At 38.0% G+C, this 60,948-nt stretch overlaps 1 protein-coding gene across 1 annotated transcript; it reads right to left on the bottom strand.

The window, feature by feature from the left end:
- Window positions 1-14,828: 14,828 nt before the first annotated feature.
- On the bottom strand, window positions 14,829-60,521 carry LOC125403378 (lipase member K). The gene is made up of 10 exons (XM_087908679.1): window positions 60,399-60,521; window positions 59,668-59,838; window positions 38,885-39,002; window positions 37,304-37,502; window positions 36,601-36,710; window positions 35,404-35,540; window positions 26,078-26,224; window positions 24,441-24,512; window positions 21,835-21,906; window positions 14,829-16,803 (listed from the first exon to the last, which is right to left on the bottom strand). Exons 1-10 carry the CDS (start codon window positions 60,519-60,521, stop codon window positions 16,564-16,566), a joined length of 1,389 nt encoding a protein of 462 aa, XP_087764805.1. The 3' UTR covers window positions 14,829-16,563.
- Window positions 60,522-60,948: the final 427 nt, after the last annotated feature.

The raw sequence follows: 60,948 nt of genomic DNA on the forward strand, positions 1-60,948 counted from the left end.
ATGTTATCCAAAAGTAGTGGTGTTAATGTTAACTTTATCTTACTAGCTGCAAAATATGAATTAAAGAGATTAAATAATTTGTTTATGGATATAAATATACTGGTGCCAGAACTAAAACTTATTTTATCATAGAGCTCATGGTTAAGTGTTATTTTATATACGCACACTTCATATTCACTTTTGATGCTCATGACAGTGTATGAAATTGGCAGAAGCGGGTGTCTTTATTGGGCAAAAAAGAACATGGCTTTTTCAGGGTTTCACAGTAATACAAAGTGGAACTGATTCTGGGACTCTCATTGTTTAGATACAGACATGTACATCCAATTAGTTTCTTACTTTGTAGCTAAAAAAAGTAATTATGCCTATGAAGTCACGTGGAAAGAATCAGAAGGCAGCATAGGAACAAGAACATTTTTTCCCAGCATAATCCCTGCCATTATTTGTAGAAGCTGCAGTGTCTTCAAGAGGAAGGGATCCCAGAGATCAGCTCACTGTGTTGATCTAAGTGTGTCTTCTCTTGGCGGCTCTAATAGCTGTAACCAGCATTAAAAAGGCGGGACTGGGAGAAGGATTTCATTCTCTCTCTCTCTCTCTCTCTCTCTCTCTCTCTCTCTCTCTCTCACCTGTCCAGTGATGCAGAGTGCAGCTTCATCGAGGGGACACATACTGGGTTGAGGGGAGATGACTGCTTTGACTTAGGTGCTGTGGTTGCAGAAAACTATCAACGATTTTCTTGTTTTAGATATGTCAGATGAATACCACTAAGCTGTCATACCTGGACCTGCTCCCTGTCAACCTGACTTGACTCAGAATTTGGGTATCTTATTTTACATATGTGGGCTGTGTTTTGTTTTGTTTTGTATATATCTTGTCCTGGCAATACCCATTCCTTTCCCAGCCTCCGTTTTCGGTTTGGCCACACCCTTTCTAGCTATCTCTTGTGACATTTGGTTGGTGTCTCTGTTGGCTATGAATCTATCCCGCTTTCTGCTCTTGCTCATCGTCCGGATTCTCTGAGGTTTTCTAACAACCAAGTGCTCTGAGCTTCTCTACCTAGGGCAGTATTTTCTGACTTCCTCATACTGGAAGACAACGCTATGAAGTATTAAGAGCCTGGGCTTTGGGTTCACATAAGTTTTGGTTTCAGAACTAGACTTGATGTAAATTCTTACATGTTAAAATTAATTGATATAATCTTGTATTGAGATCATAAGTGATAAGAGTATAGTTATTTTAAGTGTTAATCAACATTATTTTTATTACAATTTTTTGAACTTTTGGCCAGCTTTTGGGATCAATGCACAGATTAAAGGCAAACCCCATACTTTACCTATCTTACTTCATATCTCTATCCAGAGACACTCTAAAAGCATCATGTTAGTCTTAAATATTAATGACTTAATTTTCAGGAGTTGTATTAGTGTCTGGGCTGAGATTATATAGATACAGCACAATTAAGAGGTATTAGACTCTCCAAGCCATTCATAAGGCAGTGTCATGGTAGAATTGAAAACTGGCCAGATGGTATAGATTTTTCTCTTATAGAAGCCGCTAGATTGCATATCCTTGGCAAGTAATTCAGTCAGCTTTAAAACACTGAGTTGCTATGATTGGTGATAGTGGTGATACCGTGCCATGAGATGCCAATTAAAAATATTTTTGTTGTTTCTGTTGAGACAGAATTTTACTATGCAGTCCTACTTGGCTTCAATTCATGGCGTAGCCTCGGTTGGCCTCAAGTTTGCAGCCACCTTTCTGATTCAGTCTCTCAAATGTTGGGACTGCTAAGCATGTGCCACCAAAACCAGTCTGAAAATAGGTTTTTAATCAAAGAAGAATTTTCCTAAGGTATAACAATGGAAATAGAGTCATCAAACTTGAGGGACTGGAGAGATGTCTATGGTTAAAAGTGCTTGCTGCTCTTCCAGAGAGCCCAAGATCAGTTCCCAGCACCTACATCAGTATGTTATAACTGCCTAAAATTCCAGCTCCAGGGGAGCTTACACCTTTTTCTGGTGACTTCACTGGCTCATATACATATGGCACAACTATCTCTCACATACATCACAGAAATAAAAAGAAATCTTTAAAAATCCTACTTGATTGATAAATACAAGATCATAATGTATTTAACTAGAATTCATTTGCTTAATGTACATTATGGATGAGACACTTAAGTGAAATAAGCTACGAATGCAAACATGCTTCAGTAATTGATCAGGACACCAGAAGAAAAGAACATCTTTTGCTCCTTCTTCCATGACACAAAAGCTAAAGTTACCAGGATGTGTCTACACATTGAAGTTGATGACTATGGCAAGACACTAGAGTTTTGTAGGACAAGGATTGATCAGGGAGAAATTTCCAAAATGGAAAAGTAAAAATATGAAATAAAACAAAAGAATGGGGCTTGAGAGTTCCCTCCGCAGTAGATAGTACCTGCTGCTCTTGTGGAAGAACCCACTCAATTCCCAGCACCTCCATGGTGTCTCACAACCAATTATAACTCCAGTCCCAGGAGAACTGGTGCCCTCTTTTGACCTCTGAGGGTACCAGGCACAAATGTGGTGTACAGACACACATATAGGCAAAACATTCATAAAATAACAAAAGAAAGAAAGAAGGAAGAAAGAAAAATAAATTAAAAATAAATGAAGGATTGCTCTTCCACATAGAAACTCCTGAACTGCTCCCACTCCACACCTCATTCCTCAGAACACTGTATCTTGTTCTCCACAACTTTAGGAAGGGACCCCTGGCTTGCATTTTACATGGAAACACAAAAGACGCAGGATAGCTAAAACAACTCTGAGTGATAAAAGCAGGACTGGGAGCAAAATCATTCCAACTTCAAGTTATATTAGAGTTCCAGTAAGAAAACCAGCATGGTATTGACATAAAACAGACACATTATCTCAATTAAATATAACTGAGAGCCTAGATATAAGTTCGTATGCCAACAGTGCTCAAAATTTGAGAAAAAATCCAAAAATGCACATCAGAGAATCACTTGTGGTGGTCAAACTGGATAGCTACATGTAGAAGGATGAAACTATAGCTATATCTTTGTCTTTGCACAAAATTCAACTTCAAATCGATCAAGGGCTTCAACATAAGACTTAATAACACGCTGAATAGGATGGAGGAAAAGTATATGCTTCAAATTATAGTCACAGGAAAGAACTTTTTGAACAGAATCTTTTAAGCCAGGCATTCACACAAAAAATTGACAAATGTGACCTCATGGAACAAAAGCCAAACCAAACCAAACCAAAACAAAGGCACTTTTGTACAGCAAAGGATACCATTATTTGGATGAAGAGGCAAGCTAAGAGTGGGGGTGAGGATCTTGTGCCAGCTATACCTGTAACAGAGGCTTGGTATCTGATATACAAAGAACCAAAAAATTAAACACCAAGAAAATATAACTAAAAAATGGAACTGAACAGAGAGTTCTCAGAAAAGAACTACAAATGACTGAGAAACATTATATTTAGCATCCTTAGTCATTGGGGAAATGCAAATTGAAATTACTTTGAGATTTCATTTTACTCCAGACCGAATGACTAAGTTAGAAAATAAAGACAAAAAAAAAAAATGGTAGTACTGATGTTGGGAAAGAGGAACACTTACTCATTGTTGGTGGGAGTGCAAACTGGTTTAGCTACTCTGGAAATCTGTTTGGAGATGCCAAAAATGATTCTAAAATTGTATCTACCATATGACCTAGTTATACCACTCTTGGACATATTACCAAAGCACTCAATGTCCCAGAAATACTTGCTAATCCATGTTCATTTGTGCTCTATTCAAAATGTCCAGGAAATAGAAACAGCCTAGATGCCCATTGACTAATGAATAATGTGTATGTGATACCCATAGACAATGGAATATTATTCATCTGCTCAGGAAAAATTGTGAAAATTCCATGTAATGGATGGATCTGGAAACAATCAATCTCGAGTGAGACACACTAGGTACAGAAAGACAAATGTTGGATGCTTTCAATTAGATGTGGACGCTAGCTCTGAAACTTTGGATCACTGTATTTAAATTTGAGTACCCATGGGGATCAGTAAAAATGTAGGGGGATTTGGTGGGGGGATCTTAATGGGGAATGGATGAAGCACAAGTCATACAAAGGAGGAATGGGGAATAATGGAACAGGAGCGACTGGATCAGATGGGAGCAAAAAGGACAGGATAGAGGAGGGAAAGTTAACACTATAAGCCTTTGAGCAAGTCCCATTTAAAACTGGTCTTTAGAACAGTCCTAAAATACATACATATACATATATTTGTACATAAATATACACGTACAAAAAGTAAAGGATCTTACCCAATAGTAAGAAAACAATGTTCCTTCTAGACACCATGGATCATCAACTAAAAAGATTATTTCCAGGAGTGGTTACTCAGTTTGGAGTTGTTGATCAGTGGGGTCCCAAATACCTCCAAGCAATAAAGGCTATTTCCATTGTTCTTAGTTACTATCCAGAACTTGATGGGGAGACCCTACTGCTGAAAATAGAACATACTTGAGTCATAGAACATAAAAAAATTCAAGTTGGGATTAGCCTGGAAGCTTTGTGTCTATAGTGTACCTTTCATGACACCGGAAGATGCTATGTACATAAACAAAGGAGAAAAGAATATTATTCATCATGATTGAATTAGCTTCATACCAGAACCTAGGAAGGAAGAATGGATTTGTTAATCAATAAATTTCATACATGATTTACTGGGCTTACCTCTTTAGATATTGAAAAGGCCTTTGAAAGTATCTCACAGCCCTTCAAGATAACAACTTCAAATAAGCTAAGTATAGAAGGAATATACTTTAACATAGTAAACACTGTATATGATTATAGATGGAGACTGCTTGTTTGTTCCCTGGCCTCCCATACCAGAAATAATTGCACAAAGCTATATTAATTAAAACACTGCTTGGTTTATTAGCTTGGGATTCTTATTAACTAACTCTTACATCTTAAATTAACCTAATTTTATATTTATATTTAATAATTCTATTAAATATTAAATAATTTAAATTTAATATTTAATTTTTAATATTTAAATTTAATATTTAATTTTAACATTTAAATTTAATATTTAATTTTTAATATTTAAATTTAATATTTAATTTTAACATTTAAATTTAATTTTTAATTTTTAATATTTAAATTTAATATTTAATTTTAACATTTAAATTTAATATTTAATTTAATATTAAATAATTCTATTATTTTATATTTTGCCATGAGGCTCGTGGCTTACCAGTATCAGTGGGCACGTAAGTGTCTTTCTCCTCTGGTGTCTACATGGCATCTCTCTGACTCCACCTACTCTCTCCTCTTCTATCTGCTTGGAATTCCTACCTTGCCCTATTCTGTGCTGCAATAGGCCCAACACAGCTTCTTTATTAACCAATGGTATTCACAGCACACAGAGGGGAATCATCAGGTTCTATTCATAAAAAATTTCTAAAGATGATACCAGAAAACTTAGGTGTGATGAACACATTTAACAATGAAGAGAACACAAAATTGTCATACAATACTATCAGCATACAATTCAATATATACAATACAAAGTGCAATAATCAGTACTTTACCAAAAGAGCAGTAATGAACATTCAGATAAAGATATCAGGAAAACAATCCCATTTATAATAGCCTCAAAAACAAAACAAAACTAAGTCCAACCAAATAAGTGAAAGACTTCTTCAATGAAGATTTTACACTGAAGAAAAAAATTGAAGAAGACACTGAAATATGGAATGACTTCTCATGCCCATGACTAAGCAAAATTAACATTCTAAATGTGTCTTTTTTTTTACCCCAAGTGACCTAAAGATTCAATGCAATTATCATTAAAATTCCAATGACATTATTTACAGAAATATAAGAAATTCTAAAATTTATATGGAAATACAAAATACTCAGAACATACAATGCAATCCTGAGGAAGAAAATAGCAATGCTGGAGTTATCACCACACCCAATTTTAAGTTATTTTACAGAGTCATAATACCAAAAGCACCATGGACTGGCACCAAGATAGACATATAATTAAATGGAAAACAGAATACCATTGCAGCCAGTTGATTTTGACAAAGATGACAAAAACAAACATTGGAGAAATAAGGCCTCTTCAACGAATGCTGTTGAGAAAACTGGGTATACGCATGAAGAAGAATAAAGCTAGATCTCCATCTTTTACCCTGTGTAAACACCAATTCAAAATGGATGGAAGACCTTCATATAAGCTTAAACTTACAGAAGAAAATGCAGGGACAAGATATCAAGACATAAGTATGTACAAATACTCTTTCAAAAGAATTCCAAGAATTGACAGTCAAACAGTATGGAATTTAAAAAGCTTCTGCACAGCAGAAGAGATCATTTGTAGATACAAGTTTCTGTCTCACCCTGTTCCACAGCCATTCAGTCCCAAAGAAACACACAGCGGCTTATATTAATTATAAACTGTTTGACTTATTATCTAAGACTTATTATTAACCAGCTCTCACAACTCAGATTAACCCATCATTCTTGTCTATGCTTAGCCACGATGCTTGGTTCCTTTTCTCAGTGAGGCATTCTCATCTTGTTTCCTCTGCATCTGGCTGGTGACTGTTTCCTCTGCATCTGGCTGGTGACTGACTCTCTCCCTTTTCTCTTCCCAGAATTCTCTTTGTCTGGTTGTCCCACTTATACTTCCTGCCTGGTGACTGGCCAATCAGAATTTTAATAAACTAATACAAGTGATAAATATTTACAGTGTGTAAGAGCATTATTCCACAGCATTGGTGAAGTTAAAAGACAACCTACAGAATGTTAGAAAAATTATTTGCTGGATAAGCATGAAGTAAGTAATTAGCTTCTAGATATGTGGAGAGCTCAAAATACTAAATACCAAGAAAACAGACAATTCAACCAATAAAGGCACTAATGAAATGAACAAATTGTTTTCATAAGGCAAGTTGAATGACTCAATGCCATCTAAAACAAATATTCACCAGAGAAATGCAATCAGGGAAACACAAATTAGAACAAAATTGAGATTCTGTGTCACCTGAGTCAGAATGACTGTCATTAATACAAAACAAAACAGACATAAATAACAGTAAATTCTGTGGGTTGTGGGAGAAAAGCTTCCTTATACATTGCTAGTCCTAATGCAAAAATAATCTAGATAGTGTGGAAAGAAGTATGGAGGCTACTCAGTAAACTAAAAAGTGCCATATGATCTGAAATACCACTCCTGGGTTTATAATGAAGGATTTTAATATACCCCACAAATACTATACTTTGATATTGAGTAGCACAATGTTTACAGTAGCTAGATTATAGAGTCAGCCTGGGTGTCTTTAAACAGAAGATGTTTAAAAAGGACAATGGATTAGGTACACAATGGAGTTTTTCAGCCATAAGAATAATGAAATTATGTTGTATGAAGATAAATGGATGCAGTGTTCATATTAAGTGGCATAAGACTGAACCAGAAAGGCAATATTACAAAATTTTCATCACTTGTGGATAATAGATTTTCTATAGGTACCTAACTTATGCATATTTTTATTTTTTGAATCATTTGTCATTAAAGTAGAAATAAGACTGTCTGAACAACTAACGGATGTTGACAAAGGGGAAAGAGGAATCAAAGGGACTCTCTGCAGCAGCTTTAATAAAAGTGCATCATACACCTGTACCTTTCTTTTTCCCTGAGTATGGACAATGATCGCATGTTGATAAAAGAACTTCATTCCAAATAAAACACAAGTAGAAATATGTAAACCTGATAAAATCCAGAGACCAGAGATTAGACAACGAGGGCAACAAAATACCCTAGCAATAAGAGGCCTTTTCGCCTGTGTAAGGAAGAGCTCCTCCCATATGGGAATAAGTTGAGGCCCATACAGGAATAAAGTTGAGAGTTCCAATAAATTTTGTTGGCACAAAATTTGGCAAAGTTTAGGGTTTTATTCTAAATGGGTAAGAAGCCCGGGGTTTGACTTTGGAGGAGAAATTATTTGTGTCTTTCAGCTCCTTGCCCTGCTGTGGAACAATCTTTGTACACTCTAAGTATGTATTACTCCTATTGATTAATAAAGAGCTTACTTACTGGCTTTTTGCTGGGCAGTAGAGATTGGATAGGAGAGCCAAAACAGAATTCTGGGAAAAAGAGGGCGAAATCAGAGAAGTCTCCAATCAGACACAGAAAGAAGCAGGACACGTACAAAATGAGGTATCAAGCCATGAGTCACATGGTAGAACTTAGATAAGAAATATGGGTTAATTTAAGTTGTAAGAGGTAGTTCATAATAAGCCTGAGCTATGACCAGTCTAGTGTTTATGATTAATATCAAGCCTCTATGTGGTTGTTTGGGAAGTGGCTGCCGAGACACAGAGAAATTCTGCCTTCATTCTCCAGATACAGTAGTTGAGGGCTGTCTTGTGAATGGACCTACTGTGTGGATTAAGACTATTCTGGAAGGACAGAAGCCCCATAGTAAACTGGGCGGCAGTGGTGGTGCACACCTTTAATCTCAGCACTTAGGAGGCAGAGGCAGGCCGATCTCTGTGAGTTTGAGGGCAGCCTGGTCTACAAGAGCTAGTTTCAGGACAGGTCCCAAAGCCATACCTCAAAGAGACACTCAGTCTTGAAAAACCAAAAAAAAAAAAAAAAAAAAAAAGAAGAAGAAGAAAAAAAAAAAAGAAAAGAAACCACAGAGTAGGCCCATCTTTTGGAATCCTTCACCATTTTCACTACACTACTTCAGGGAGACACCACTCCATAAGAGAGACTTTGCTTACTTGTCTTGGTGGAATTACTTTGGCACAGACTTGGTGACAGTGCTTCGTGGTATGGATTAGAGTTGCACATGGAGGGGTGAAGCTATCACATCTATGGAAATAGAGAACTTGTTCACTACGGCTGAGGGTGTGGCCAGCCACACTGCTTTTACTTGATTGACAGAGCTAAGAGCACCATGACTGGAGTCACTGGGTCATGGACTTCCTGTTGTCCTTTTCCAAGCATAGAATTTTGCGTCCATAGTAATTTCTTTGCCTCTGAGATGGTCTTGAACTAACCTTTTGGGCATATTTTTGTCTCATTTCTAGGGTGTTGAGATTAAGATGTTCTAGACAACTCTAATTGGTGATTCCTGTACTCCTTTAGCTTGTTTCTTCTAGTAAGTATTCCAAGTGAGAACACTTCAATAGCATCCTGGTGTGATGTAGTTTTCTCCATACCCAGTGAGAGCAAGGGAGATGAGGAATGCTCAAACAGCTTCCTGCCTCTGTCATGCACAACATAACACACAAAAAGCAATTTTGCTTGATTGAGACATCATAGTTACCCCAGCTGAATGGAATTACCTTTCATTTTATCCTTTTCTGTTATTTTTATTGCTTTTATTTTTCTCTATTGTTAGTGGGCTTTTTTTGTTGCTGTTGGTGTGTGTGGTCATAGAAATAGAGCCCAGGGTCTCACACTTTGGACTGAGTATTTGTTATTGAGCTAAACTTCCACCACTACTGAAGCAAAACCAACTCAAAGCTGAGATAGACCTTTCAGGTTAATTATTCAGGAAAAGAAAAGCTCCAGCTATCAATCTGACATGAGTGTTAATAGCAGGGCTTGGGGATCTGAATTCTTACCTCTGGACAGGCAGGCAGGCAGGCATGCAACTAGACAGCACACACACACACACACACACACACACACACACACACACACACAGTAGCAGCAGAGGGAAGCATACCCTTTTTTTTCTGACACTATACCTTGTTTTGACATACAATGCTGAGAATACTGAGAGTGAAGTCAGGGTAGGGCTGTGATTCTGTCTGTCACCTGTTCCTGTGAAACCTCTGGACTTGAACCATTGTCTAACTAGAAAGCAAATGTTTCATTTCCCATCCATGACTGGAACAGTCAGTCACAGAAATCTTCTTAAATAACATAGCTACTCTTAGAGATGGAAATTCTCACCACTGCGTAGAAGCCAATGTTCTCATTTTATGAGTAAAGACAGAAGGTGTTCCTGAAAAGCTCTGCTGTCTGTACTACACTGACTCATATTGCTAGTGTCCCATTTCTGTGAGAACTTCACAGAGTGTGGGTCTTTCTAACAATGGAATTGTACTCACACTACCCAAGGTCATTCATCAAAAGGATAAAGTGACAAGGAGCAATAACTCTGTGGTTCTGGAAATACTCAACATTGTATATCAAGCTGATATCCAAGGCAGAACACCAGAAGAATCCTCTTCCCACAAAACAGTAGAGATATCCACCATAATGAACAAGCTAAGATGAACATAGCAGTGTGAGATATAGAAAATTAATGTTGATACTTCTTAAAATCCATGCATTTGTGATAATAGATCCCATAGATTTGAAGTACATGAAATTCTCCAAAAAGAATTAAAAGTGATGATTTTTGAAAAATCACAATGAAATGCAAGGAACTACAAGTATGAAATTAAATGAAACAAGGAAATCGAAAAACTACACACATTAGAAATTCAGTAAAGAGATAGCGGTTTTGGGAAAGAGCTAATGGGAAAAATAAGAAATAAAAACATCAAGCCAAAAAAAAATTCGGTATAGTGGTTAATGCCTGTACTCCAGTAATTGGGCTGCTGAAACAGGAAGACTTTAAGTTTGAAGTCAGAATGTTCAATATAGTGAGACCCCATCCTAATAAAAACCAAAACAAAACCATCATTTGAACTCCCGAATAACAGACCATATCAAGCAGAACAAATGTTAGAAGGTAAAAACAGATTTCTTAGTGACATTCAGATAAAAATATAAAAACTGAATAAGGATGAATGTAGAAATCTCTCTACCTCTTTGAGACACCATTTAAAGATAAAAATTTGTATTACCAGTAAAAATAGAAGCTGGGAACACATAGTGACTATTGTAAGAAAAAATTAGAAAATACCCTATATCTTGATGAAGAGAAATGTATATTCATGTGTAGAAAGAATTTAGAGCCCCAAATTAACATGGCCATAAATGAATCCAGAGTAAAATATAATCAACAGCCCAATGTACATAACAAAGAAAGATTTTTAAATTCTATGAGAGAGAAGTGCCAGTTCAAATTTGAAAGAAAACTCATTTTGTGACCAGCAGATTTCTCAGTAGAAACCATGAAGGTGAGGAGGGCATGACATGACACATGCTATGTCCTTGAGAAAATAACTCTCAGCAACATTGCTATGCCCAGTGAGGTTATTTGTTTTGACATGAAGAAGTAAAGACATTCCAAGACAAGCATGCACTAGGGTAATTTGTTACTACTAGACCAGTAAGGGAGCCATAAATCAACAAACAGAGAAAATATAACAGCTGTCATAAAGGCAAAGAAAAGAAGAAATGTTATTAGACGAGAAGATACTCAAATGAAATACAGAAAACAATCAAATGCTATCAATACAGTTAACCATCAAACTACAAAGATGAGTGTGAGGAGATGAAAGGAAAAAGAAAGGAATATTAAAAACAATTAGAAGAAACTCAACAAAATGATATGAAAAAGTCCTATTGTTCCATGATTATTCCCAATGTAATCTTTCAGTCAAAAGATACAGACTAGATGGATGTGTTGAAAAGACATAAAAATGTGTGGGTCTGGAATGTAGTTCAGCTGGTAGAACACTTGTCTAACATGTACAAAGACCTGTATTTGACAACAGCACTACCTAACTCAGATACAGCGATGCTTACCTGTAATCCCAGCACTGGGAAGCTGAGGGTAGGATCACACCCAAACAAAGTAAAGGATATTAATCAACATCATAGTAATGGGGAGTTGGGAGCTGGAATCATTTCCTCTAAGGAATAAGAGAATGGTGTCTGCCCTTCCTGTCCTAACATAAATGATTTGGGCAGAGCAGTTAGGATAGAGAAGGAAATAAGAGAGATACAAATAGAAAAAGAGGAAGCCAGGGGATCCTGCTTTCAGATACCATATAGATATCATTCTATACCATTCCAAGGGAAGGTTGATGCAGCAGAAATTCTAGCATGTAAGTAGTGCATGTACAAACTAATCTGAGTTTTCGTTAGGGAATGTAGCAAAGACCTGATGTGGGATTCTCCTCTGTATGCTGTGAATACCATTGGGTAATAAAGAAACTGCCTTGGCCTATTGATAGTGCAGAACTTAGGTAGGCAGGTAAAACTAAACTAAATGCTAGGAGAAATGAAGCAGAGTTAGAGAGAAGCCATGAAACTACACTGGAGACAAGCTTGAACTTTAGCCAGTAAGCCGCAACTATGTGGCGATACACAGAGTAATAAAAATGGGTTAATTAGTATGCAAGAGTTAGCCAATAAGAAGCTGGAACTACTGGGTCAAACAGTGATTTAATTAACACAGTTTCTGTGTGATTATTTTGGGCCTAAGCAACCAGGAACGAACTAGTAGCCTTCTGAAACAAACTGGCCCCAACATGGTGGACTAAATCCATGAAAAATCTGAGAGGGCTTAGAAAGGAAATCTAGACACTAAAAAACAAAGTTTAGCCACATTTATTTTTCCTGAATGGTCTTTGCTTGCTGGCAGCATGCTGTGGCTCCTTTAAGAGAGTTTTTCCTGACTCAGCAGTAGCAGAAAAAAAGTCATGCCATTTTGAAATGCCAGCTTTCTGGGCCATGCTGCCAGCACCACCTCTGGCTCTTTCATGAGGCCAAACATTTAAATGGAGGCATATAATCAGCCTGTTACAAACTGCTTAATGGCTTGACATAGACCCATTGCTCACTTGGAACTGTAGCAATGTGCTTGGCTTGCAGAGGTGGTGAACAGACTTCCACCTTGCTGGACTGAGTGTAGCAATCAGGCAGGACCACATATACCCTAGTAATGCTGCAGCTTAAGTTTTAAGAAATGCTTAGCATTTTAAGAAATACTCCTGAACAGTAAATAATTATAGATACATGATAAAGACAGATTCAGATGGAAAAGACCTCTAAATGAGTCACAGAGTTAGATAAATGTATGTAGGCTTGGGAGAGAGAAGAAAAAGAGTATAGTTATAAGAAGAAGTTTAAATGACTTTAAAAAAAACAAAAGAAAGTTTTAAGGAGTACAGACAATCATAGATTAAAGGAATAACAATAACAAAGTAAATATCAAAAAATAATAGAGTAAGAAAAGCCATGTCAAAATTGAATATACACAGAGTCTAGAATATGTATATTATTGTGTTTTCTTTGAATTTTTGACTATGAAGGAGCTACAAAACCAACATAAATACTTTAAAGATATCTTGATTTCAGAATTTGAGTCTAAAGATATGTTGCTTTGGAAAAGAGGTTCTGCTTTTGTTTCCACAGAAGATGAGAACCTGTGGATTAGTTCCATACTAATACGGTTTGATGGACAAGATTACCTAAAATGTTGCCGTGAACATCTTTCTCAAAATTACTTCACCCTGCTGCTGACCTAGATAAACCTAGCACACAGGATACACCGTGAAAGATCTGATTAATAGTGCTCCCAACCAGCAGAAAGTAGTCTAGAGAACTATACCCAAATTCCAAATATCATTTATAAATGTTTCTTTACATTTAAAGGGTGATACACTATATAGATTTGCATGGGTATGGATCTTGGTTTATTAATATAAATATAAGATCAATTTTGTTATTCTGTGTATATATATTTCTACTCTTGATTAAGGTATTGTGTTTGTGTAGTTCATTCAAAAATGTAATGTATAATTAAGAAATACAGGTTAATAGTCAATCTTAAAAGTCAAGTTAATAGTCATGTTTATTAGGTTTTCTAGATATATAAAAATTTATTTCTGTTAGATAGGTATTCTTCAAATCATTCAAAGACCTTCAGAATATTGTATTTAAAATGTTTAAGAACCTAGGACTTTTCATGGCAGCACCAATCTACTTCGAGAGGAAGATGGGCATTGAAGAGGCTTCTTATGGAGTTGGTTAGCCATTTGGGCAGAAAACTGCTCTTGCCTGGACTGCTCAATGGTATGCTATGTGAACTGAACATGCAGGGCCCACAGAGAAATGGCTGCAGAACTTTTCTAAGGGTAGGGTGATCCTTTGGGGATCCTTCTTCATGAAAGAGTATTCCAGACACATTCAGGACACAAAAGAAAGTGACTGACAAACTGCCAATATAGGCAGAACTACTGTCTTTGAAATTTCCTGTTTTGTGGAAAAGTCTGCTGGATACTATGGGCCTGTAGGCTGAAGATGGATGCCCAAATGGTACAGAAGAACTTTGGGTGACTCTACAGGTAGCAAGATGTCTCTGTCAATTCTAGAGTTTTGGAAGTTGCTTACAATGTACTTTCTGTTTACTTAGGTAATATTATATCCTTCTGGAGTCTTTGATGGAGTTGAAGTATAGTTATAATTATAGTTTTCCTTAGTTATCATAAAAGATAAAGTTGATATAAATATTGTAACTATAATTCTTGTTTGATACCTGTTTTGTTATATGTAACTTTACTATGTTAAAGTTAAAACCTTCCTTTTCATTTGAACAGAAAAGGGGAGGTGATGTGGGATTCCCCTCTGTATGCTGTGAATACCATTGGTGAATAAAGAAAATACTGTGGCCTATTGATAGGGCAGAATTTAGGTAGGGGGAAAAACTTAACTGAATGGTGGGAGAAAGGAGGCAGAGTCAGAGAGAAGCCATGTAGCCCCGTTGGAGACAGATGCTAGAACTTTAGCCAGTAAGCCACAGTCACTTAGTGATATACAGATTAGTAGAAATGTGTTAAGTTAATATGTAAGAGTTAGCCAATAAGAATCTAGAGCCAATGGGCCAAGCAGTGATTTAATTAATACAGTTTCTTTGTGATTTCGGGGCTAAGCAATCAGGAACTAACTAGCAGTCTCCCTGCAAGAGAGACCTTTCGGAACACACAGGCCATGTAACAGAAACCCCAGAGAGGGCATGCCACTGTAGTACAGCAAAAATCTTCACAGAACAGAGATAACTGTAGATGTGCTCTTCGTGAGATACAAAATAAGCATCAAAACTTTTTTTTGAAAATACATGGACAGTAAGACATTTTCCAACATTATTGAAAAGAATAAAAATAATTCAGCAATGTAAAGTTAAATGTCGAACATCCAATAAAAACTGATTATGCACACAATAAATCAGGAGATCAAGACTGGGATAAACAGAAGCCTATAGAACAGACTAATAAATGACATTGATGCCTACATATGCAGAAAGTATATTGAAATAAACATTAAACAATTGCTCTTCAAAGGAGAGGAAAAAACCACAGTGTTCAAGGAGACAAAGAGGAAAGGCTGCAGACTTGTGAGTCCTTACTCCAGAAGAGGAACAGTTTTAAAAGACTGAAAAATAACAACAAAATCCACACATGGGAATGCAAATTCCATTCTCAGAAAATAGAAGTCTTCTAGAAATAAAAGCAAAAAGACTTTTTCAGATAGATACATGCTGAGTGAACCAGTCATTAATAATCTACAATTCAGTGCTTAAGGAATCTTATTAGATCAATGGGTAACAGCTGAAATTAAGATGGAGGTAGATCAAGATTTCAAGCAATTATATCAACATATAATATGCTGTAATAAATGTGTTGTGTAAATATGTAATATAGTATTACATAATTATAAGATTGTAATTCTTTACATTATGCTTTACATTATTACATACTTAATACTAACTATGCAATTAATAGAATAAAATATTACATTTATTATATAATTGCTATATTTTAATGGTTGGTAGCTTATTATTAGTGACAACAATAGAACAAAGTTAATAACTTATAACCATGCACATTTATTTTGTCACTGTTTTGGAGTTCATGAATGTAGGCATGTTATTGCTAGAGACCCAAGCCCTGGGTTGCACAGGCTGCAATCAAGATTGCTTTTACAATGGGAAGCTTCAGTACAAAAGAATACGCTTCCAGGCTCAAGCAGAGTTGAAGCAGAATTTATTTTCTTGTGGCTGGAGATTGGTTGACGGTCCTGGTTTTTGCTGGTCATTTGCTGGAGACTACTCTTATATCTGAGAAGTCATTCACTGCTCCTCACAGTGTGGGTCTCCTCATTGTTCTTTTTGTCTCAAGCCAACAGTAGCTCTTGCTTTAGACTTTTTAAACAGAATGCCAAGACTTATAATATAACGAGATAATGGCATTCCACCATCTTTGTCAAATAGAATAACCTAGCTAGAGGTATGGCACCTATCAACTTTGCAAACGCTCTTGATGTTACTTGCAAATGAATAAACGAGTACTGTAAATAGTTTCTGATTATCCATGCTGTAGAATGACATTTGCTCTCCCTAAATTAAAAAAGTTGAATCACTGAATCTTCAATGTGAGTATAATTAAGTTTAAATAATTTTCCAAGCATAGGTCTCTCTCTAAGAACACTGAATTCTTTCCCTCACGAAAAGGAGGGGAGAATACAAGCAGAGAACTATCGTGATGCCACCATAGGGTCTGTCTGTCTCAGTATTACTGCAAGACATTCACCTGCTTGTAGAAAGAGGGTGCCTTTAATTTTGTGAATATTCTTCCATCATTCTAATCAGGTCTTGGTAAATTTCCCACGGCGCATCCTGTCCAAGGTAAAAATCCAAATGATTGTAGTGTGGGATCTCCTTGTAGTAGATAAGGTTGGCGACTTTAGGAAGCAGATTTTTAGTGTCCTCGGCATCTGCCACAACATCCTGTCCTCCGCTCCACATGGCTGTTGGGACCTGCATCTTAGTGATGTTGTACACAGGAGGTGTAAGCTAAATGAAGTGAGGGAGGGAGAGGGAGAACTATATTATTGAAAGAAATAAAGCCATTAGATATTGAGCTAACTTTTCAAATCCCAATCTGTTGAGCTTAATGATATGTAAACATGAAAATAGTGTGTTAGTCAGTTCTCCACTGCTGTGAAAAAAATAAAATAATGACTAAAAAATTAAGAAAGGTATACTCTTAGAATTTCAGACGTTGTAGTACCTAATTGACTGTCTTGTTTGCTTTTAGGCCTGTTTTGAGGCAGGACATCATGACAGTAGCACACAGCTGAAGAAAGCACCCACCATCAAAGCCAAGAATCAAAGAAAGCTTGTTCATTCAATAATGCATTAGGAAAACAAAGGGCAGCTGTCACACTCCTGTCTTGCACTTTGGGGCAGATAGGAAAGGGTACTTGAGGAAGAGTGTTTCTTAAAAAAGAAAGGGTTTCTCTTTCCCGTAGAGCTTGATCTGAGAGTTGTCCTTTTCAATAACTACTTGGCAGGATAGACATCTCTCTCATGTGCAGAAATCTGGGCACGGTGGGTTTTTTTTTTGGTTTTTTTTTTTGACAACTGTGCATTAGAAAGCATTTCAGAGAACATTTATACCAACATATGAAAACGAACACTTGAAATATGTCTAAAGAGATTTATCTGCACACATAAATAGTGTGGTATAGGGCTAAATACCCAGCAAACTTCCCTTACACATTCCTCTTACCTAGATCCCACCTTCTCTGGGTACCCGTAGAATCTCATTATTTCCCAAAGCCCTTTCCTCCAAATGCTATTGAATACCTTCTTTTCCAAATTCTGCGTACTTTTCTGCCAGTTGCCTCAAAGTGAAGATCTGATCTATTGTTCTCTTGTTAGCTCTAAATCTGCACTAGGACTCTGCTAGGATTTTCTCTGTTTTGCCATTGATTCTTTTCAGGAAAACAGAGGAGAAGATATTGCTGCTATGGCACAATAAACTAATACCTCTCTCTCTCTCTCTCTCTCTCTCTCTCTCTCTCTCTCTCACACACACACACACACACACACACACACAAGTCCAGTTTGTCCTTCTTCCTCTGTATGGGAATTATGACTGAGTACTTCTATTCTGTGGGAATGACTTCATGTTCCCATATCTCTCTGAAGAGTCTGAGAAGTGCCTTGGCCCCTGAGTCTAATGTAGCCCCCTCCAACTCTTCCTCTGTGATGTCATTCATTCTGTGATGGGGCCTTTCTGCATTTTGTTCTCTTGATAGCTTCCTATACCTTACTCCTGTCAATATTTAATATTTCCTCATCATCTCTGGCATATGAGTGACTGCTGAAGTGTTTCTTATTATAGTCTACATGGACAGTATTAGGGTCATTGTATAGGGTGTCAAAGTATTGTTTCCATCTTTGTCTTACTTCCCATGGTTCTGCTAATAAATGACCTCACCCATCTTTAATCACTGAATCCAAGGAGCATATCTGGCAGTTATTTGTCTGATAGTTTTGTAGACAAGATGTATTTTAATATGGAGTTTAGTCTCTTCGACCTCTTTGCATAGACCTTACATATACACCTCTCTATTCTTCACTCTTCTTTTGACCTCCCTGCACAGATAGCTGCGGTGTTTTGCTGTCTGTGGATCGCCTCTTCATCAGATCTTTAGCTTTATTCTTTCTTCTGCCAGGTTGATCGTCTCTGCAGTAAGCCATTCTACTGGTGTTGCTCTTTTTGTATATGAGACCCTTGCCTTGAGCTTCCTTCTTTACAACTCTGAAACTTGGACAATGAAATGTTCCTCAAACCATTGGCTGAATATGTTTGAGATGGCATGTATCAGGATTTTAGACATCACACAAAGAGACAGGCTGCACAATGAAGACATGAAGAAACATCTCCATCTATAGACAGAAGTAAACTCCAGATTACGGTAATGGCATTTGAGCTACTTTAGCCATGATATGAGAATGGACGGTGGCACATACCCGAAGATAGCACTGCTTGGAGGAGTGCACAGGAGAAGGTGAAGAGGAAGGCCCCAAAACCGATGGATAGAAAGCATAAAGGCAGACTGTGGAACCATGGGTATGATAATAACACAAGCATCTAGGAATATCTAAGATAGACAGCTGGAGAACCATTATAAATGGGATGCCCATGCATGCTTAAGCATTGCTGGAGTATAAATAATGATGAGGTCACACCTTGGTCTAAATGACCAAGTAAGTATCCCTGCTGGTCCTTCTGTGCCCAAAAGACCCACCATAGTGACTCAGTAGCATCGGTCCACAAGTCTAAAACTAGATCAGAAGATTTTCTGGCACCTTGCTCCTCAGCTAGGATTTTCCTTTGACTTTGAAATGTCAAGAGCTGTGTGAGGTAAAGTCACCATGTGAGTACTATTTTGGAAAGAGCCAATGAATAGAAATAGAAGTCTATAAGGAAAATTGGAAGTGAGCTGCAAATACAGAGGAGAGAGAAGATCTAATGATACTGCAGGAAGCAAGAGTTCTCTCTCTCTCTCTCTCTCTCTCTCTCTCTCTCTCTTTCCTAAAAAAGATTTTGGTTCTGTTACTTGAGAATGAACAATTGACTTCTGTAAATAGTTTTTGAGTATCCATACTGGAGAATAAAATTTGTTCTCCTAAAATTCAAAAGTTGAGTCTCTAATATTCAATGCGACCATAATTAAGGATAAATGATAATCCAAGCATGGATCACTCTCTCTAACTCCACAGAATAGTTGGTCATACAAAAGCTCTCTTTCCCTCCCTCCCTCTCCCTTCTTCCCCCTCCCTTCATTCCCAGGAACATACCCTAAGATCACACAGGCACACATTAAAAATATAGCTATCTTCAAGTCAGAAAAAGAATCTCCTCTAGCCTCGATGGCACCTTTGCCATGGACATACTTCCAGTACTGATGAAACAGGGACAAAGGTGAAGACACCAAGGGCCCCTGAAAGCTTTTTTATTTTTTGCCCAATAGAATTCTGTTTGGGGAAGATCATGACAAGGTGAAAGGGCATCTCAAGTATTCTTCCGAAAGTGATGCTCATGCAGAGCTTACTGGTATAGTTAGGTTGAGGGTTCCTTTCAGTTGATGGGCTGATGCCTGGGAGTTTGAGCTTTTAAACAATAAAAGTATATCACCCTTCTTATCTATTAGTTGGGGGATTTCTGGAATGTGATAAAGGAAAATTAGTAGTTCTGAGAAAACAACACAGAAGGTAGAGAAGGAAGTGAGTGTAGATTGGCACTGGCTAGTGTGTGAGAGGAAGGGGGTTCCAGAAAGCCTGGCACAGTGTCCTAGATGTAAAGTCAAATTAGGGAAAGCAGGAGCTGGCTTTTCCTGACTATGATTTCCTTAGGCAGCAGGGCACAAAGCAGAAACACTTAGCTGCAAAGATATAGCACAATAAAAAATGAAAACAAAACACAATGCAACATATAGACATCAAGAGACATGGGCTAGCTTTCAAAAACAAAGTCAGACCCAAAGTCTCTTGAGCTGGAATCCCTTTACTCCAGTTAAGTGATTACTCTGATAAGAAGGCAGGCATTGACAAGAAAGAATATCAAAAATGAATATTAAAATTCTGCTTTAAATTGTGTCGGCTAACTTTTGTTGGGAATTTTTAGTTTATTTATATGTTGACAGTGAGAGATTATATTTATTTATTTAGAAATTATATTTCCTTAGCAATGAAGGATCACTAGTGATTTACATCAGTAATTTTATATCAGTAATTACACCGTTATAATTTATATTGTCATTAAGTGAAGTTATGACTAAAGGCCTTTTAAATATGCAAAGTTCATCATCTTTTTTTTTGTTTAGTTTTTTGAGACATGTTTTTTTCTGTGAAACAGTCCTGGCTATCCTAGAACTCACTCTGTAGACCAGGCTGGCCTCAAGCATAGTTCTTCTTCCATTTGAGTCTCCACCAAAAGTTCCATGCAAAGTATCCATATCTGATCCTCTGACACCCCATATGTATGGTTGTCATTCCAGTTTATAGATACAAAGATGAAGTTGATAGCTCTGATCCCATCTTCATCAAAGTATGATCATAACGTGTGATCAGCATCTAAATTATCTTCTTAAAGAAACCACAAACTCTTGGTGGAAGAAGGAAGGCAGTTATCCAAAAAGAAACATGTCAGCTTGCCAGGATGTGTTTGGTACCTGTCCTTGCACCCAAACCCATGCATGTACAACTTTAGCAGTTTGGGAAGACAACCAGATTTTTGAAAACATTAAAAATAATGGATTTTATCTATTTATGCTATTTATTCTTTGCAATTTTTAAAAGCTGATGACAATGTTTTATGTTTTTGTGTTTTATCTCAGTCTGCTATCAGGAAGTCAAATAGTGAATGGGTCTTCCAGCATAGTTAGAAAAAGTAACAGTAGCTAATACCATACACTCTTTTAGTGTAGGATATTCATTTTCAACCTTGACGACAAGATGTAGCTTAATATTCTGTTGCCCATTGGATAGTATCAGTTCTCCCTAAAGATGGCAATTTCAGATTGATGTGTTGCAAATGATCTGTAGATTGGGTTCTTTAAAGTAATAAAGGCCATGCTGAGTGACTTCTAGAGCAATGGGAGTTTTATTAGGTGAAGATCTGTTTTAAAAGTGGGGGTCATGTTTTCTAATCCCGTTTTTTAAAGCAGTATTAACGAAATATTGAGAGTTCTGGTTTTTTTGTTTTTCTGGTGAAGGAATGAGTAGTGAAAAAAAATAGAGAAATAAATTTTGGATCCAGAAATCCTTGGGTCATATTCTAGTTATTTGGCAGTTTACTTCCTTGAGCCTCTAGGAAAATGAGGACAATAAAGCTTGCCTCAAGTAAACATTGTGAAGACTAGAAACATTGACAGCACACATAAACCCAGGAAGCATCATGTGCTAGCAGCAGTAAACAATGCCTATCAAAGCCAATGCAGAGCTGGACATACTTAAACACTTGAGTGGAAGCTGTTCTCGCTGGCTCCTTGCAGTAGACCACTGGCTATGACAAGCATTTGTGTTGCTTACCTGATTGAAATGCATCATGTTTTGGTTGGCGTTGCCCCAGTCAAAAGCTTGGAGTCGACCAGAATTGACAGCCTGAGATGAAATAAAAGTAAAAATCACATTAAAGTGACATAACTAAACATTGTGCATTTAAAACTAATAAGCAAGAAATAAAAAAGGAGGTTGGTAACATTCTCACTCATTAGAACACTGATCAATAATGGAAATGAACACTGCTTCATAGGACTGATATAACCTTTATAACTTTCACCCATGTCTTCTGAATGAAATCTGCAGATAACAAAGCTTTCAAATGCTACATTACATGATGGATTTCATCAGTTTATATCTGCACATGTTTATAGAAGCTTGAGCCACACTTTCCGAACACTAAAAATGGTTATGGCTGTTATTAAACAACTATGGAGTTTACTGCCCCCCCCAGCAAGTGCCCTTATGCTATTATGAATTCATTTCCTATTACTAAACATTATTTTCATCATTAGGAAAAGATTCAGATATGTGGACTGCCCACTGCTTTTGTGCAGGGCCAAGCCAGTGTCATGTCAGGCTGTAAGTAAGAGAGGTGGGCTGGGTGCTGGAAACAGTGGTGATGACTTGCCTTACAGCTCAGTATTTAGACGTTAAGTATGTGAGCGGAAATATTCAGACATTTATAGTTTCTCTGATTCTGTTGTTTGCCACCTGTCACCCTTGTGGAATTAAGGAGGCAGATACACCAGATTTATATCAAGCACTTAATTAATTTGTATTCACTCATGATTTTAATTCTTTTATTTTAAATTTTTACTTCCATAACATTATATATAGTAGTTTTTAATTCTTTTATTTTAAATTTTTACTTCCATAACATCATATATAATAGTATATATCATATATTATATACATTATATTATTTATGATGATACAGGCTATATTTAAATATATATTATACATAATGTTATGATATAGGTAAAATTTAATGGAAGTAAAAATGTGTGTGTGTGTGTGTGTGTGTGTGTGATATTAAAATTCCACACAGTTTAAGCAATGAGAGGCAACAAAGCATATTATTTAGAATCTGGAGTCTAGAGTCTAATCCGATTGTTTTATATCCAGACTTGATATGCGTCTTATGCAGTGTAAGAATGAGGACGGCATTCCTCTAACTGGATGCTGACATGAAGTAGGAAGATGTGTGCAAAGCATTCAGTCCCTGGTAACACGCAATGGAGCACCGTCCACCAGCTTCACTACAAGTCAAGTATGTTTTGTTTGAAACCCTTGAGATCAGCTGTACTCTTGATTTTTAAGTTTTTTAAAAAATTATTTCTTATTTTGAAACATTTGCATGGATTTTATGTATTGAGCATGTTTAATCTGAAGATCCCCAATTTACCCTGCTCCGGATTCTAAAGTTTTTGAGTGTAAAGTCCTGGATTAGAGAAATCCAAGCAGTATTGTAGTTAGATAAGTTCCAGCACTCTTGCCTTAGCTGTCTGTCTACATTATGACCAAATGTTATATCCCCATTGTTTCTTCATTTCTGTCAAAAGAAAGAGTTTAACCATAGCTGCATAAGGCACCAATTGCAACATTTGTAGAATGGGCATGTAAGTGCCTTCATTGAAAAATTTTCATGCGAATCAGTGAGATGAAGGAAATAATATATAAAGAGCAAGAAGAACATGCAGTAAGTGGCTCATGAACTGTAAGTATGACCATTATAGGGTGTACCCCTGTCTTCATCAGGAGTGGGTCTCATGCTTAGATCCGTCTTTAATCGTAGTAGCATAAATTCTATCTATTCCAAAGTGAAGCTTCCAATCTTTCCAGAAACCTTCAGTGCTTCTCCTACTATCTGTAATGGATTCTCATTTTCAGCTTAAAAGCAGGTAATAAGGCATTATTATACACGTTAAAATGCAAATTACTCTCTCTTACTAACTCATTTTATCTCATAAACAGATAGATAGGGTTATGCTTATTTTGCTCAATTCCTTTAAAAGGATGGAGCTAATGTGACCGATCAGTAAGACAGGCAAAGTTACAGGAACAACTAATGTGTATTCATGTATATCTTGGCCCAGAAACTTGTACAACTTAATTGAACTTGATTTATCTGTGAGCTTACTGGATATTGAGTAATCTTATTTAACAAAATTATAACTGTGGGCAAACCCACAAATTGTTTGCCTTTCTTAATCCCTTTGTAAAATTTCTTCTGTTCAGAATAAAGCATTCTCTTTGTACACTGAACAGCCCCGTGGGCTAACTGGAAGATGAACAGGTATTTCTGGAACAGGCTGCATCATTTTACATAAAGTTGGACCAAAGCTAATGATTTCCCAGAAGAGGAAAAACAAACCTTCCCCAAACAGGCTGAGGGAGGAACCTAAGGATGAGAACTCATTCAGAATGTGTGGGTTGCAGACTCCTAACCCAGGCACTGAAGACAAGAAGAGCAAATGGCAGCAAAGGTCATCCAAAGGAGGAACTATTGCTGGTCCTAGAAGCAGCACTATGATTGGCAGGTACCTGCACGCCCTGCACGGAGCTCTCTGGGATCACCCCTCAAGGATTTTGCAGACGCTTGAATATGTCAGTCGGGGAGAGAAAACATGTACCTGGGCCCAGTGCAGCATGTTCTGAACAGATGTTCCTGCTTGACTCTGTGCCAGGTAAACATCCAAGCGACTCTGTAAAGAGATCATTTCTCACCTAGAGGCTACTCAGGACAATGTGCAGACATTTGAAAAACACTTCAACTTTCTATATATAATAACAATTATCATCTTTAGGGAAAATGTATTTTATATCTTTGGGGACACTATTAACCAAAGAAACCCACCACGAAGGACATTTTCTTCCCAAGGCTTTGTTCTCTGTCCCGGATAATAGTTTTCTTCAGTCCACAGAGGACATCTGACTGGTTGAATGCAGAAGTTTATGTACCTGCTCTTTATGGACTCACCTCACACTTTCAAAGGGTTAAAAACTTTAGTAACCCTTTACTCTACTTTGTATATTTTAAAAAGAACATTAATATGAAACTTTGAGGGGCTGGAGAGATGGCTTAGTGGTTAAGAGCAATGAGTGGTCTTGCAGAGAGCCCGAGTTCAGTTCCCAGAACTCATACGGCAGCTCACAACTGTTTGTGATGTCAGTTCCAGGGGATCTGATGCCCTCGTTTGACTTCTGCAAGCACAGCATGCACATGGTACATATAAAATGAAAATAAATAAATAAATTAAAAAATAAATTTAATACAAAACTTAGCTCAAAAAATATTGGAAATAGGTCTACATGTTTCTACTCATTTCTAGGTCTTAAAAGTGTCAAATCTTCCATGGGGCTTTTAAATGTTTGTAGGATACAATTTATCATATGTATATGTATATATATATATACACATGTATACACACAAACATCTATATTCTGGATGATATTCTTTCACAATTTAAAATTTGTTTTTAAATATAAGAATCATTTTTCTACCAATTGAGCATCAAAACATTTTTCAAAATTACTTCTATTTATCTTCAATGTAAGACTACTGAAAAAAAAGTTAAAATCCCATGGCTTGAGTTTAGAACATCTGCATTATTATTAGTTACGGGAGTTCCACCAAAACTGCGGTGGGCCTCTGGCTGCGCTGCGCTAAAGTATCTGTTCTTCCAGATGTTGTAATACCCCATTATCCAGTCCTTAGCTGTCAGGTAAAAATGGATTTGACCAAAGAGAGCCTCTGTTTTTAAGGGTATTGCTTTATTATGTATTTTTCAAATTCTTGGGCCAATTTGCTTATCAGATGTATTTTCACTTATATGACATTCTTACATCTCCATGATGAGCCAGCACAGTTTCCTAATAACCATGTGAAATGAGGAAAGAGTGTATCAAAAAAATCTTAAAACGAAAAGGAAGAACTAGAAAGAACTAGAAGTTCTGTCTCAAAGTTTTTTTTTCTAATAACCTTATTTATTTATTTATAAAAAATTTTCACTTTCTCCCCTCCTCCCAATACCGTCCCATTCCCCCCACTCCCTCTCCTCCTACCTCTCCAGTCCCAAGAGCAGTCAGGGCTTCCTTAAATGGTAATCAACTTTAAACCCTGGTTGGAGCCAGGAAGATGCTAATTACATCCCAAAAGACAAAAAGGAGGTCATCAATGTGGTTTTCCATAAAATCCAAAGTCACCTCTCACTCCTAATCCTTATGTAACAAAATCATTGGCTTCCAGGCAGTGATTACTTATACCTACCATGTTTAAGTTTTGGCGATCAAATCCACTCAGAGAAAACATGAAGTTGCTGCACATAAGATAGAATATCTTATGGTTGCACACTTTGGTGGCAAGGAATTGTTCAAGCAACGTGTGAGAGGAGAACATTTTGTCACCAAACAATACCTGCAAGATAGGTGTAAAGCATCATTAAATGTCATATACATGGATGTCAACAGTGAAGCGTGCGTGTTCATTCATGCAAGGTCAGGGCAAGTGACAGTACTGAGCCTGGATGAAACCAGGAGGCTGGTGAAACTTTATCTCTGTACTCCACCAAGGCTTTTCATGAGAATCTTTCATTGAGACGTTTTGGGCATGTTCCCTTAGAAAACAGCCTACCCAGGAATTGGCAAAACTTCAAAAAAAAAAAAAAAGCCTTTCTACATGGTTCTAGCTTTTCTTTCTTATAACCTAAGAAGAATTTACTTCCTATTTGTCTAGTATTTGTTACTGTACAATGGGAAAATTGAAATCTTCTAAGCAGAGCCACCGTGGAGGCTCTAGATCACATTTGAAGAATGTCTAATGAAGTTCCAAGAACCCAGCAAAGTGTTCCAGTACAATAACTATTATCCTAACTGGTGACTGAAACAGGCATTAAACCTTTCCTTTACTGCTTTTCCAGAAACAAAAGCTGTACCCTAAGTAGTGGATCTCTGCCGATGGAACTGCTGGCAAGGCTGCAAGCCGAGTGCCCTTTCTGAATTCTAGAAATCCATCACATCACAGAACTCATTGAGTCCCTGTGTGTATCAGTCAGATATGGCTTTTATTTTGTCAAGCAGTGAATTTCACAGTATTAGGATAAATTACGGAGAAGGTGAAAAGATCATTTAGAAACAACCAACTGCTGTTAAAACTGGCAGAGATTTCTCCTTTTTATTGACTATTGCAACAAATAACAGCAAGACAATAATAATAGACATTTATCTGTATTGCAATGATGCAGTATAGGTCTTATACTTTGTTAAACTGGAGTCAATAAATTAACAAATAGTTTAATTTTCTTCAATTCTAAGTTTGAAAAAATTATATTACAGAATTGAAAGGGATTTCTATTTAATAAACATGTATCTACTAGTCTATGAAACTTTGATAGAATATATAAAATACTGTGACCTAATTAGTATATCTTTTAGGTCAAAGGGAAAGAAGACAGAGAGAAGGAGAAAGGAAAGAGAAGTAGGAGGGAGGGAGAGGAGAAGAAAGAGGAAAAAGGGAATGAAAGGGAGGAGAAACATTATATTCAATTAAACTGGTTCAAGATTCACAATTCTGTAGGCCAGAAGGCAATAATAGGTTATTACAAAAATAATCTTATTCATCGATCCTCTTCTTCATTTTGTCACACTTACTATGCAATCCTCGTAATTACTCAATTACCGAATTGTAATCCTGCGTAACTGTCCCCATCATAATTTCATAATTGTGGCAGCATATATTCATACTGTGAATTTATGTTTAAAAAGAATATTGACACCTATTCAGTGTTCTATGTGTGAAAACATAAATTTCCATGTAAATAAGCAATTTAACTAAAAAGAAAATCTAATCTGAATACTGAATGTTTTTATTTTTTTGTTTACCAATACCTTTTCCATCTATCTATGGGGAAAATGTACATGACAAGAAATGGCCAGTAAATTCACGCAGTCAGCCACAGATATATGTGAAGGAAAAGGCTGCATTATCACACAGGTCCTCGGTCTCTGCTGTGATAGTCAGGTTCACCCAGTACAGGGGGAGATAGCATGGTAATCTTGTATTTTACTTCAACTCCATGGCCAATATTATGCATTTACTTAGGAACAAATAATTTTTCCTTCATCCTGACCTAAAGGAGAGTATAGTATGCTATTGCAGGAAGTCCGGCTCCTGTGTACAGGTGGACACTCTACTCTGCAGGTGTAATTCCAGCTTGATCCTGGAGAGGGCATATTTGTCACATGATAATTGGCACACAGGTTCCTCTAAGAATCTTGGCACTTCTGTGAGAATTGAGCCATTTTTGTATTTTTGACAAAATGGCACCTTTTGTGGCTGTGGGCGAAACAGATACAATGCTTATAATATCATCTCTACAACTAGTGCAGCTTAACAAACCCTACCCACTGTGAGCACATGACTGGCCAAGCACAAACATTGTTTGCATTACTTCTCCAAGGAGTGGTTTACTCAGTGGTTGACATTGAAAACTATGAAACTACATAGCTATGAAACTACATTGGATAAGAGTATCCCCGTGATCCCTGCACCTGGGAGGCAGAGGCGGGAAGATTGCCACAGTCAGATGCCTAATTTGCACACCAAGTTTTAAGCTAGACAGTCCCAAACATAGAACCACTACCATCCAAACAGTAGAGAAACTATTACACATGAGCAAAATCATCACCTCTTAGCTGCACAATGAGAATAATATTGAGGTTCTGGCTCTAGGACTCTTTAGGATTATTTGAGAAAGGTTGTTTGGTTTATCTAAGTTTCAAGCTTTTATATTAAGAAGTGAAGATAACTTTAACCAATGAGCTGAACAGAGAAGGTAAAAAGAAAAAAGGTTCAATGTAACTGCAGATTCAAAATAAAATAGGGAGAAAAAAAATACAAAGAGACAAATGGCCAGAGATAGAATGGGGTATGGAAGAGAGCAACTAAGTAAATGCCAAGTGCTGTACATTTTAAATCTAAAATAAGCTTGATTACTATATTAATGATCAAAAGCATTATTTGTTGAGTTTGTTATTGGCCAAGAATGATGCTTACAGATATTTTCTTATTGAATACCCCAGCATGGTAAATTCCATTCACTGATGTGGGATTCCCCTCTGTATGCTGTATGCCATTGATTAATAAAGAAACTGCTTGAGCCTATGACATGGTAGAACAGAGCTAGGCCAGGAAAACTAAAATGAATGCTGAGAGAAAGAAGATGGAATCGAGGAGATGCCATGGAGCCATCAGAGGAGAAAGACACGAGCAAAAACCTTGTAGGTAGGCCACGAGCCTTGTGGTAACATATAAAATAATAAAAATGGGTTAATTTAATATGTAAGAACTTGCTAGGAATATGACATAGTTATTGGACAAGCAGTGATTTAATTAATACAATTTCTGTGTGGTTATTTTGGGGTTGAGCAGCCGGGAACAAATAAGCGGCCTCCCAACAACAATCCACTTTATAAATGTGAAAAGCACAGTTTTGTATGATTGAATAGCTTACCCACAGCCACAAAGGGTAGAAGACAGATGTAAAACCTGAGTCTAACATGACTCAAGGCCTTATACCTGTCCTTAAGTATATTAAGCTAAATTTAATAGGAACAATGTCACAATCTATTGTGGAATAATCCTTTTGTACACTGTGTAAAGGTATGTCACTGTGATTCATTTAATAAAGAGATGAATGGTCAATAGTTAGGCAGAATTTCCATATAGGACACTGGGTAGAAGAAGAGGCAGAGATACCAGTGTGCAGAGCAAGCAGTAAAGGCAAACTAAGTCATGTAAAAGAACGTAGATTAAAAGATATGAGTTAATTTAAGTTATAAAAATTAGTTAGAAATAAGCCTAAGCTATCGGCTGAGCTTCCATAATTAGTAATAAGTGCATATGTCATATTTTGGAAGCTGGCTGGTGGGACAGAGAAAGACTCACTACAAATGATATCTAATGTGGAGGCATATATTTCCACCTAAGACCTAAGAAAGCTTTAAAAAAGTTTCCAAATAGTAAAAAATGGAGCCAAATGTGGTTTTCTAGTCCCACAGTCTCTCATGCAGGCTGCAGTCTGTTGGCCATTGCTTGCAGGCAGCATGCCATGAACTAAGCTGTGTGGTGGTTTCAGATTTTGCTTATGCAGATAGGAAAAGTTGCAGATAAGCAATAAAGCAGGTTCAGATGGCAAAAAACCCTATACATATCACAGCATGTTTAATAATGTGCGTAGGCTTAAGAAAAAAGAAAAAGAGTATAGACAGTCATAAAAAATAAACAGTTTAAAAATAATAGTAAAGTCCTTAAAGAGAGAAGTAAAGTAATAATAATAGCAAAAAGAATACACCACACAGAGATGGGAAACACACAGGGAGTCTGTGTCCTGAGGGTAATTATGTTGTCTTTGAATTTTTTGATTGCTGATAAGTAAGCAACAGATCTGGGAGACATGGAGTTGTGAAAAGAACAGCTGAAATAAATCAGCATAGAAACTTTGAGAAGTCTTTGATTTTAAGATGGAATTCAAAAAATGTATTGCTCTGGGTAGAGGTTATACTTTTGTTTCCACAGAAAATAAAGATTGTGGATTCATCCAAGGTTAATAGAGACTAATTTGATCAGGGAAGAGCCCATGAAAATCCTGGTTACAGACGTAAAGAAATAAACCTAAAGTAACTGCAAGACAGGTGACATATTTTACCTGCTTGAACATAAAAAGCATCATCTTTGGCTGGCTTCTGTACAATGTACAGTCCACACTTGCATTAATTCAAATATCTATATTACCTTTGAAAGTCTGTGCATGTTCAGAGCAAGGGGACCAGGCACCAATGAAACCGAGTGGCCCAGGTGATCCAGCCTCTTAGAGTACTTTTGTTACAGTTTCCTTAGAGGTTTGCATCCAGAACAGTATCTAGGATATTGGCTGAGATGGTTCATTATCACAGAATATTCTATCCAGAACTTGACCTTTATTTTAATTTTCTTAGGGTCCCTTCTAAATACCAGTACTTAGAGACAACAGGAAACATTCTAGAGAAAATAATACCCACATTCCCAAGAGGTAGTGTTGGTGGCTTTTGGTCATTTGGTGGGTTATGAATGTTTGTTATTGTTTGCGGGGGTGGTTGTTACAAATTGTTAATGGTCATGGTCAGAAAAACTGAACTAAGGAGATTAGATTCAAAAATTTCATTCTGAAGAGAAAAAGGGTAGAGTATGATGAGATAAAGGGTAGATTGTTAAGTCTACTTTTGAACAATCACTAATCTCAAACATTTTACATTGTATGTATATTATAAATTGATACATATATAAGGGTATTTTTGTTAGGACATACTGTATATACATTTGTAATCTTACTTAAGGTATTGTACCTTTGCAGCTCATTTAACAAAGTAATTTAAATTTCTAGACCTTGAAAATTATTATTGCAAACTATTTAGGATAATAAAGAGATGCAGGTTAATAGTTAGTTACCTATAACAGTCAAATGTGTGATCACATTAGATATGTTTTCAAGGTCAAAACAGAGATATGTTTTAGATAAAGAGATGGTATTCAAACACTTAAAATATCTACAGAACATTTAAAATGTTCTGTTAACATGGGAATTTTCATGACCATGAGTCTTGTCTGCCCCTCTCAACACGAATTTACTTCAGAGAACATGATGGGCACCGAAGAAACTCCATATGATGAAGTACAGTAAATAAAAACTCAGAGACAAATATTGGGGTTCAGCCTGAAGAGCAGAAAAGCAAAGCAGCCAGTCACTGGCTCTTACCTTGATCTCAGTCTGAAAATGGTGATCCTGTTTCCAAGAAACATCAGAATGAGACTGAGACTAAGAGCTGTCTCCTCCCATTTTATAATCCTTTCTAGTTCTGAGATTAAGGGTGTGCACCACTACTGCTTGGTTTCTATGGCAAGCTAGTGTGGCTACTGAGATTAAAGATATGTGTCATTGTGGATTAAAGGGATATGTCATTGCTGCCTGCTCTGTAAGACTAGCCAGTGTGGCAGTTTTATTTTTCTGACTTTTAGCAAGCTTTATTTATTAAAATACAAATGAAATGGCATTACAATATGGAGTTTTCTTTAAATGTGACAAAATTAGACATTTGGGCATGAAACTACTCTTGTCTTGACTGCTAACAGTATGAACTGGACAACCAGGACACAAAGGAATAAGAGTGTTGAACTTTGCCAAGAAAAGGCAAGGTAGTTCTTCCAAAATTCCTGTTTCACAGAAAAGTCTTTCAGATATTCTAGTCCTGTAGTATGAAGATGGATGCCCCAATTTTGCAGAGGAACTTTGAAGTGACTGTCCAGACATCCAGATGTCTTTGTCATTTGTATAGTTTTGGAAGTTGTTTGCTGTGCACTTCCTGTTTAGTCAAATAATATTGTTTTCTTTGGGGTCTTTGATGGAACTGAATGCAGATTAAAAGATAAGGGTTAATTTAATTTATAAGAATTAGTTAGAAATAGCTAAACTATAGGTCAAGCTTTCATAATTAATAGTAGGTCTGCAGGTCGTGATTTGAGAGCTGACTGGTGAGACAGAGAAAGATTCACTACAAGATTCCAAGAACAAATACCAACAATGAATAGTCACTAGATGGAACATTTGCCAGAATATATGATATGATAGGTACAACTAAAACCCTCTATGAATTTTTGAAAATTGAAAATCTTGGACTGGAGAGATGGCACAGTGGTCATGAGCACATACTGCTTTTGCAGAGGACCTGAGTTTAATTCTCAGCACCCATGTCAGAAATTCAAAGATCAGTTGTCACTAACTGTAAGCAACTAGATGCCAACACTGATACTCTAGAAGAAATGAGTAAGTTCATTGATGTATATGCTTAGCCAATACTGAAAAATAAATAGAAACATGAACAGGTCAATAATAGCTAGCAATAAGAAATTGAAAAGGAATAGTCAATAATGACTAACAATAAGGAATTGATAAAGAATAGTCTTGTATCAAAGAAGACCTCATGACCAGTGGCTTCACTGGTGAATTCTACCAAGCGTTTATATAAGGGTTAATATTAAAATTTCCAAAATTATTCAAAAGGAAAAGGAAGGAAATCTTCCAAATTCATTCTATGGAACCATTATCTTGATATCCAAACCAGAAAAGGAAATAACAAACCAGAAAATTATAGTTAAATATTCCCGATGGACAGATGGAAGTATCCTTAATACAGAATGTAGTAAACCAAAGACAACACATTGAAAAGATAATTTATCACAATCCAATTAAATTCATCAAAAAGATGCAAGGGTGGTACAAAATATACAAATAAAGCCCATGATAGAATATATCAACAGAATGAAAGACAAAAACAATAACAATAAAAATAAGCAAATAAATTAGTGGGCTGGTGATACGTCTCAGCAGGCGAGAGCACTTGCTGTTCAAGCCTGGTGACCTAAATTTTACTCCTGGAACACATGTATTAGAAGGAGAGAACCAATTCCACAAAGTTTTCAACAAACCCAACCCATATACAGTTAATTACATACATGTACCTTTATAAATAAATTACAGAAACATGTTATCACTTCAATAGATGCAGTAAAGTTTTCATAAGCTTGAACATTCTATCATTATAAAAACTGTGAACAAATTAGTATGAGAGGGATGTATCTCGAACATAGTCAAATATATGCATAATCATCCACAGCTAGCATCTAGGATCTGAAACAAGACCAAGTGTCATACTCATCGCAATATACAATCCAGGAGTGAAAGTCCTCACTGAAGCAATAAGGTAGAACAAAGAAACAAAGGGCATTGCTCACCAACTTATCTGTCTTTATGTATTGAGGAATTCCTCTGATACATATATCAACTCAAACTCAAACTTATTACATAGGCAAGGTTGACCTTTAACCCCCTGCCTCAGACTCTTGACTATGCCTGCAATTTTGAAAGAAGAAATTCAGCTGGTCACCATTTGCATATGATAGTTCACACATACAGAAAACTCCAAAGACTACCCCAAAACTACTAGAACTAATAAATGAATTTGACGAGGTTGTAGGATATAAAATTAGTATGTGGACATTAGTAGCATTTACATATACCAATAGAAAATTATCCAAAAATGAAATAAAGCACTCCCATTTAGGGTAACTATAAAAATAAAATATTTTAGAATGAATTATCCAACAGCAAATACTTTCTACAATGAGAGTACTAAAATGGATGAAAGCAATCAAAGAGAACATAAAAACTAGACATGCCATGTGCATATATTAAAAAAGACACCATCAAAAATAGTTGAAATTAAATTATTATCAAAATACCCATCCTATCTCCAGAGAATAAAAAGCACATCCTAAAATTTATATGGAAACCTGAACAGTTGGAACAATATGGAGCAAAAAGAACAAAGTTGGAGACACACTACCTGATTTAGTGACATAATACAATGCTGCATTGATAGAAGTGTCATGGCACTGACATAAAACCAAGTACATACAGGCTAATAGAACAAAATGGAGAGACTAGAAAGAAGGCCACATGTGACAGTCAAGTGGGTTAGGGACACACACTGGGAAAGCTGCAGCCTCCTCAATAAGTCATGCTGCAAAGATTGGATGTGTACATGCCGAAAACTGAAGGTAGCCCTCTTCTGGTGCAGAAAAGTAAACTAAAAAACAGACAAAGTTATCAAAACCTGAAACTCTCAGATGAAAGTGTAGGAAAAGAGTTTTGAGACGTTGGAATTATCTAGGAATTTTTAATATATAGGACTCCTGCATCATGGGAAACAAAGGCGAAAGTAATACTCATAAAACTAGCAAGCTTCAGAACTGCAAAGGCAGCAATGAACGGCCACATGGAAAGAAAGGGAATATTTGTAAATTATACAGTTCATGGAGGTGGTGCTAAAAATGTGTAATGGACTCAGCAGCATAAACATATGATTAGAAATGAGGGATAGATTTAAAAAGATGTTTCTAAAAAAATTTGTACGCAATCCTCAAGTGTGTGGAAAAGAAATGCTTGACCACCACCAGGGAAACATAAAGCCTCAGAGAGGCACTCCAGGTAGAGGACCTTTTATGAACAGTAATGCAGGTAAGGCACTGAAGATGTGGGGAAAGGAATTCTACAGATAGCAGGTGTTGAAAATGTGGGGAAGGGAACTCTACAAATAACAGATGTTGAAGATGTGGGGAAGGAAACTCTACAGATAGCAGGTGTTGAAGATGTGGGGAAGGGAAGTCTACAGATAGCAGGTGTTGAAGATGTGGAGAAAGGGAAGTGAAGGTGGAACAGGAATAGGATTCTTCAGAAATATCCTGTAGGGTCTCACTTTAGCTGTGCTTGGGAGGTGACACTGAGGGACAGATGTTCTATAGTGAGAGATGATGACACCAGAGCAGAAGGCGTCAGGACCAGTTCCCGCTTATAAGATACTGCACCATCACCAAACCTGTATGGACCCTTTGATCACCATTTACATAATTAAATGTTTTAACAATGCCATGTGTCTTCTCTTGATATCTTTGGAAACAGAGAGACTTCCAGTCCCTTCCGCTTTAAACCCAAGAAACTCACATACCTTGACAGCTTGCCTGGAAAGGGCAGTTAATTTTTTCATGGGACTTCTGGTGTATTTTACTGTGGCCACTGGAGCGAGTGCAAAAAATACCTTAATTTTTTTAGCCAGTTCAGGATTTGTCGAGAACGCAATGAACGCTGCAAGGATAGAAGACATCAGCTCACACAAGCTTCCAATTCTCTCTGACACAAATCACTCTAAAAGTAGTTCTGTTGGACACAATGCAAAGCAAAATTGAGAGTATTATTTATGGGGAAGAATTTCAAATTTCCCAAGGATAGGGTGGGCTCTTTCTTGCGGCGTGCCAGTGGGCTTGTATAGAGAGTGTTGAAGAGGAGACCCCGTCACATTCTGCAGAGCATGCGTCTTAAACTCCAGAGACCAGGTTAACTCGACCTTGGTGCAATATACGCCTAGTTATCATCTTGGCTTCTAACTTCTTAACTGTGAAAGTTACCTTCTTTGTATTAAACCCAGTTTCTTCAAGATATAAATGAGGACAACAGAATCTTCAGAGAATGACCATTACATGTATATATGAGATTCCATAGACATGTGCATATATGTATAGTTTCGTATACATTAAAATACTACATAGAATATATATATCTAATTTATATATAATCTAAGTATATATATATAAATCTTAAAGTGATGCTTGGTATTTTTAATCTTTTGAAAAATTCTGAATTTAATAACCTAAGAAACCTAGATATTGTGGTCTCAAATGTGCATTTTTCAACATGGGAGAAGCGTGAGAGACCCAGGGTGCCTGTGGATCTATTATTATCCTCTCTAGCTTAGCCTATTGCCTCCCTAGCAAACAAAGCCACACTGATCGTAGCATAAAAACAACTTCACGATTCTGTGCTTTTGTTTTACTGTCTTTCTCTAGACTGTGAGAGACTCAAGTGGAACATGGGCACCATGTTTGTCTTCGTTTCCTCAGAATATAACCTGGGGTCTTGTTGTTGTGGAGAACATGTATTAAGTTCTGTCAACCTCCATATTTTGCGTCTTGCATGCTTTCTCTTCAGAAACTACCTAACTACCAAGAGGAAATAGCTTCTCAAAGTCCCAGAACGAGAGATTACAGAGGAAAACAAACACAGAATAAATGAACAGCCTGACCTTTTTTCTACAAACACAAAAGAAAAATCCCTCAATATTGTCTGATTGCATTTGCCCCAAACACACCTATGGTGGTACCCTGGGAATGGCCCACATAGAAGAGTTGCTTCTGTCCACTTTTCTCCAGGATTAGATTTATTGTGGCTGGAAGATCATATTTAGCCATCTCATCCAAACTGCCAAAGAAAGGGAATTTGCAAAGATAAGTGGTTATTCGACCTGCAGTATTTGCAAGCATTCCTTGTAGACTTGGGTACACTTTGGCTGGGCACGAGAGGAGAGTGAGGGCAGTGTGTCTGGACAACTTGTCAGGTAGCTGTCTTCACATCACTGCAGAGGCCCCATTTTCAGGACGCTGGAGTAGGAAATGTCTCCTGACTTCCAGAAAGAGGTCATGGGACCAGTGGCCTTAGGGATCTCTGTGCCATTGTTCTTAGCTCTCGAGGAAGGGTAAGCCTTGTCCCTATGACTAACAGTCAGGCTTCAGAAACAACACTTTGCTTCCCAGACACATTTTCACAAGGACAGACAACCCCGCTCCCTGTCCACCCCAAGTCAGCTATATCAGGAAGAAAACAGGACTTTAGAAGCAAGCATAGATATAGTATCTAGAGCGTTTCTTTTGAGTTGGAAGAAAGCCTGAATGGGGAGGAAATTCTAATTTCCTTATTGTAGATGCCATTGGGTGCCTTTGGACAGAGAAGGGGAAACCGAGAATTTATGCTTTTTAAGTGAGCAAACACTTTATTCACAAACAGGCTTCTCTTACCTGAAAGCCCAATATTGAGGTGACTTGGGAGACAATCTCAGGTGTTTTCTGGACCAGGTGTTTCCTCGGCTGTTCCCCAGCCACACGTCATAACCACTATCGGCCAGAAGGAAAGCCAAGCTGTTGTTGGGCAAGTTGCAAATCCAGTTACTGGCAGAGGCAACCAAGCCATGCTGCAGATACACAACTGCCTTCGGAGCTGAAAAACAGACAGAACAAGTTCCTTCTCTAACTCCCTCAGGCCGCTGGCAAACCCTGCTTTCTGACTTCTTCACATATATACAAGATTAAGAGATGAAATTTTGTGTCAGGAAAGCCTAGGGTCCAGTCTTTTAGTGACTCTGGGACATGTCTTACTTTCCTTATTTATAAGGGGAAGACTATGTATAGCGCATTATGTCACCTAGGTATTTGTTAGAGTCACATTTTTCTGGTTCAAAATCTATGTTGCTATGTATGCATGTGCTTCCTTTTATGTATATATTAGGAAATAATAGCACATGCTCTCTCATGGGGGAGGTTTAAGCATTCAGTTAAAAATGAAATGTAAAAGACTTTGCAGCAAAATAAATATTAGCTCTACTGTTATTTTCATGCATATTATTTTATTCCTTAAGAAGCGGGGATCTGGAGAGATGGCTCAGAGATTTAGAGCACAGGTTGCTCTTTCAGAGGACCAGGGTTGGATTCCCAGCATCTACACAGCAGATTACAAGCATGTGAAACACTAAGACCAGGGCACCTGACACCTTCTTCTGGCCTCCACAAGCACCAGGCACACATGTGGTGCATGGACACAAATGCAGGCAAAATATTTGTGTATAAAAAATAAAATAAATCGAATCAAAATGTACATCTTATTAAAACTTTTAGGCTTTCCTGAAATAATTCAAATGATGAAGTTGCCAGGTGTTTCACAAGCGAATGACAAATAACAACTTTCTTATTACTGAAAAGCAGTAAAGTGTTTCTGCCAAATGGGTCATTCCTGCTTCCTGCAAAGAGCAGAGAGCTGGAAAGGTCCTTCAATGACGTGAGAGGACAGCACTAGAAGGATTTAACTTGCTTGAAAGAATGAAATCACACCGGTTTGCTGGGGAATGAGATTATACACTAGTTAGCCTCAATTACCATGCATTATAATGGAAGAGATTATGTCTCACCCTGGATTTGAGTTTCAATAAAGCTAGGAAAGGTTTTCAGGTTGCACGGATTTGGAAGGCAATTGGATAGATGTTGGCAACTTATTGCATTTGGGATGTCAGTGAGATGTCTGTGGCAAGGATCACTCCTGGGTTTCTAAACTATAGAGCTAGTGTTGGGAAGAGGACACGTTTCCTCTTATGTGTTTAGATAATTGGAGAGACAAGATATGGAGCAAGGGAAAGACCAAATAAACAGCATATATTAAAAATGGCAACATGTTTTTTAAAAGTTGTATAAATTAGAGGTGGGGATGCCTTTCCTTTCTCTGATAGAAAAGAATACAACCTATGTAGAGAGAAAGGTATCCTGCTGCTGCCAGGACACCTAGGTGTTTCTATTTCAGGCATTTTGATCTCAAAGCAAAGTAAATCATACCTGTTTTCCTTGAACATCCTTTGCCATGAGGAATCCGGTAAGTCCCGAGGATATAACCATCCTCTGTTACAACATCGTACTTTTCGTAAGGATAGCCCCAGTAAGAAATAATCTGACTCTGAAACAGATCAGGGGAGGAAAATACATACCTATAATTCAGTTTGCTTTTTGTGTATACATTGCAATACAGTCCTTTAATTATCAATCCACTGTTCACCAATCTATGTGTTAGGCAGCAGCATATAGCAGGAAAAATTATAATGGCTTAGGAGATATTTCAGGAAGGGACTGAATGCAAAGGGGTAGCACAAGGGTGGAATGACTCGACATTTACATCCTCAGGATGGTGTCTAAGAATTTAGTGTTACTAACCCCAGTAGTTCATTCTTAAGAAGTTTTGGCAACAAGAAATATAAATAGCTGGCTTATGAGGGAAACCACAGGAGATTGGGAAGTATCTTGCGTCTAATGATAAGTGACCTTCTACCAATTTGGCTCCAAAGGGATATGAATAGAAGTGGTTATAAGATCCAGGAAGGGAAAGGAAAGGACCACATTAAGGGAGGTGGCTGACTAAGCTAACTCCGCAAGATAGATCAAGGGCAGTTGAAAACAGGAACCAAAACAAAAGACCCCAACAGTTGATGTCACCCTTCTCTTTCTTTCTACTCCCCTGCTCAAGATTTCCATTGACTAATTGCATTTAACAAAAAATTAAGTTTGGGGGACTTTTAGACCTAGTCTTTAAAGACCAACCTTTTGGGTAGAATGAAGTCTAAAGGAACACAACATTAGTTAGAAGGGCCAGCAGAAACTACCCTATCCACAGACATATAAGGAGGCAGAAACAAGTGTTACAGGATAGATTCTTGCTCTACTTCATCAAGCCCTTTAAGAAGTCTTTGCAACAGAACTGTTTATATTTTAGAATTGAGAAAACTAAAGATCAGGAAAATTAAGTGATTTATTCAAGATAACATGCTAGAAAGAGAAAATGTTTGTTTAGTAAGACACTAAGTTTAGCTGCAAAGTCTATGTCTTTATCAAAAGATTATACGTTTGCTTTTGTGAGGCACATAGTACATCCTTATTTTGTGCTATTTCTTTGGATTTAAAGGTACACAAACCAACCTTGGCTTATTGAACCCTAAAATACACCAATGTAGCTCACAAAACCATGAAATTGGTGTACAGAAAGCCCAAGGAAAAATTCCAGGGTATGTGACAGGGAATCACCAAAACAAATCTTGAACCTCCTATTCAGAAATCCACCACTTAAAACAAAACAAAACATACAAAGCAAAACAAAACAAAATAAAACAGAAACACTAGGATTGTTACTCCAATGTTTGTCAGAGCTTTCAGTTCTAGGATTAGCTAGTTTTGATAAACACCAAAACAGAAAGTCCATATTTAGTCATTAAAAAAACTCTTGATAAGCAAATTATACCTGAAACAATGAGTAATTAGTAATTTTATAGCTTAGTGTTGTTTTGGTTTTACTTTCTCAATGAATGACTTACAATGTTCATATAGGCTTCGGGATTTGTGATGCTCCCTTGCTTATAGCTGTGTATGGATGCAGGAAGAAGCACACACCATGCTGCTGCTAAAAGCCACCACATTTTGGAATCTGCCTGGGAAAGGAAATATTAATGCCTTCGTCATCAAGAGGAATCTTGCAAAAGGAAAGCTGGTATGATTCTTTTACAGCACTGATGAGGAGGCTAGCAGAAGCAAACTTCTAGGTTATGATTTAACAAGCAATACACTGTGTTATTAAGGATTTATTTCATGTACATCCTTAAATGGTGACCTGAGGTTTAAAAAGGAGAAAGTAGGAATAAAAGGATGGAAGCAAGGAAAAAGCTATAAAGAAACCAATGAAAGCTTCAGTATGTAACTAAATAAAAGAAATGACGGATAATTACATGAAAAAATGTATTGACTAATGTGTTGCTCACAGATCATTGCTTATTTCTGGGAATTGTATAAATTGTTTTTATTTTTATCTTCTTTCATGTAGTCTTATGACGTGTATCTGTACCACTGAGTAATAATTCTGGCCCCATAAGGTATATTTTTTCTCAATTTTCCTTAATGTAGAAGTAAGCCTGGAGAAAATCAATATGGAGATAAGTTTGTCAATACTCTTTACATATTTAGAAACACTTTAATCTTTAACTCTGTAATTTTATTTACAAAAATAGAACTAAAAAAGATGAGGCATGCATTAAATATTCTTTATGGTGTATCTAATATAGAATAATTTTACAAAATACAAGATTAATAAAATCAATTATTCATCAAGAAGAACCAAATTATTCAGCCAAAAATAAAAACTTTAAAAGTCAATTTAGAATGAGTTGAAGACCTTACTATAAGTTCTGAAACTTTAAAACTTCTAGAAGAAAACGCTTTAAGATAAAGGACTTGACAAAAAATTTCCAAAAGGAAAAAGTTTCAATTGCTAGCAAGTATGAAGAAATGAGATTGCATGAAACTAAAATCCTTCTAAACAGCCAAGAAAATAGAGGAGAGGGACCGCTTATAGAATGGGAGGTAATCTCTGCAATCTTAACACTCAACAAGGAATTAGCATTCTGAATACATAAAGAACACAAAAACTAAACAGCAATCTCTCCCAAATAGTTCAAAAAACGAACAAGTGAGCCAATCAGACAGTTCTCCAAAAGAAGCCTTTAAACATGAAAAAGATACTCAATATCCTTAGCCACGAAGGAAACAAAAATCAGAACTACACACAGATTGCATAGCACCTGAGTCCGGACGGCTATCACGGAGAAAACAAGCGACAGCAGAGGTGGCGAAAATGCGGGAGGAAAGGGAACACAGTGGGACAGTCTTTAGTGTAGTCACTAATTCTGTGGAGATTCCTTAAACCACTAACCCAAGAACCACTCTAGGGGGCCAGTGAGGTGGCTTAGTCCCAAATTTGACAACCTCAGTTCCAACCTTAGGGTCCCTCACAGGAGTGTAGATGAGGGTCTACACTCCTACAGGAGTGTAGGAGGTCGCCTACAGAAACAAGGGGTATTTATTATCAACTACACCACCAAAGATGACTCTCTCCCTGTCAATCAATAACCTCTTGTACTAATGGATGTGTGGAGCCTCCTGATGTGTCTTTACTGCTGACCTTCTTGTGACCCTCTCCTTCATCCCCTTACATCACCTCTCACAAGTTCCTTGTCCATGCCTCTTGAACCCCTCATGACTATCAGTGTTGTTCTCAAGCAGAGCTCCTGAGCTTTCCTTAACCCCATGTGTCCCTCTTTCTAAGACCTTCATTAATCCCATGAACTGGCACCTGAACTTCGTCTTTCTTTTCCTTTCACAAGGGAATGTTAGGGCCCCAGGTTTATGAGAATCTCTTGTGGTAACCAAAGTTGCTCTAAATTAAAGAGAATAATGCCCATGCCATGCTAGATAACAGTGTTCCCTAAAGTGTGCACACATATATGTGTATATATATCATATATAACTTGATTAGATTGTCACATGCATATACCATAAACCTGATTTACTTAATAATCATACCTTACATTGGTAAAGCTAGAGTAAGTCCCACAATCAAGGTACTATCTAATTGTTTAATCTATTTTTCTACAATTTTGTTTGTCCTTAACATTTTGTGATTTGAATAGTACCACTTAATTATAATATAGAAAATTTTATAAATAATACAGAAGGAAAAAAAAGCTAGTTTAGTATTTTTTATAGATTCATTATCTTTAAAAATGTCTGTGTAGTGAAGAAAATGATAAAAACTATGGATTCCTAAATCAGAGCTCCATATTTTATAGGTTGCTTAAGACAGAGACTCTGGATACTATGTGGACAACGACTTACAGTGCTATTTGATTTTTACTGGAAGAAAAATCAGGAATGTGACCTCTTGCAAAACTCCCCCACTGCCCAAAGATACCCTTTCTCTAATAAAGGCTGTTTATTTTCTCCTTTGTCTGCTACAGCCAGGGGATGGAGAAACTTCCAAAAGAATCACGGCTTCCTGAATTTTTGGTTCCACACTATTAAATGTTTTACATAAATGTCTGTGCATTCTGTAGACAGCTGTCATACAAATACACTTAGTACTGACAGATATACAGATGGCAAAATTGAGTACCTTTACTTCTTTCAAACAATCAGAAGCGACAAAGACTCCTGTGTTTTCCTGCCCCATGATAAGAACTGCTGGGCTTACAAGCCAGACATTTAAACAGAACTTACGAGGAAACTAAATAACATTATTGAGTAATTCATAGCCCCATTCTCCATAAGGGAACTCTCAGAGTGTTCAGAAATAGAGGTGAGACCGTGGCAGAAAGCATGCTGCGTCTGAAGCTGCAGGAAGCTGCAGAATGTCTTAGTTTAGAAAGCACACATCTACATATGGCTCTCTGATCAGTCTGCTTTCTCAGTGGCAAAGGAAGCTAATGATGAATTCTACATGAAAGGTTTCAGGTTGAAGTTCCATCTCCTTTTCTCAGTAGTTGTGGCAGCTGACAAAGTTTAGGTCCCAAGACTCTCACTCTCAGCTTCAGAGAGAAAGAATGGCCATTAGACTTGGCTCTGTGCTCGCAGTCATTCCCTGAGCTCACTTCAGGTACGTACCTAAGGTAGGATGTGGTTTTGGTTTTTTTTTTTTTTTTTTTTTTTTTTTTTTGTTACTGTCAGCTATGCACAAGACTCTTCCTAGTCTGTCACTTTAGGATCATAACTAACACCTACAAGCAGATTTAGCTTAAGATAAAACATCCTGATGCAATACAGGGATGACAACAGTATCTACAAAACATTGAACAATGCTTGGCTTTCAACAAGTTGTCACTATTATCCTATAAGTCGGTGACTCGTTCAGATGTGTGTATCTTGGCACTTCACCTACTTCACGGAATTCTTAAGCAAGTATCACTGTTCATCCAGTCTGGTTTCCTTTTCTGCTGCGAGGGCAACAAACAACAGGATCCAAAGCAACTTAGGGGAACTGAAAAGACTTGTTTGGCTTACACTTCCAGGTCACATTCCATCATTGAGGGGATTCAAGGCAGAAACTCCAGCAGGAGTTTGAATATGAAACTAAAGAAGAATGTTTCCTACTGGTTCATTCAGTCTCATGCTTAGTTAGTTTACTTATGCAGCCCAGGACTACCTGTTCAGGGAATAGTGGCATCCACAGTGAGCTGAGTTCTCTAACGTCAATTAGCAATAAAGGCAATCAATCCCCTACACACATCCTGTCTTACTTAGTTTTTTGTGAATTTGGCATAAACTAAAATCATCAGGGAGGAGGAATCTCAACGGATAAAATATGTCTTCATCAAATTTCCTGTATTTCCTGTAGGCAATTCCATAAGGTGTTTTTTCGATTAATGACTTACAGGGGAAGGCCCACATCACTGGGGATGGTGCTACGCTTGGTCAAGTGGTTCTGGAAGGTATAAAAATGTAGGCTATACCCTCAAGCATAGGCAAGTCACTGGGAGTGAGCTTTGAGGTTTCAGAAAGTCAGTGCAGTTTCCTCACCTTCCCCTCTCTATCTCCTTTTCTTGTGGTTGTGTCTCAAGATGCACACTCTTTACTGTTCCAGCCCCGTGTCTACCCGCTTGTTGCCATGGTCATAAAACAATATGGGCTAAAGAAGCTGTGGAAAACAAACCAGTAAGCTGTATTCCTCCATGCCTCTATTAAGCTTGGGTCTCCAAGTGCCTTGCCTTGAGATTCTATTCTGACTTCTCTCAATGATGGAGAATTACAACTTGGGAGTCATAAGATAAAATAACCTCTTTCCTCCCCAAGATGGTTTTGTTTATGATCTTTATCGCAGCAACAGAGAACATGAACACAGGCCAATCTGATCTGGAAAATCCCCCCATTGAGACTTCCTTCATGTGACTCTACACTGTGACAAGGTGGCAGCTAACGTCACCAGGACAGACACTTTACCTGTGGTATAATTTTATCTTTTGTGCCTCTAGAATTCCTCATACTAAGTATTGCATAACTCTTTCAACTGAGTTGTGAAAAGGAACTAAATTGCATATTTTGTCCCATCCCCACTTTTCAACAGGATAAAGAGAATTAAGAATTTCTATAGTCTTATTACTCCTAACAACAATTTTCATTTCGACTATACAATCTTGCCTATTTAAGCTATAATTTTATACATAGATTTAGCTAAATGATGATAATTATTATTTTCTCAGAGTTAATAAATGTTAATGCAGCATTTGAAGAAGATTACTCACCTTTGACCGAGTCTTGCCTATAAAATTATTCTCAAGATATTAACTGATGCTAGATTGAGTACAGTGCAACACATTAGATGATGAAAACAGAGGAAGTTGTCATAACAGGCTTGAGCGTAAATTTATCAATGACAAAACCAAAGTAGATAAGGTACAGAAATATGAAAACATGCTTTGTATCCTGGTCATTAAGACAAAGCTATTGAGAATGTGCATGAGCAAATTTAAGGCAGATATATGTATGACATCTTCATAGCCTAAGAAAGTTGAAAAAATTGTGAACATAGCATGTATGCAAATGGAAACCAAACGATTAGATTTTCCTAATCATTGATGACTTACATCCCCCCTCTCCCTTTCCCTTGCCTGTCTACCTGTCCTTCCTTCCTTTTATTCTTTCTCAGTCTTTCTCACTTTTTTTTTAAAACAAAGTCTCACTGCACATCAACAGCTAACTTGAAACTCCCCATCTAGAGCATCCTGACCTCAAACTTCAGAAGATTTTACTGCCCCTGCCTGTTAAGGGTTTGGATTGAAGGTGTGTGCCGTTATTTCTGATTAATATTTCATGATTGTTGAGTTAAGAAATATAGAGATGAGAAATCATTCCACATTGACATCTCTCACCTCTATGATGAGAGAGTAATTGAAGAGGGAGAAGCAAAGAAAGAAGAGAGAAAGGAAAGATTGAAGAAAGGAAGGAAGGAAAGAAAAAAGAAAGGAAGAAAGAAATGAAGAAAGGGAAGAAGGAATGAATGAAGGAAGAAGAAAATAGGAAGGAATGAGGAAGGAAGAAAGAAGGAAAGAATTAAGGAGGAAGACAGTAAGAAAGGGAGGAAGAGAGGGAGGAAGGAAGGAAGGAAGGATGAAAGGAGGTACTAGGAAGGAAGGATTGGTTGCTGTGTTAAAGCAACAGAAGTCTAGACTGCCTGAATGCTTCTTTCTTTTCAGTCATTGGCTTAGTTACCTATATTTTAGTGATTTCCAAATTTAACTCTTGGTAAATAATGTTCCCATTAGACACAAGAGATACTTGAATCATTCATTTTTATGCATCTCCCAGAAGATATTAGCAGAAAGCACATAACCATAATGTGTTAAGTTAATTTTCAGCAGATTAAACTCCACTATCATTTTCCTAACCGCATATAATAGTTTAAATAAATTAGCCAAGAATTTACTATAATTTGACAGGTACCACGGTGACTAATCTAGAGAGAGAGAGAGAGAGAGAGAGAGAGAGAGAGAGAGAGATCAATAGTCATCAAAGATCATAAAATATTAATTGTTAAATTAAAGATAAAAGCAGTGGCTCCACCCTGCTAGCTTCCCGCCAGCCATCCCAGCTTCCATCCAGAGGGCCTTCCGAGTGGTGAGTTGATTCGGGCCACGGCAGCGGCCCCGGCAAGGGGGAGCTAGGACTTTCCCCGACCCCATAGACTCCCAGGTCAGCCTGCCCTGCTGGCTCCACCCTGCTAGCTTCCCGCCAGCCATCCCTGCTTCCATCCAGAGGGCCTTCCGAGTGGTGAGTTGATTCGGGCCACGGCAGCGCCCCGGCGAGGGGGAGCTAGGACTTTCCCCGACCCCATAGACACCCAGGTCAGCCTGCCCTGCTGGCTCCACCCTGCTAGCTTCCCGCCAGCCATCCCAGCTTCCATCCAGAGGGCCTTCCCGAGTGGTGAGTTGATTCGGGCCACGGCAGGGGCCCCGGCGAGGGGAAGCTAGGACTTTCCCCGACCCCATAGACTCCCAGGTCAGCCTGCCCTGCTGGCTCCACCCTGCTAGCTTCCCGCCAGGCATCCCAGCTTCCATCCAGAGGGCCTTCCGAGTGGTGAGTTGATTCGGGCCACGACAGGGGCCCCGGCGAGGGGGAGCTAGGACTTTCCCCGACCCCATAGACTCCCAGGTCAGCCTGCCCTGCTGGCTCCACCCTGCTAGCTTCCCGCCAGCCATCCCAGCTTCCATCCAGAGGGCCTTCCGAGTGGTGAGTTGATTCGGGCCACGGCAGGGGCCCCTGCGAGGGGGAGCTAGGACTTTCCCCGACCCCATAGACTCCCAGGTCAGCCTGCCCTGCTGGCTCCACCCTGCTAGCTTCCCGCCAGCCATCCCAGCTTCCATCCAGAGGACCTTCCGAGTGGTGAGTTGATTCGGGCCACGGCAGGGGCCCCGGCGAGGAGGAGCTAGGACTTTCCCCGACCCCATAGACTCCCAGGTCAGCCTGCAGTGCTGTGTCCACACTGCTAGGCTCTCCCGCCTGCCATCCCAGCTTCCATCCAGGTACAAATTTCTATATTTCTCCCCTCCCACTGAGGCCATAAAATTTCCCCAGTTCAGCTGCCTTGCACACTGGGCCTGCTCTGTAGGGACATCCCGGAAAGAGGGAGTGCCTGTGCTTCAATACCCTGCCTGGGGAAAGGTAGGCATTCTATCAGTGAACTCCCTGCCCAACAAGGGAACCTGACCCGATACCAGAAGCTCCAATAGAGAGCATTGGATCGAAGAGATGGGCAGACGCCAAGGCAAGACCTCCTCCAACAATCTGAAAAACAACATGAAAATATCAGATCCCAACGACCCTACAACAGAAGGATTTGAACACTCTAACCCAGATGAAGTGGAAAAAAGTGCCATTATGAAAGCAATAGAGTCCCTTAAACAGGATATGAATAACTCCCTTAAGGAACTGGTCGAGAAGTATAACAAAAAGTTTGAAGAAATGAGTATAGAAATGGATGAGAAATATAACAAAAAGTTTGAAGAAATAAGTAAATCCGTGAGTGATACCCTGAGAAACCAAGAAAAAACAATCAAACAAGTAAAGGAAACAGTCCAAGAATTGAAAACTGAAATGGAGGCAATGAAGAAAACACAAAACGAGAACCGGCTGGATATGGAAAACCTAGGTAAACGAGCGGAGACTACAGAATCAAGCATAACCAATAGAATACAAGAGATAGAAGAACGAATCTCAGATTCTGAAGATACCATAGAGAAAATAAATGCTCTGGTCAGAGAAAACGGCAAATCCAACAAATTCTCTTCACAAAACATTCAGGAAATCTGGGACACAATAAAAAAACCAAATCTAAGAATAATAGGGATTGAAGAAGGAGAAGAACTGCAGATCAAAGGACCAGAAAATATATTCAACAAAATTATAGAAGAAAACTTTCCCAACCTAAAGAACGATATTCCTATGAAGGTTCAAGAAGCATACAGAACACCGAATAGATTGGATCAGAAAAAAACATCCCCGCGTCATATAATAATCAAAACACAAAACATAAATATTAAAGAAAAAATTTTAAGAGCTGCAAAGGAAAAAGGTCAAGTAACTTATAAAGGTAAACCTATCAGGCTTACACCGGATTTCTCTATGGAAACCATGAAAGCCAGAAGATCCTGGATAGAGGTACTGCAGAAACTAAGAGACCATGGATGCAAACCCAGACTAATATACCCTGCCAAGCTACTGTTCACTATCAACGGAGAAAACAAAATATTCCAGGATAAAAACAAATTTAAGCAATACGTAGCTACTAATCCAGCCTTACAGAGAATATTAGAAGGAAAATCACTACCGAAGGAATCCAACATTCCCAAAACGGCCTACAATAACTCGAACATCTAGCGACCATTCACAAGCACAAATTAAAGAAGAAAAACACATATACTCTACTACCTAACAAAAAAAAAAAATGACCGGAGTCAACAACCACTGGTCATTAATATCACTTAATATCAATGGACTCAATTCACCTATAAAGAGGCACAGACTTAGAGATTGGATACGAAAACAGGATCCAACATTCTGCTGTTTACAAGAAACACACCTCAACCACAAAGACAGACACCTACTCAGAGTAAAGGGTTGGGAAAAGGTTTTCCAAGCAAATGGGCCTAAGAAACAAGCAGGCGTGGCCATTCTAATATCTAACAAAATCGACTTCAAACTAAAATCAATCAGAAGAAATGGAGATGGACATTTCATACTCATAACTGGAACAATTCATCAGGAGGAAGTCTCAATCCTGAATATCTATGCTCCTAATATAAAGGCACCCACATATGTAAAAGAAACTCTTCTAGAACTCAAGGCGGTCATCAAACCACACACACTAATAGTAGGAGACTTCAACACTCCTCTCTCACCAATGGACAGGTCAATCAGACAGAAACCAAACAGAGAATTGAGAGACCTATTGGAGGTATTGAATCAAATGGACTTAACAGACATCTATAGAACACTCCACCCAAATAGGAAAGAATATACCTTTTTCTCTGCAGCTCATGGAACCTTCTCGAAAATTGACCACATACTCGGTAACAAAGTAAACTTCCACAGATACAAAAAAATATTAGTAACTACCTGTGTCTTGTCAGATCACCATGGACTAAAATTAGAATTCAACAACAATGCTCCCCCCAGGAAGCCAACAAACTCATGGAAACTGAATAGTCAACTACTAAATCACCCCTGGGTCAAGGAAGAAATAAAGAAAGAAATTAAACTCTTCCTTGAATTTAATGAAAACAAAGACACAACATACTCAAACCTATGGGACACTATGAAAGCAGTGCTAAGAGGAAAGTTCATAGCACTAAGTGCCCAATTAAAGAAAGCGGAGAAAGCACACATTGGAGAATTAACAGCACAATTGAAAGATCTAGAAAAAAAGAAGCTGATTCACCCAGGAGGTCTAGAAGACTGGAAATAATCAAACTGAGGGCTGAAATCAACAAAATAGAAACAGAGAAAACAATCCAAAGAATCAATGAATCAAAAAGCTGGTTCTTGGAGAAAATCAACAAGATTGACAAACCCCTAGCCAAGTTAATCAAACGGCAGAGAGAGAACATGCAAATTAATAAGATCAGAAATGAAAAGGGGGACATAACCACAGACACAGAGGAAATTCAGAGAATCATTAGATCTTACTATGAAAGTTTATATGCCACAAAGTTGGAAAATGTAAAAGAAATGGACATTTTTTTAGATAAGTACCATATACCAAAGTTGAACCAAGAACAGGTGAACAACCTAAATAGACCTGTTAGTCGCGAAGAATTAGAAGCTGTTATCAAAAATCTCCCTACCAAAAAAAGCCCAGGACCAGATGGTTTCAATGCAGAATTCTACCAGAACTTCCAGGAAGAGCTAATACCTATACTCCTTAACGTATTCCACAGTATAGAAACAGAAGAGTCATTGCCTAACTCCTTTTATGAAGCTACAGTTACCCTAATACCAAAACCACACAAAGACACAACCAAGAAAGAGAATTACAGGCCAATCTCACTCATGAACATCGACGCGAAAATTCTCAATAAAATACTGGCAAACCGAATCCAAGAGCACATTAGAAAAATTATCCATTATGATCAAGTCAGCTTCATTCCAGAGATGCAGGGCTGGTTCAACATATGCAAATCTATCAATGTAATCCATCATATAAATAAACTGAAAGAAAAAAACCATATGATCATCTCACTAGATGCTGAAAAAGCATTTGACAAAATTCAACACCCATTTATGATAAAGGTGTTGGAGAGACTGGGGATACAAGGATCATACCTAAATATAATAAAAGCAATATACAGCAAGCCGACAGCTAACATCAAACTGAATGGAGAGAAACTCAAAGCCTTTCCACTAAAATCAGGAACGCGACAAGGCTGTCCACTCTCTCCATACCTCTTCAATATAGTGCTTGAAGTTCTAGCAATAGCAATAAGACAACATAAGGAGATCAAGGGGATTCGAATTGGAAAGGATGAAGTTAAACTTTCGTTATTTGCTGACGATATGATAGTTTACATAAGTGACCCCAAAAACTCTACCAAAGAACTCCTACAGCTGATAAACACCTTTAGTAACGTGGCAGGATACAAGATCAACTCCAAAAAATCAGTGGCCCTCCTATACACAAAGGATAAAGAAGCAGAGAGGGAAATCAGAGAAGCATCACCTTTCATGATAGCCACAAATAGCATAAAATATCTTGGGGTTACTCTAACCAAGGAAGTGAAAGACCTATTTGACAAGAACTTTAAGTCTTTGAAGAAAGAAATTGAGGAGGATACCAGAAAATGGAAAGACCTCCCCTGCTCTTGGATTGGGAGAATCAACATAGTAAAAATGGCAATTCTACCAAAAGCAATCTATAGATTCAATGCAATCCCCATCAAAATCCCATCAAACTTCTTCACAGACCTTGAGAGAACAATAATCAAGTTTATATGGCAAAACAAAAAACCCAGGATAGCCAAAACAATCTTATATAATAAAAGAACTTCTGGAGGCATTACCATCCCTGACTTCAAACTCTATTATAGAGCTACAGTATTGAAAACAGCTTGGTATTGGCATAAGAACAGAGAAGTCGACCTATGGAATCGAATAGAAGACCCAGATATTAACCCACAAACTTATGAACACCTAATTTTCGACAAGGGAGCTAAAGGTATACAATGGAAGAAGGACAGCATCTTTAACAAATTTTGCTGGCATAACTGGATGTCAACCTGTAAAAAAATGAAAGTAGATCCATATCTATCACCATGCACAAAAATCAAGTCCAAATGGATTAAAGACATCAACATTAATCCGTCCACTTTGAACCTGATAGAAGAGAAAGTGGGAAGTAGTCTACAAGATTTAGGCACAGGAGGCCTCTTCCTAAGCAGGACCCCAGCAGCACAGACAATAAGAGAAACAATGAATAAATGGGATCTACTGAAACTGGGAAGCTTCTGTAAAGCAAAGGACACTGTCAGTAGGACAAAAAGACTGCCTTCTGACTGGGAGAAGATCTTCACCAACCCCTCATCAGACAAAGGTCTGATCTCCAAAATATACAAAGAACTCAAGAAACTAGGCACTAAAACTCTAATTAACCCAATTAAAAAATGGGGTACTGAACTTAACAGAGAATTCACAACAGATGAATTTCGAATGGCCAGAAGACACTTAAGGTCATGCTCAACCTCCTTAGCGATCAGGGAAATGCAAATCAAAACCACTTTGAGATACCATCTTACACCTGTCAGAATAGCTAAAGTCAAAAACACCAATGATATCCTATGCTGGAGAGGATGTGGGGTGAGGGGAACACTCATCCATTGTTGGTGGGAATGCAAACTCGTGCAGCCACTGTGGAAATCAGTGTGGCGGTTTCTCAGGAAACTGGGAGTCAACCTCCCTCAGGACCCAGCAATTCCACTCTTGGGAATATACCCTAAAGATTCCCGATCATACTACAAAAGCATTTGTTCTACTATGTTCATAGCAGCACTATTTGTAATAGCCAGAACCTGGAAACAGCCTAGGTGCCCCTCAATAGAAGAATGGTTAAAAAAGGTGTGGAACATATACACATTAGAGTTTTACTCAGCGGTAAAAAACAATGACATCTTGAATTTTGCATGCAAATGGATGGAAATAGAAAACGCTTTACTGAGTGAGGTAAGCCAGACCCAAAAAGAGGAACACGGTATGTATTCACTCATAAGTGGATTCTAACCATAATTAAAGGTCTTTGAGCCTATTATTCGTGATCCTAGAGAAGCTAAATAAGAAGATGAACCTGATGAAGATTATTTAGCTATCCACCAGGAGGTAGGAAATAGACAAGAGTCCCAGGTAACCTCGGGTGCATGGGGGGGAGGGAGGGTCGATGGAAGGGGAGAAGGTTAGAGAGAAAGGAGTAGGGGAAGAAAGGGGAAAGCTCGGTGGCCTGGGATGGGGGGGGGGAGGGAGGAAGGATGAACAAGGGATCAGGGAAGATTATATTTCAACTAAGGGACCCATTTTAGGGTTTACAGGAGACTTGAGTATATATGGGATCCCAGGTCCAAGGAGAGATCCCCCAGATTGCTCTCTGGACAGAGGAGTGGGTGCCTGAATCGGCCGTGGCCCATGTCCATACTGATGTATATTTTGCTTATCACCATAGATCCTGCATCTGACGAAGGATGGCGATACAGTCGGAAACCCACATTGCAGCACGGGACTGAGCCCCCCGAGGTCCAAATGAGGAGCAGAAGGAGGAAGAACATGAAAAACGAAGTCAGTACTGCGAGGGATGCCATCACCCACTGATACAAGGGAACGGATCTGATGAGAGTTTACCAAGGCCAGTTGGACTGGGACTGAAAGAGGACGTGATCTAACCAGATTCTCCGAATTTGGCCGGATTCTCTGACTGTGGCTGACCCGAAGTCTTTCTGAAAAGCCATTGACTATGACACTGGGACCTGTTTCCTCTACATATAATGGATTTTGGGGATCCAGTCTGTTTGGACACTCACCTTCCTGGACCTGGAGGGAGGGGGAAGGAACTGGAACTTCCCACAGGGCAGGAAACCCTGACCGCCCTGGGGGACGAAGAGGGAGGAGGAGGGGGAGTAGGGGGAGTGGGAGGGTGTTGGGAGGGGGGGTGGAAATGGAAACTTTTATAATTTAATAAAATTTACTAAAAAAAAAAAAAAAGATAAAAGCAAAGACCAATGACCTTCTTTAAATAAGCAACATAGTTTAAACACAAAAGAAAATTGGTTGAAAGTAAAAAACAAAAATTTCACCACATAAACAGTAACCTTAAGGAGTTGGTGTATTTACATCAAACAAAGCAGGTGTCTAGACAGAGTGTTTTAGAAATCTATCGCAAAGTTATTCCACAAGGAAGACAAAGTCAGTTCACCAACAGGCCAGAGAAACATACATCTCTGTTATTATATCTAATAATAGATATTCAGAAGACGCGAAGTCTGACTCAGCTCAAGGCATCTACTTCTTGGTGTCTCACCTTTTTCCTACCTTGAATCAAAGCACAGAAACCAAAGTCCTTCTTGCCTAAGGCAGACAACAGTAATGAGAAGTCCTCTTTGAAACAGGGCAGAAAGGCAAGAAAGACCACTTTGTCCATATCCCTCCTTTGTTGCTGACTATCTCAGACAAGTCCTCTTGTACATCTGAAAGGAAGGAATGTTGTGGAGAGGCCAAGAGGAATGTTGCAAAGGTTTTGCTGGGATTCCCCTCCTCAGTCTGTTACCATTACATCATGCCCTGTATCCAAACACCCTTCTGCACAGATGTCCATTTACCATCAAATTTGAACACATTGAATAGAGAAATTTCCTTTGGTTCTGAGAACTTCATACTTCTATTGTAAAATTTTTAAATACTTATTTGTACATTCCATTATGCATGTGTGGATGTCAGAGGATAGTCTGTGGCAACTGTTCTTTCTTTGCACTATGTGGGGTGCAGGGACTGAGCTGACGTGGCCTGACTTGGCTTAAAGACCCTCTACCTGTTGAATCAACTCTCTGACCTTTGCAGTGTTAATTTCTGTCCCACAAAAATGTTTTTTAGTAAGTCCATATGCCTTTCTTTCAACCTGTCCTTTATTGTAAGGTTCAACACCCACGTTTCCAGTCTCTAAAGTTTCTTGGGTCCAATTTAAAGAGGCTGAGACACATGACTGCTTTGGAGTCTTGGATGAGGTCCTGAGGCAAATGGCAAAGGCTAGCAGAAAAAAGGGAGTTTCACTTGTTTTAGTTTTTTCAGGCCAAAGTCTTGTCTTTGCCTGTAGTGTGTCATCAGTAAATGCAAGTAACTTTCCTTCCTTTTCAAATTCACACATGGAGAAAAAAATTATTGTGTACTAGTTTTTGACTTGAGATCACCTTGATGATATCTTTGGTTCACAAACTCAAGTATTTTGGTGTTCTGACTCATTCATTCCCAGAGACAGTCATTATTTTCATTTTTTTGGTTTTCTGATATTTGTCCCCAAAAGGAGACCTTGTAGTAAGAATATAGACATAGGGCTTTGATGCTTGCCTAACTCTCTCTGCCTCACACTGTTGTGTGAGAGAAGAAAATTACTACAAATTACAAAAACATTTGAGAAGTTCTAAGACATAAGGTAATCCTCAAAATAGATCTTGGGAAAAGACAAGATTTCTGTATGATAATAATAATAATAATAATAATAATAATTTTTCAATGACAGTTACTCTGCAAATCAATTTCCACTTCTTTAACAGAAAACTAGAAAAGAGATCTACTTGATTAGTGACCAGGCAGATCATGGAAATGAATCTTTCTGTCCTCCTTCCCTCTTTTCTGTGTTTCTAGATAGCCCAGACTTGCCTCAAACTCACCACCACACCCAGCATACCTTCACTCAATTCCTCAGTAATGACACAACTTCAGGAGGAGTTCCAGGAAGTAAATGGCACTGTTTGAGCCTAGCTTTGCACCACTTACATACATTCTGAAAACGTAAAAGACTGATGAAGAATTTTGTTTCATTGAGAAAGATGACAGGTCTGAATCTTTTATTAAATTTGACCCTATTAAATAAAGAGATTTTCCCAGAAGACAATATGGGGTATCAAATTATCATCTACTGTCTCATAGAAAATAAAGTGCAGCCATTTAACTTTGAACTGCTAAGATACACAATGTACCATGATATGTATCTTTAGTAGGTATTTGAAATTATGATAAAAAAGTTTCATGTCATCCTAAAAACTAGACAAATACTATGGTTTTGAAAAATTTGCTTCAGCTTAAAAAAATATAGAAACAGTTCCCAAGAAGCTGTTGCAAATATTAAATGTCATTATTTTAAATGTCAAAGACAAATTAATAAGATTGTCAAAAAGACTGATATAATCACTTTAAAATCACTTTAAAATTATGATAAAATTACAATTGGTTATGGGATATAATGGTCTTCCTCTTACACCAACTTAATTATTGGTTGCATATTTTTAATTACTTTGTTAGTTTGAGTTACTTTAAAAATAAAACGTGGTTTTAAATAACTAGATGTCAATGTAAAAACATAAGTTCACTTAAATGACTTCTGAATCTCTCTCTCTCTCTCTCTCTCTGTCTGTGTGTGTGTGTGTGTGTGTGTGTGTGTGTGTGTTGTTCTGGCCCTGACCCAGATTGAGGGACAAGTACTCTAGTATCTGAGCTATGTCCTCAGCCCAAAACTCCATTTCTTTTAAGTTAGAGTCTGTGAGGTCTTACGACTTACACCTTGCAATATTCACTTCAATATTTTCCAAGAGTATTTGTTTATTTTTTTTGCAGTAGCACAAATGTTTGGGTTTTCCAGACGATGTTTGCCTGTTCCTTAGGATGTTTGAGGGGTATCAGTCTATTTTTCTAGTTCATTCTTACCTCCAAAGCTTTGCATGTGGATCTGCAATTGCAAGGCTCAGAGGCATATGACACGGTTCAGTGTCACATATAGTATCACAAACTGTTTTCACACTCCTCATCCAGTAAAATGCTTGCAAAGAAACAGGAAAGATAGCGAAAGAAACTCCTTCAAAAATGACAGGAGAATAGTCAGAATTTTCCTAAACGATGGGAGAGTTGACTTTTGCCCATTAGTGGGCCCCACAATACCCTGTAGATTATTCTGGTAGTATTCATGCTCAAGACCATAGGAATAGGCAGTAAGCAATTTATCAAAGCACAAGGTTTTTTTTTATTAAGTTTTTAAAAGACAATTTTTCCAATACCATTTCCTACATGTACCACCCTGAAGAAAGAGCCATTAAAATACCTACTGCTACCTTTTACTATTTAGAGACTTTGTGTGCCTCCTCTAACTGTGATTCTAAGAGAAAGTAGTAGATGACATTGTTTCAAAGGAAAGATCATCCAAAATATTCCTAGAAAATAGCAATAAAATCCTATTCTGAAATGGTTCTATTATTTACTCCCTCTTTCCCTGTCTCTCTATTTCTCACCATCTGGCTTTTCCTTTTATAAATTAATGGTTTCTACTAGCACACACAACAGTGGGTAACATTATTTTTTTTCATAGTAATCTTCTATCTCTTGTTTAACCCAATAGACTCAAACATAGCATTCCTCACCCACACTTAAACTTATGCTCCTCCAAGACTTCCCATTTCTCATTGACATACCATGACCCGGACCCTTCAAACAGATGAACACCTATTACCAGATCTCAACTCTTCTGGAGTCAGTCTTCCAGTCCTGAGAGAGTTTCGGATTGATTCCAGTTCCTTCCTGAGTTACCTATCAGTGAAACGTGCTCTGCTCTAAACAATCCAGATGATGTTGCAATCGGAAGTTTCCCAAGGGGAGGCAGATTAATTATGGTTTCATGTGTGACGGATACTGCTGGGGCAGTCTTGCTGGGCGAGTTATTAGTCAGTGATGAAGAAGAGAGTGCTGAGAGAAGAGAAATGCCTGCTCCTGCCAAGGCAGACCTCAAGTGCTGGGCCCTAGGAAGAGGTGGGCAGTGAGGCAGGTGGCTTCTTGGCAGAATTTGCATTATCCATTCAGAAATTATTATTTTCACCCAAGAAAGGCTGCCATGCATCTAGCCACATCAGCTACCCCATCACTTTCCCGGTCCTCCTGTAGCTCTGTTTGCAATACTTCTAACACTTTTACACTCCCAGCTGTTCTGTTTTTTAGCAGTGTCAAGAAATGCAGAAAACATGCTGCCCATTTTTTTTCTCTCCTGGAGAGATGGTGTATGATTAAAGATCTCCAGTTTGCTCAAAGAAAAAACTAAGAATTTTGTTCTAGTCGCCAGTAAGTCTCTTTCTTGTCAGTATGCCATTTCTGCGCCTGTACTAGGTGGAGGCTATGTGGTATAGAACCCATTGGGAATTTTTGGACTGTGTAGATTTCTATTTTCAGCAGAGGTATTGTATTATTAAAAGTTACAAATATACAGGTCTGAATTGGTTGTATTAATACAGCTAGACTACTTAAGTTATTAAAAAACAACAATTTTACATGCTTGAAACTTATTTGCAAAGGAAGAGTCTTCCTGAATAAATCTGTAAATTCTTATCATGGTTAAGACATGTCTATACATACTGAGACCATTTCAGAAACTTGTAAACAATTTATACCTGTGGGACTGGAGAGGAGGTACAGGGGTTCAGAGTGGGTAGTGCTCTTGCAGAGGACCAGGGTTTGGTCGCCAACACTCATACCAGGAAGATGCCAACCACATGTACCTCTGGCTCCAGGAGATTGACATTGTCTTCTGACCTCCATAAGCACCCATACTCAACTCCACTTATATATACGATTGAAATGAAATAATTCTTCAAAAATAAAACTTGGATTTTAGTCTGACATCTAGGATATCCTCTGGGTTGTAATAATTAATAGTTATATTGGATCCTACTTGATTATAACTTTTCACTGAAATTGCTTTTGATTTAGTTGCATAATAGATTTAATTGCTCAATAAGATTTACTTTTAGGTTTAGTTGGCTTACAAAGGTCATCTAGTTCTGCATTCTTGGTGTACAGTTCTGCTCACACGGTGATATGTCCTAGCATCATGTTTTGAAACTCTGCTAAAGAAATATCTGGAAAGAGTTCCTTATGTTGATAACTCTGCCTTTCCCTTCCTCACAGCCACTGGAAGTGACTGCGTTTGTTAGTAGTTAATATCTGATTCATCCTAGGAAACGCAGACATTCTTAGGTAAAAGAAGTGAAATAGTAAGGAAAGTATTCTACAGGTGACTTTGGCCTCTGTTACACTTAAGCATTGTGGTTAGCAGCACCTCTAGACTGGTGGAGCTATTCTTCTGTATAAGGGCTCTTTGCTGTTTGGTTGATTTTCGTGAAATATGAACACCTCCCTGTAATGTATGCAGCACATACTGCAGGGAGCCTTGTGACTTAGTTTTGGGTCATCAGATGAGTTCTTGTTTAACGGGTCTCCACTTGGCAAAGCCCATAGAGATAGCGTTCTCACTCAGCGAGAACCAGCGTACATAGCGCAGAATACAGCTGGGACCTCGTGGCCTGCATACTCTCATCTCCCCGCCTTAATGTTGATGATTCTCTTGGCAGTTCTAGTGTCGCTTTGTCAGTCACACACGGGACAGATGTGATAATTTCCAGGAAACCCTGTTTTTTTTTTTCTGAAATATTTTCCCCTAGAATTCTTCGGGAACTGAGGCTTCTCAGGGTTCTTATCTGGAAATAACAGCTGTCTCTCCAGACCCTGGAAACTGTTCTGATTCAGTTTTGGCAGGACTGAAGGCAATCAAAGTTAAGGGGAAGTTGAAGAAGTGTATCCTAACTCTTTGCAGGCAGCTTATGCTATTTCCATAAATATGCTTTGTTAAGTTTTGAACTATATTATTCTTGGGAATGTGTACCTACATTTATCACCTTTTAACTTTGTGTAGACAGGATGCACCTGGCTTAATATTTAGTCAAGCTAGCAAAATGCTGAAGATTGTTTTTGGTTTAAAAGTGGTTTGATGTAAAGGTTGGGAAAAAATCTATTTAACTCTTTTTCTTTCTTTTATTTCTTCTTTTTTTGTTCTGGAGGCTAATGCTGGAGGGTGGGGAGAAATGCTTGTTTTTATGAATAGAAATGGCTTGAGCTATTCCAACAGGCCACTTGTGTGAAACTCATCTGGTAGTTGGATATGTTTTTGGGATGATGCTCCTTCCTTGTCTCTGGACCTGGACCCAGGCTACAGTGGGAGTGTGGCAATACACACTTTTTATGTCATTTGACATCACATGGCCAGCTTTTCTTCCTCCACAATATGCTTTCAAACAGGACTGGCCCTGCTGTTTGGAGCTCACTGCAAAATCCAAGGGATCGCCTTGCTGAGGATTATTAAAATCTTCCTAATGGAAACAGGACAGTTTCTTAAAGTGTAAAGGTTTTCTGAATATAGCACTGTGGCTAACTTCATATTTTATATGTCCATAGCGTTAGCCCCACTTCTGAGAACACAGCGTTTCAGTTTGCCCACATGGCTTATTATTTAGTCATTTCTCCTAGCATTCTACACACTGACCCTTTCACTCTTTTGTCCTTTGGTCATTTCATTCCCCACATTTCCTCACCATGAGTAACAACACTAAGGAATTCTGTGAGAATTTCTCCACAATATACATCTGGAAACAAGATGGTTTCACCATAGATCATGTAGTTACTAAACTCAACTCTCTTCTGCCATGTAGTTCTAGAATACACAGCGTGTGTCCATCAACATGCGAGAGAACCCATTTTCCCATGTACTCAGTTCACTATTGTGATGTGCAAAGAGCTCTCACCATTTTGCCTTTTCTCTAATCCTTGCATTTATGGTTAAATTCATCGTACACAAAGTCACCTCTGTTTACATGTTTCCTTTTTATGTTAAATGTAATTTGGGGATTCATAGTTATTTTGCTTCTCTTACCTTCCACAGCATCCTGGAGGGGTAGGTGTTTTCATCAAGGTTTCTACGGTCAATCAGACATTTGTGTAGAGCAAGGGAAAGAGTGGAAAAATCTCTACTTTGTTCATGTTGCTGATACAACATGGTCATTGTATTTATTTAGCTATTTGTGCCCTGGGTGTTGGGATACATATTGCTTAGAGTGGCTCAGACCTAGGTTGCCAGGTTGCATACACGCACACAATGTGCCTATAGTTATGAATCAGGAATTGGATGCTATTTTCTAAAGGTCAAATGGTTTATATTTAATGACGTGTCTTGGCTTGGTTAATTGGCTTGTCATGCCCTCCCATGCAGTACATATTTCTGAGTTTACTGATAGAGAGCTCTGTGTTGAACACCTCTTGAAAATGCATGTGTACAGATGCATCTGCTGTCTTGAACGTGTTGTACTGAAGATTATGGTTAAGAAGGAAATAAGTTTCATAATAAAGAAAGCATTAAAACTTATTTCCTAAGCTAATAAATGTGGCAATTCATCTAGGCATAGATATTTTTCTACAAGAGAGCA

The sequence above is a fragment of the Myodes glareolus genome, chromosome 7, assembly GCF_982192425.1.
Source record: "Myodes glareolus chromosome 7, mMyoGla1.1, whole genome shotgun sequence".
Lineage (NCBI taxonomy): Eukaryota > Metazoa > Chordata > Mammalia > Rodentia > Cricetidae > Myodes > Myodes glareolus.

Excerpts from the sequence above, each read along its gene's own strand:
- LOC125403378 (XM_087908679.1), bottom strand. The coding sequence starts at position 60,521 with ATGTTGTATCAGCAACATGAACAAAGTAGAGATTTTTCCACTCTTTCC. Across the intron at positions 26,225-35,403 it reads TTTCCAGGCAAGCTGTCAAG|GTATTGTTTGGTGACAAAAT; the intron begins GTATGTGAGTTT and ends CCTATCTTGCAG. Across the intron at positions 24,513-26,077 it reads ATCGCCAAAACTTAAACATG|AGTCGCTTGGATGTTTACCT; the intron begins GTAGGTATAAGT and ends ATCTCTTTACAG.